This window comes from Microcebus murinus, chromosome 1 (genome assembly GCF_040939455.1).
Source record: "Microcebus murinus isolate Inina chromosome 1, M.murinus_Inina_mat1.0, whole genome shotgun sequence".
NCBI classification, from domain to species: domain Eukaryota; kingdom Metazoa; phylum Chordata; class Mammalia; order Primates; family Cheirogaleidae; genus Microcebus; species Microcebus murinus.
Genome location: NC_134104.1, coordinates 136,145,321 through 136,217,409, shown reverse-complemented (window position 1 = coordinate 136,217,409; position 72,089 = coordinate 136,145,321). Strand labels below are relative to the sequence as shown.

The following is a 72,089-nucleotide window of genomic DNA, read 5'->3' as shown; positions in this document are numbered from 1 at the left end:
TCTATTTATTACAGCAGTTAGCATTGCCTTAAGAAATATAAACGTTCACCAATGTGCATTCAAATCCAGAATATCTAGCAAGTTGCACACCCTCAATGAGCAAATTAAAGCATGCTCCCTATAAAAAAGCAAAATGAAATGCCATATAAACATCATTCCTTGTCATTGTCAAATAGACCAAAGATTTTCTTAGAGAAATAGTGGAGTAGGTAATGTGGAGTAGGTAATGCTATCTGCTTATCTAGTCCCAGAGGGCCAGTATTTTCTTATGTGACTTTGGGGATTAGGAGAGAATCTGATAGTAATTCCAGATTATGTGGGGGTGAGGGGTGTCTTTAAAAATGATAGCCCAGACAGAAACACTAGGACAACTTCCCAGGATAAAATAGTAATCAGTACTAAAAAAATGGTAAGTTGTCATGTCTCTGAGATAACAGGGTAACCACCCATCACATGTAAGAAAAAATGTAATAATTTTGCATTGAGGAAAAGCAATGTGGACATTTATGTGTACTTTTACTGTAAGAATAATAATTATTACTGTGTTTCCCCGAAAATAAGACAGGGTCTTATATTTATTTTTCCTCAAGAAGACACTGTAGGGCTTATTTTCAGGGGATGTGTTATTTTTTTTAAGTACGGTACAATCTACATTTATTCAAATACAGTTAAGTCGTCTTCTTCTGGAACATCATCCTAACTCTCCAAACCCTGAATTCCATCCTGAATTCCTTGCGATTCTATTTCCTTTAGAACCATTGGCCCCAATCTCTCATGTGGAGCAATAGAGCTCTCATGAAGCAGATGAGAAGGCCTGCTTGTCTTCTTTACCGCTCCGCAACAAAATGCATGGGTTGTGCAGATACACTGCATAGCCACGCGCATCACTAGGTCTTATTTTTGGGGTAGGGGTTACATTGAGTAAATGCTTAGAAATCCTGCTAGGGCTTATTTTATGGGTAGGTCTTATTTTTGGAGAAACACGGTATTTATGGAGAGTTAACTCTGTAAATATCCAGGACTATTATAAAACCATTCATGCTCATTATAGTATTCCACTCAGTCTAGTCAAGGATATATTTATTTGATTATGCCAGACACTTTTACATACGTTTTCTTCAAGCTTTTACATACATTATCCTTCCTCTCACATGTGCAGTAATGGAAGCCCAGAGTTGTTGATGAATTAATTTGTCCAAGGACACCCAGCTGTGTGCTCCCTCTCCACTTCCATTCTCTGGTCATCACCTTCTTGTGTTCCTCGGTTTCATACTTTAATTGTGGCTCTGAGCATCATCCACCGTATCACCAAAGAAACACTAGTTTAACGTCAAAAGCAAACTCTCAGGTCATTAATTCAGGGGCAGCACACCTGACTATAATGTGGGTTTGGAATAATTTCCTTTGGAAATTATTGGAAATACTTGTTTCATGTGTTCTCTCAAACTGTAAAGAACATCTCTGTTGTTATTGCTGTTTTTCTAGTAATAAATTATTTTCCTTTAGGCACATATCTTTTCCTTGTGACACTGCCCCTTAATTGTTTTTCCCTCTTATTGGGAAGTTCACTAGGCATTGCGAAGAGTTCTTGTATAGCTCAGATGGTGTTCCCTAGAGATGTCTGTCTTCCTGGTGGGGCCTGAATCACAGATTCTTCTGGCATCATCCTTTAAAAACAATCTTTTGTAAGACAGGCTATCAAACTTGTTTCTGTAAAGAGACAAAGAGTACATTTTTAGGCTATGTGGGCCACAAGATCTCTGTCGAATCTACCCAACCTTGTCACTGTACTTGAAAAGCAGCTATAAACAATATGCTAATGATGAGTGTGGCTGTGTTCAAATAAAATTACAAAGATAGTCTGTAGGTTAGATTTGGCCCATGGGCTGTAGTTTTCCAACACCTATTTTATATACAGATCGCTTTCTATGGGTAGATTTAAATTTCCCTGAACATTTACAGTTGACACCTGAACAACTCTGTGGGTCACTTACATGCAGACTTCCTTTCACCTCTGCCACCTCTGAGACAACAAGACCAACCCTTCCTTTTCTTCTTCCTCCTCAGCCTCTAGCCAATGTGAAGACAATGAGGATGAAGACCTTTATGATGATCCACTTCCATTTAATAAGTAGTAAATATATTTTCTCTTCCCTAATAATTTCTGAGCTTACTTTATGGTAAGCAGTCAGTGTATAATACATACAACATACCGAATACGTGTTAATAGAACGTTTCTGTTATTGGTAAGGCTTTCAGTCAACAGTGGGCTATTAGTAGTTAAGCTTTTAGGGAGTCAAAAATTATACACAGATTTTTGACTGTGTGGTTAGTACCTCTAACCCGTAGGTTGTACAGGGATCAACTGTATTTATTTTACGGTATTCCTATCTTGGAGCCTTGATACGGATATATGAGGAAAAGCAGCTCTTTTTAGGATATGTTAGGATATGTGCATGTATGTTAGAGTTCATAATACTCTGAAAAAGTTTTGTGTAAGGGAACTTTGGATTTAAGAAGTGTTTGCTAATGGGGAAAGGGAAAAAAAAGATGATTGCTGACATGGAGTGAGGGGTGCACCAACATAAGAAGAAAACAAAATTAATATTGAATAATTAATGTCGGATAAAAATGAAGGTATGAAAGACTTACTGTATTTATTCAATTGCTGAAAATATTTGTTTTGTTTCTTTGTTCCAGGGCCTAGAACTACAATATGAAAAAGACAAACGTGGTCCCTGCCATACAGAACTTATGGTTCAGCTGGGGAGATACACGTGAAACAAGTAATCATTACGAAAGTGAAGAATATATGGACCTGGCAAGGTTATAGGGTGCAATGGGAGCATGGCTAGAAAGAAGGAACTGGTAAGAGAAAAAGGATATAAGGAAAGTGAAATGAGCAGGAGGACATTAACAGATGGCTTTGGAATCTGAAGGAGAAAGTCGAATTTGTATTTATATATGTCTTTGAAAGGCTAATGGCAGAAGACATAGCGATGTAAGCTCAAGATATGGAGCTTTCTGTTTGTTTTTGTTGTTTGCTTTATAAAATGACCTTTCAGATGAACCAGTGTGTGTGTGTGTGGGGGGGAGCAAAGGGTAGAGTGAAGGTGGGGAGTAAAAGGGTGAAACCAGGTGGCAATTCTAAAAGAGGAGTTTGGATGGGTTCAGGAAATAGTAAGTAGTCAATTCGCCCGGGGCATGGAATGCAAGAGAGAGTAGCTGGAGCTAGGGCCAGACACACAGGTTAGGGCCAGATGGTGGAAGGCTTTGAATGCCAGGATAAGGAACCGGATTGACTGGAGCAGGCTGTAGGGGACCTGAGCAGCCAAGAACAGCATCCGAGCTGGGCAAGTTTTAGGAAAATAAGAATTAGAGAGGGAAAGTCTGGAGGCTAGGAAAACAGGTAAGAGACCCTCTGAATAGTTCAGATAATAAGGGCCAGAAGATGAAATGAACGGGGTTATAGTATATTGTGAAATTGCTTCCTTTTTCTATAAACTCTTTTGAGTTAAATGCAGCATCTGTTCATCTGCCTGTGGCACAGTTTTTTACTGGATGAAGAACAGCACTGTATTCACTGGCTGCTGACAATGTCTCTTCTTGTGCTCTGCTATGTTTTAATTATGTTTGACATTCATCGCACACTATTATCCAGTAGCAGCCAATTGGAGAAATGCAGCTTCATTTGAAGTCAAACAAAAGTGAAGACACATGTAATTATATAGCAATATATTGTTACTTGGAAGCTAGGAGATTTTTAGGTTTTAATATGCCTGTGGCTTCCAATGTACCACTCCACTCCCATGTCTTGTTTTGATTCAATTCTAAGAAGCCTCGGCCCACAATTAAATTATAAACATCCACCCTAAACCAGGATCAGTTCAAAAAGAATAAAGAATCTAAAAACTAGATTAGCAATCAGGAGAAGGTGGTGCCTTTTTATTATGGAATTTTTCAAGCATATGCATACAAAAGTGGGCATACTAGTATAATAAACTCCATGAACCCATCATTCAGTTTCTATAATTATCATCACATGACCTAATTTGTTTGATTTATAACCACACCTACTTTTTTCTCTTGATCCTCAACTTGGATTATTCTAAAGTAAATCTCAGGCAGCCTGTTTTTTCACCTATAGATACTTCTCTCTCTCTCGATATATATATATATATATATATATATATATATATATATATAGTTATCTTTTAAATATACATATATTTAAAAGATAACTTTTTAACAGACACATTACCATTATAATACCTAAAACAAAAGTAACAATAATTCTTCAATGTTATTAAATATCTAGTCATTGTTCAAATTTCTCCAGTTGTCTTATAATAGCTTTTGACAGTTGACAGTGACAGTTGTTTTCCTTTGTTACTGTTGTTCAAATGAAGATACAGCAAAAGCCACATATGGCGTAGGTTGATACATTTCTTAAATTTCATTTAATTTATAGATTCTCTACTTTTGTTTTTATATTTTTTTGCTTGCCATTTATTTGTTGAAGAATCTGGTCATTTGTCATGTAGAAATTTTCATATGTTTGGATTTACTGTTTAGTTGTTGTGTAACATGTTATTCTAGCCCCTGGGTTGCTAATAAACTAATTATTTAATTTAGAGGCTTAATTGAATTTTATGTTTTAGCAAGAATAGTTCATAGGTAGGCCTGAGTTCAACTGAGTCATACCAAGAGGAATTTAATGTGTGGTCGTCTCTTTTCCTAGCAATGTTAAGAGAAATAAATGGATTCACATGCTGGCAGTCTGATACAACTACTGTAAAGTTCTCCCTTAGCTACCTTGAGAAAATAATTTATAAAAGAAAAGTAGGAGAAATGCTTGATAAGATTATTTTTTAAAATTTGGCCTATTAGGAATTTATGGATTTTTAAAAAAAAATTAATGTATTTCATTACATTGAAATAATATATATTTTTTAACACAAATTATTCCACCTTTGCCCTGAGGGAGTGCCTACACGTTGGCTTTTCTTTCCTTTTGACTTTTCTCTGGTGTCTTTGCTAGCTTGCTTGCTTTATGGCATGACAAGAGGCTCATTTTGTACTTACCCATGTCTGAAATCAGCTGTTTCGAAGGAGCTATCTAATTTCTTTTAATGGGAAATGGTATTTAGAAACCACAGTCTGATTACTAAGGGTGCTCATTGCCACCAGATTGGTCATTGTATTTAAGGCCTTCCCAACAGACAGAACTAGGAACATCATGAATTCATGCTAATATTTTCAATCTCAATTAAAAATTTTTATTTAACTTATTTGATTTTACAGTCATATTTCCCTTCTCATATACGAAAAATCTTTTTTCTAATGGCATTAATGTATTATAATTATTTATTTGCTTTATCTTAGCAATATAAAATTTCAAAATAATTACACCAATATTATTACTAACAATATGATTAGTAAATATAGTTTGATTTCTTCACAGATTTTTTTTGTCTTTAGGGTATATTCCACTAAGTATTATTATTAAATATATAGGTATATTTAATATATAAATATATATTTGTATTATATATAAATATATACATTTATAATTATATTTACTTTTGGTTTATAATTCCATTTTAAAAAAATCACGTGCAAGTCTATATTCCTCCTTTCTTAAAAAAAGGTAGCATAGTGTATATACTATTCTGAAAAGGACAAAACTTATAATGTTATTGAAGAAAGTTTTATAAATCTTAAGGTAATACTCTTATAAAAATATTTGTTATTTTATAAAGACAATTTATATGATTTTTATCATTAAAATTTAGATCCACTTAGTATAAAGTTATTGTGTCAGCATAGACCTAGTGGAAGAAATTATATTATAATAAACTATTGTTAGACTAGAACTCTGATATACAAATAGGAAAACACTGCTCACTTTAATGATATATATCCAGCCCACTACATGCCAGGCTCTGTTTTAAGCACTTTCTAAACTAATGTAATCAATATCTCCATGAAATAGGTACTATTATTAACCTTATTTTAGAAATGGAGGAACTAAGGCAAGAGATGTTAAGGAACTGTTAACATCTGCAGCAATTAAGCAATAGAATTAGGATTTGAACTGAACATTCTAGCTTCAGAGTCCTAGATCTTAATTGGTTCACCATGTGGCCATCCTCCATAATTAGGCATTTATCTTGTATCCTTTTGATTGCTATTATAAGCAGCATTTCATTGAGCATCCTTAAAGATAACTTTTAGTTTTCGTTAGTTAGTAATTCCCTACAATGATTTATTAAGTTGTAATTTCTGAGATGAAAGGTAAGCATATTTTCAAATTCAGCATTTTGAAACTTTTTATGATCTTTAGCACATAGAATAAGGAGTCCTTGTAAGCATGCAGACAATATGTCCCAGTGAGTTTTTAAAAATCAACTTTATTGATACAATGAAATGTAGCCAATTTAATTATACAGTTTAATGTTTTTTAAAAATGATTTTTATTTTAGTGACAGGGTCTCACTCTGTCACCCAGGCTGCTCGCTGCAGCCTCAAACTCCTGGGCTTAAGCTGTCTTCCACTTCAACCTCCTGAGTTGCTAGGACTACAGATGCTGCCATTGTGCTGGGCTAATTAACAAAAAAATCATTGTAGAGATGGAGTCTCACTGTGTTGCCCAGGCTGATCTCAAACTTCTGGGCTCAGGTGATCCTCCTGCCTTGGCTTGCCCAAAGTGTTGGAATTACAGGCATGAGCCACCATGCCAGGCCTAGTTCAATGTTTTGACAAACGTATATATCCACAGAACCACCACCACAATCAAGAAATAGAACATTTCCACTATTCCAAAAAGTTCCCATGTGCCCATTAGCGATTTCCATAAGTTTTGAGCACTGTTCTCTTTTACTTGCAGTTTTCTGTTTAGAAGGATAAAGTTTTTAGATGTAGGCCATCCCATTACCAAATGAGCTGTCTTCAGGCAGAAATTAATTTTTATACATGTCTGTTTTCTTTTCTGCTAGAATCCATGTCAGAAAGCATTGACTTGAAGCTATCAATATTACATGCTGCTTTCTCTATGAGAGCTGAAAGCTGACATCCATTGTGCTGTTGATAACAAGCCTGAAACTCACATGTCTCATGGGCTACTCTCACCAGCCAGCCCTGCCTTTTTAGATGTGTATACTTGACTTTCATTTAGATAAAGGAACACATTTAAACAACTATAGCAGCCTATTTCCCTGAGGGAATGTTATACATCTGTCCAAAAGATGGGAAATTTCAGTTTTTGAATGATTAGGAAATTTCACTTTTAATCAAAAGTATAAACGTGAGTTCTATAGACATGACCAAATATATTAGCATACAAACATGGACTGTTATAATTTTAAAACTTAAATCTATTTACAAGAAAACTAAGAGTCAAAGAGGTTAAATGGCTTGCACAAGGTCACACAATTTAGGGTACAGTTGGGATTAAAACCTTTTCTAATGGGGGAAATTACCTGTTCTTCCTAAATCTCAGTCTGATGATTCCCAATCTTATGTTCTTTATATAGCATCATACTGCTATTCTGTATTGGTCTAGTCCTTAGGCATGACTTTTCCCAGACAGAGATTATAGAAATTACAGATATCGTAATTCACTGTACCATGGGAAAATTCTCATGGCCCACATTGTGTAGTATCAATCAGGTGTCAGTTGCAAATCAACCTCATTATACCTACCCTTGTATTTACTTGGTATAAGATATACCTTCTAAAACAGCATACTGTTCCAGAGAGGGTGAAAATAACACATGCAACATCTCTGCAAAATCTTACTCTTGCTCCCAATCACTGTAGAACAGACTGATCCAATTACCAATTGGAAGGGAACTGCTGCTTGCTTTACAGAATGTTCCTTTGTGATGGTGTGGAAAGTCTCACAAGACAGTTTGGACTGTGTCACTATGAAAACTTATAATAATTTTTCTTATTGCAAGAGTTAAGCATATATGTTTGGAAAAAATAAATAATTTCAGAAAAACAATAATAGACAAATAAAATAAAAATTACCCTGAATATTTTAAAATTGATTTCCACTGTTAACATCCTGGTGTACACTTTTCCAAACTTATAAAAATTTTAAGCCTTTGTTAGTTTGATTTGAATAACACAAATAATAAATAAATAACATTTCTTTCATATTAGCTACATAGTGGGGTATATTGGCTAAGAGCACAGACCCTAGATTACCTGGTTAGCATCTAAGATCTGCCAATTATTAGTTATGTGACCCTGAATAAGTTCATCTGCCTGTGCCTCAGTTTCCTCATCTATAAAATGGTAGTAATTTTAGCACTGACCCCATAGAGCTGTTGCCAGAATTAAATGAATTAATATGTATAAAGAACTTATAAGACAACTTGGCACTTATTATCATTATTATCATATAATCATTACTACAAAAAAATGAAATCAATATAGATTCACTGAATGGTCCTCTTGCCTACTACCCTTTTCCCCAACTATATTCCCTCTGCAGAGATAACCCACATTATGCTTGCAACATAGAACTCAATCAACCCAGTGCTGTGATTTCTAAGGATACATTTACAGTGGTGGTGCAGCTCCCACTAGATTTAGAGGACTAAGAGAATTAAACACTTCAAGGATCCTGAATTGAGTTTTCTCCATGGAGTGAAATTTAAGGGGAATTAGGAATTGTTTGGACATGAGCTAAATGGTCTCCCTTATTGTGGGAAAAATAGCTAGTTATAAAACAGCCTGACTCTATTGCAGGTTTAGATGGGGAGAAGCAAATGATCTAGGTGCTTCTATGGTCAGTTTTGACTGTTGCTGCCAAGATTGGGTACTATAGTTTTTACACATTTCTACTGTGGCCTGTAAAACTTTACAGTTTACACTTTTACTTGCATAAGTCAGAGTTAATAGAAGCAGTTTTGTCTAAGTTCCATTTTTATTCCAATACAGAGATTTTTACCCTCTGAAACTCAACCCCCAATATTCCTGTCTCTTGCTTTTCACTTCATGTTGGTGCCATTTGTCATTCTTTAACTGTTTCTACTCATGGTTCGAGATGTGACTACTGACAGCTCACGAATTTTCATCTTGTGTTTCTCTCCATTATTGGAGAGGAAGTATCTGTTTTTGCCTAGTTCAAATTCTGGACAAAATGAGTCCAGTTTGGGTCAGGTGCTGACCTCCTGAGATAATCAAATAGCCAGGAAGCTTGGGGTCCTGTAAAACATGACAACCTCTGCTTGACGCACATGATGGGAATGGTAGAAGAGCATTTCTCATCAGAAAGGAGGTGGGAGTGGGTGGGGAATGCTGCTCTTGTAGTGATAGCAGGAGCTAAGCAGTGCATAGCACCACCATGACCCTTTCTTAATTTCTGTCTGCTCTCTGCCTGTACATCACCTCACTTTCATTACTCAGCAGCATGCTGTGGGTGTGACTTTTGCTCTTGTATGCCACCGGTGCCATCTGCTCCTGCCTTCTCTCCTTTGATGTCATTATACAGATGGCAAGGGCACAATGGGAAGTGGCACTTAGTTCAATATGGTAGCTCTGGATACATCAGACCTGCCCTGCATCAATGCTGCTGATAACTAATCCAGCTCATATGTAAGTCTAATAACGGAATAATTATTACATTTTGGGTTAGCCTCTGAAACCCCTTTATAAATTATTGGAACCATTAAGATATGCATTCATTCCAAAATATGCATTTCCTAGAACATGGGAGTGCTAATATGTATGATTGTTTTAAAGGTAATCTGGTAGATTTCTAAGAAATGATGAGAACTTGCTGATAATAACCTACTGAGGTTCAGAGATATTGTTGATATTATAAACAATGGAAAATGTCTTGCAAATGTGCTTGTTAATTTGACCATGTAGGTGTCAAAGCTAATCAGTCAACAGCTACAGCTAATGCAGGAAAGAAGAAAAATTAATATTCATTAGATTCTTGTTTACACTTCTGTTGTCAAGGTCAATCAGTTTGCTTTAAGCACAACGTTTCACTCTTATTAAAGTCATTAGTACCCTTCAGTATATGGAGAACACTTGGGCTTCACAAGTGTGTTTGATTTACACATCGCTCACATTGTACAGGGACCCAGGCTTAGACCATATTTTGCTGGGATTTAGACATAAACTTTTATTCAGACTAACCAATTATTCTTATTCATTATAGAATAATAGTTAAAATATGGAACCCAAATTCATATATTTGGTAATATTCTCTATTGCAGAGACTAACAAGTATCCTACCTTTCAGTTTTAACACAAACATTACATATACTCACATCAAAGCAGTCACTACCAGGCACCAGTGATGCAGAAAGGATTCTTTGGTATTTTTGTTTGCCTTTGTATCAAAAATGATAATTGGTAACCACTGAGCTGTGATTAGAAATTTTTAACGAGGAATAGTGAATGTAGTTAAGATTCCGTGGATTTAATCCTATCAGAGGATAACTTTTTTTTCTTATTACAAATAAAAGGGTAATTTTTCATGCCCCTCCAAGTGTGGAACTATCACTTTGCTGAAAATCTCAGCTTTACATTATTCCAGTTGACTCCTCAACAAACTCCAAGTCTGGGTTTCCCAGGCCAATAGTTTACACAAGGGAAACAGGCCTCTGGAATGGCTCTTTCAGCATTGATTACTCTTTTACCTTTTATCATCCCATGGAGAAATCTGTTGGAAATAATGTAATGTGGTTTGCAACTTTTACCTTGAGTGTTTAGTTCCAGAGCAGAAATCACAATGGGTTATTCAGCAAAGATTCAATACAGACCCATGGTTATTTATGATTACCTGAAACCTACTGATTACTCACTAACATGAGAATTAGACTCCACAGACAGAAATAGTCTGTTCACTCTTTGGAGCTGAAAATTGAGCTGTATTGTTTCTTGTTTTCTTAATCCTATATCTCAGTGATTTTAAACTGCTTTAGAATGATCTAGACATATGCCTCTTGGCTATAACAAATAGAACACACACTATTCCTTCTGTATATAGATTATGTGCTATTATAATAGTGAATGTAGAGGCTAGGTGCCTCAGAGGACAAAGGATTCTTGAATAATTGCCATAAGAGACTTTAATATTAGTTATTTTCAAACTAAAAAGTTATTTTATGCAAATGCCATCTAAAATGTAATTAACACACAGCCACTTTCACACAGTAGAAGAGTTCACTTATACCAGGCATCCTCAAACTACGGCCTGCAGGCCACATGTGAGTGTTTTTAACCGTTTGTGTTTTTACTTCAAAATAAGATATGTGCAGTGTGCATAGGAATTTGTTCATAGTTTTTTTTAAACTATAGTCTGGCCCTCCAGACAGTGAACTGGCCCTCTGTTTAAAAAGTTTGAGGACTCCTGATATACTTTGGAGAAGTGGGGGCCATTGGTAGTCATTTAATTATGGTACTTTTTTCCAGAGGGTCTTAAAAACATTGAATATTTGATTGGCATACCTGACATTTTCTGTAGATATGATGGATAACATGTGGAACTTCCAGCATAAAGTAATCTTGATACTATAGAAGTATAGAGTGTAGTACTTTGGGTATTGCATGTATTATTTATGAGTGAGAAAAGACCAAATCTGTTTCAGATTGGAAATGCCCATCTATCTACCTGGAATCTTGGTTTGGCTTTTCAACTTATCTGCTACTTAAAACTGCACTGTTCAATACAGCAGCCACTAGCCACATGTATTAAGTTAATGTTTAAATTAATTAAAACTAAATCAAATTAAAAATTCACTTCCTCAGCCACATTTCAGGATTCAATATCCACATATGGCTAGTGGTTACCATATTGTATAATGCTAAAATAGAGTATTTTTGCCATCTCAAAAATTTTTATTGGGTTTTGCTAATCTAAAACTAAAGCAGTCTTCATCAATCACAGAAAAGTTATCTGTTCTTCGATTACTTTCCAGAAAACTTTTGTTCCAAGGTAGCTTAATAAAATTGTCTTTTGAACTCTTGTCTTCAAAGATCATCCCCAAACAGTAATAGGAACAAGAAAGAAAACCACAAATTTCATTGCCAATGAAACTAGGAGATGTTTAATTCAAATACAATATGAATACAGAAAAAATGGAGAAATCATAAACAATCTAGCCAGTGGGAGGAAGGTCATGTCTGAGTGATTGAGTGTGTGTGTTCACACACATGTGAAAGGCAACAACCAGAGGCAAGATGTTTTGTATAGACCTGAAGCAGGCTTAGGAATTCAAGGTTGGTTCTGAAACTGAAACAGGGGACTACTGCTCTTCATTTCTATCCTGCACTGTCAGAGTGCTGCCTTTACTCCACTCCAGTAGGAGACTGGACTGGATGTGTATTCTCTAGATTAACAAACTAGAGGTAATGGACTGGGGTCAGATCATGGAAGGGATGGCATACTGAAAACAGTGCAGCCATGTGGATAGGAATGTCCCTTTCCCTACTCAGTTTCAGAAGACAACTGGGCAGCTAGGTTATTTACTCATCCTGTCATTATCTCATCTCTTAAACAGGAGACTGGAATCTCCTGCAGAGAAAACAAATAACTCCAGGGAAAAGACATACTAATACTGATGTGGCATATTCACAAGTAAAAAGCCAGGCAATTCTCTTTTGTCCTGCACTGCAGCCCCCAGCATGCCACCCCAACCTTGCACAAACAGATGTCCATCACCTTCCTAGTGCTTCACTCAGAAACATGAAAGGACAGCCAACGATAAATAGATATTTGATGATAATCCTAACATGGAAGAGACCAAAACAGGCAAAGAGAGAAAAACAAAACTAGGGGGAAAAAAAGAGAACATTCAAGAAGAGGAAAATCTCAAAGAAAACACCACAGAGATAAGAGAAATATTGCATTAATAAAATAAGGCAAAATATCTTTAAAGGAAGTAAAAAGAGAAATTTAAAATATGAGAGTAAATAGAATAAACACAGAGGAAGATTTGGAAGATGAAGATGAGAAAATCTCCCCAAAAACTGAACAAAAAAGAGATGAATAATAGGAAAATAGTAAAAAAAAAAAAAATTAGTGATGCAATATCTGATGGATAGACATTCCATCAGAAGGAACATCTGGAGGGGAAAATGGAGAAAATGGTGGGAAAGAAATACAAGAACATTACTCCGAACTGAAAGATATGAGTGCTAGCACAATGCATAAAGAAAGCCTATACTATGACATATGATTGTGAAATTTCAGAGCATTAGGGACAAAAATGATTTTAAGAAAGATGGATCACATTTTAAAAATTACAAAGACATTAATCTTGTCAACAGTGACTGTCTAGCTTCTAGACAGAATCTGGAAAGACAGGTTGTGTATATTACTTTAAAATATTGATGCAAATGACAGAAGGACAACCAAGAAAGCTAAAAAATGGCTTACTCTGGGCACAGGAGTAAGGGGTTGGGGAAAGAGGCATCAAAAGATGGCTATGTCTTTGTTAGAAGACTTTCAGCACTCTTTGACATCTAAAATTACTTGACTTGTACTATATGGTAACAATAAATTAAAAACAAAATAGTTCCGAGCATGGTGGCTCATGCCTATCCCAGCTCTTTGGACGGCAGAGGCAGGAGGATTGCTGGAGGTCATGAGTTTGAGACTACCCTGGGCAACATAGTGAGACTCCATCTCTATAAAAACTTTAAAAATTAGCCTGGCATGATGGCACATGCCTGTAGTCCTAGCTACTCAGGAGGCAGAGGATCACTTGTGCCCAGGCATTCAAGGTTGCCGTGACCTATGACCAGGCCACTGCACTCCAGCCTACATGACAGAGTGAGGCCCTGTCTCTAAATAAAAAGTAAATAAATAAATAAAATAAAAACCCTTTCTGAAAAAATAATCTCAAATTATTTAATATTCAATTTTTATCAAACTTCTGGTTTAGAGAATAAAAACATAAATAAATGGAATTTTTAAAACCCAAATCTGAGAAATATACAATTATAAGGTACATATCTACAGATTATAGTATGATACAAAAAATAAAAGTAATGAGTAAGTATATGAGCCTTTCTTCATGTGTGGATTTGAAGACATAAAATACATAGCTATCAAGCTATGTATGACAGTACAATTAATTGTGACTTTTTAAAAGCAGCTGTAGTCACACTTTAAATCTTACCCTAAGAATTCACAATAAAGACTCCTGAAATCATCAAGCGAGCAGAGAAAATGACCTAATTGACTGGCAAAGAATACTTTTTCATGTTCAATTCGTCAAAGATGCATTAATACCAGTTAAGCCTAACATCTTGACCATGACATTTTAGTATGTCAATGATTATATAAAAATTCTCAGAATACTTTTTACCATGACTTTTCTGGAAACTGAGATTTACTTAGAAGAAAAATCCAAATATATTATCAGGGAAATCTTTAGATTCCTGTGTTTTCCACCAGGTCTTAAATCAGACAATTGGTAATGTCTCAGGGCTTTAACAGTACAGACAGTGTTAGGTTATTAATGAGGGCGGATTTAAAATGGAAGCCTGTGAATGTAATTTTAAGTGTATTTCTTTTTCTCCTCCATATCAAAGTAGTAAAATGGAAATCTGTAAATTACCTGCTTGAGAATCTTTGGAGGCATCCTTTCGCTTAACATATAAAATTTGAACTCTTCAATCTTTTATTCAATAACTGACATCAATTTTCTCTTCTTTCTTCATTCTTCTTAATACTTTGTCAGCTCAAGCCAGCCTAATCTACCTGTTATTTCCAAATCCAGATTTTTTTTCAGTGCTACCTTTGTATTGTCATCCACATTGTCTGTTTGCCTTGAATATATTCATTTCTCCCTTTATTAACCCCTATTTTTCTCCATCTTAAAGCTCCGGTTCAAATTCCTGCTCTGGGAGGCCTTTGATCATCGGTGCTAGCTGTGATGGTTAGCATCAGTAATGGTTTGGTTGGTTGGTTTTTATTACTATTGGATTCCCAGTTCTAGCTCTTTCACCTACAGTTTGTAAGTACTACTGGTAGCTTCACTAGTATTTAGTTTTCATTATGGACTTCCTTGACATTGGCACAATTTCTGCTACCTATTGGATTTCAATTCTATAGTAGCTGATTTAAAATTATTAAAACTCTTCTTTATATTTTTATGGTCATTATCCTCATTTTAAATTTTGGAGCCCTTTGTTCCACAAATCTGCCTCATATGCTCAGTTTTGTGTTTTTTTTTCCACTCCTGGCCACACTCTTTTGGAGTCTAGATATTTCAGCCTGTGAGGGCTTGCTCCCCCAGGGGTTTTGACAACACCATTGTGTGGTGAGGTAGGTGAGGTCATAGTTGGTGCTCCTTCTGGTGAGGTTAGGCAGACGGGAGGGATAAATCCCAGGGCACAGAGCCACAGGCATCTGGGGATGACAACTGACCACTGATGGGTTTAGGATTGTAACCCACTGGTTCCTGTGGTTGGGAAGAGGAGAAGATGGGGGAGCAGATACTCTAGCTGCCAATCTATCCACACTTCAGCAATTTTTTGATGCGATGCCTTGATATTATGCACAAACCAGCCACCTGGGCCTCTTTTGTGGATGTTGATCTCAAAATGGCCATCAGGCCTACAATGACTCTTCTAAGGCAATAGGAGTGAACAGCAAGAAGACAAGGTAAGACCTTTCTTCCAACCATTTGTCTCATGACTACAAATGGGCTACCCTTTACCCTGCTCCCCAGCTCCATGTCATTTCAGTTTCAAGGTCTCCTCCAGGTATCTAATTTCTCCACAGTTGATTTTGGGGAAGGGAGATGAAACTTTATGTTAGTTATCCATCTTTTCAGGAAATGCTGTGTTGCTCTACACTAGTGTTTCTTAATCTTTTTTGTGCCCTTTAGAAATTTGGTGAAGCCCGTAGACCGCTTCTAAGAATAATACATTTAAAATGAATAAAATAAAAGGCATAGGATTACAAATGAAAATATTTATGTTGAAATATAATTAACAAAATGTTATTAAAATATAATCTATGATTGTTATATATATGCCTTTTTATTAACACAAATAACAAAATCCAGTGTCTCATCTAATAATTATAGTAATAGTGTTGAGTTTCAAAATTTCCAGAGAGCTAGAAAAACTGTAATATGATATAAAAATATGTGACTTCCATTGATGATAAAAATCACAAATACTGCCAATGCAACTATGGGTTGTTGCTATATTCATAATTGAGGAAAATGTTAAATTTCAATTAGAGGTTAGGGAAAATGAAAGTATATATATTTTTCCCATCCAAATTCAGAGATCTGAATCCTCTCTATGGTTCCCAGGTTAAGAACCCCTACTCTATACTATGTTATGGTTGGGAGTAGGGAGAAAAGAGGAAATGGGGGAGGGAGGATAGATATTTAGAAAACCTCAGAACTCTAAATCGAACTTTTAGTATATGTTCATCATTTAAACAATGATTGTATCATCTCATTAATTCTTATAACATTTCCAGGAAGTTGGCCCTGATAACCCTGTTTAACAAATGAGGGAGTTGGCGCCCAGAAGGTTAAGTCAATTGCTCAATGTCAGAGAGCTAGTAAGTGAAGGAAACAATTAAAATACAGTTCTGTCTGATTCCAGAGCAGAGTTCTTTAAATGGTGAGGTTTGTTTTCTTCTGCAGAGGGTAGATTCTGTGTCTAATTCATCTTTGCATTCTCAGAGTCTAGAACAATGCCTTGTACATAATATGCACTCCACAGGGGTGGGTGTGTGTTTCAGTGCAGGCACTTGTGGTTGGCAGCAGGGACATGAACATCTGCTGTCTTAATCTTGTTTTTCTCTAATTTAAATGCCCTAAACCCCACTGGTTATAGGGACAGGGAAGGGAAGCTCATGTTGAAGTTGACAACGCATAAGTTTCTAACATAGATCATCAGGATTTGAAGCAGCAAGGATTTATTTTAGCTAAATCACAGTAGTTCACTTGATCTCATTTAATGACAAATTTAATATAGCAATATATACATTTTTAAAGCTAATTTTAAAAATTAGCAATACATAGACATATTAAAAATCTCAACTGTTATATACTGAAATGCAATTCTTTCTTCCTCCCCTTCCCCCCATCTCCCAGTTTCCCTCTCTAGAAGCAGCTATGGTCAGTTATATGCCTCCTTCCAGAGAAATTCAATGCGTATACAAGGGAGGGAGAGAAAGTTGTGCATTTTACTTGTTCATTTAATACATTTTGGAGATATTTCATATTATTCATACTTTTTAAGGATATGTGACATTCCACTGAGTGAATGTACCGTAATTTATTATATTTAACCAGTCCTATGCTGATGGGTATTTATGGTGTTTCCAATTTTTCATTCTTATAAATAGTACATATATAATTTGGAAAACATAAGAATTATGTTACATAGACTGTTGCATAGACTTCTAAAAATTGAATCGCTCAGTCAAAATGAATGTACTTTTTAATTTGGATGAATTTGCCCAAATTGCCCTCCAGTGAAGTTACATCGATTTCCAATCATGCCAAGAATATGTGAGAGTTGTGTCTGGCAAACACGTATTCTGCTGGAACGTGAAGCTATTTAGAAGAAGACTGAGAATAAATTTCCAGTACTGTTACCAATTTCCCTTACCTTTTATTTTTCTTTAATGCCTTATGCTAAAACTTAACAGAATATGGTCATTTTCCTGACTCATTGGTCTTTTATTTTTATCACTTTGTGGTAATGTCTGATTTTGGTTTTATAAATTTTTTGGGTGGCATAGAATATTTCACCAGAACTCTAGCAGCCTAGTTCAATATGTTAAAAATTGTTCTCATAAATGGTGTCCAGCAAATATTTCAATTGAATAATTGCCTGGCACAGGGAAGCATGTTTGGTGGGTCTTGAGACAAGGTCCTTCATCTATGCCACATTGGAAGCTTAACACCAACTCAAAGCATGTAATAGTTGTCTTTTTTTAAGTGTTTAACTCAAAAAAAATGTGTTAAAGATAAAAACAGTGCCAGTAATATTCTAACAATGATGAGGTATCACTTTGTTTCCATAGTTACCTGAGTTTCTGTTAGCTGAAGACTTTAGATATGTAGCTTCAGACTCTGGGTTCTTCTTCAACTAGGTCAAGAGAAACACTTTTCCTTCCACTGGGAAGGCGAGCCAAGTTGTAAATGTCACTCATGAAGAGGATCCTCAAATGCTACAATACTCAATTAGATTTAATTAAATTCATAGTAATAAAATATTTCTGAGTATGTTCTCAGGAAAACACACATCATAGTTTTCCTCATTTGAGATTTTTATCGGTTAAGGGTACACACATCAAATAATACTGACACTCTGTATAAACCCATTGTTTCCTAATTCCCTTCCTAGTTTTAACTTTGAAAAACTCTTTTGGTAACTCTATGAACTTTAGACACGCATCTCTCAGCCTCTATTAGACTTTTAGGCTGAGAGTTTTCCTAATCATTGTAGCAAGGAGACCAAAAACTAGGATATTCTTCCCTTGGGAGAGAAAGTAAAATAATTAAACAAAAGTGGTGAGAGTTGATTAAAGTGATAAGAGTGAGTAAATGGATTCACATTTACAGATTCTTCTGAAATCTGGTGTAAAGAATGGGCTCCTTGGCTAATCTCAGAGCAATGATATGAGAGAGATCTAGTGAAATTTTCAAAGATTAGATTAGGGAAAGTAATAAACGTTATTAGGCAGACAAAGGAAATTTGGATCTTTGAGACTACTTTTGATTTCTATGAAAACAGTAGGAACCAACAGAAGGGCATGTAAAAAAGAACTGAGTGTTAGGAAAATAATAAAAAGGTTTGGTTAGAAACAAATTCTCCTGTGAAAGGAGATGAGACTGAGTGAGGATCAAAGACAAACTGTAACTGTAATAGATGTTGGTTTTATTCATTCATTTGTTCATTTGGCCTGTTCACTGGCTCCAGTATAGCTCTTAATTCTATCTTATGTGACATATTCATTGACCAACCATGTGTTCTGGGCAGATCAGAAGTTAGAAATCCAAAAATAACTGGTTAGACTGAATGTTATGGGAAATAGTGTCATCAGTTGTATACAGAGTGGTATTAAACCTGCGCCCAATAACGGATTAAAGAGAGAGCTAATAAAATGAATAAACATAGCCATCCCCTAACCAGGGTTCTGTAAGACACCTGTACTTTAGACCATTCCTTTGGGGATCTCCATTCTGCAAAGAATATAGAGAAATAAATTTAAGACCTTAAACTGAATAGAAGGAAGAATTTCTTAGAATCATTCCCATTTGACTAATATTTACTGAGTGCCTAATATGTGCCAGGCACTACCAAAGATGCTGAGGATGCAGTATAGGGACAAAAAGTCCCTGCATTTGTGTAGCTTACATTTTATTGATACCGTTAATGGTAATCATGATAACTTTAAATGCTGAAGCCTTGAAGTGAGATTTAGGATTCCTTATAACTGAATGACTTTAAATATAAAAGAAATTATCATTTGTTTGGGAAGAATTATATATTATCCTATATGTATGTATGAAGGCAAATGACTAAAGAAAATCCTTCTTCAACAACCCCTTTCAATTCTCTATGGTTATTTTCATTATCTAGATAGTAAAGAGTCAGAGAACGTTAAGGAAAAAATAAAGCTTAATATGAGTTGATATGAGGGCATGGAGACTGAGTAAAAAGCTCGTGGGATTTTTTTCTGTGTTCATTTAAGTGCTGAGAGCAAGATAGTAAATGTCTGTTTATCTTCTACACTAGTCAGATTAAGGAGCAACTGTACTTGGCATTAAGAATCTCATAAGAGAGACATTGAGAAAACAAATTATGACAACATGGCAATTCAGCATGATGCAGGATATGAAAAACATGGTACATGATAATTGATTTAACAAATTGAAGGAGATTGTATTTTTGTTCTGAAGCTATGTGAGTTTAAGTCATGGTTCTGTCCTTTGCCTTTCTTTTGTCCTTTGTTGTACAGAGGTACAACCTGTGATATTTACTCAATTTCTTTAAGTCTGTTTTCTCATATACAAAACAAAAATAATAACATTGCCTACTCCATCAGTTAGGATGATTATGGCTTCAGGGTACTGAACAGTCAGCTAACTTTGGCTCAATTCACAAAGACATCACCTGTTTATCTAACATGTCTATAGGAACATGGTTCTAGGGTTAGTCTGGTGGCTCCGTGTTGTGAAGGTTCCAGTTTCTCTGTAGTTTCCTCAAATTTCCCTTCATTGTTGAAAAATGGCAGCAGTGGCTCCAGATATCTCATCTCCATAATTTTAAGTCCCAAATCTGAAAGTAGTGAGAGCAGGCAGGGGGATGAGAGAGACAGGGAGAGAAAACCCTCTAACCATGCCTTCCTCCTTTTCACATGAAGAAAAAGTGTTCCCCAGAATCCCTCTGGCAGGTTTCCTTCTATGTCTCCTTGGCTAAAACAGAATTCCATCCCCACTCCTAGCTGCAAGATAAGCTGGGAAAGAAAGTATTTGGTTTGCTATCTTCTATAGCGGGAGGACAGGCCAGAGAGATGAAGCCGAAAGAATTGACCACAACCACCTTGCAAACATTCTCTACTAATCTCTTGAGTCTGGTGAGACAGAACACTCACACAGGTGAGACAAAGCAGATTTATTACTCACAGAGAGGCAACAAAGATAAACAGATACCTAAGATCCATGGCAAGCCAGTCCTCCAAGGCTCAGGAAAGCTACCCAGGGTGAATGGAAGCTCATCTTTGTATGCCCCACATGGCACCGCAGTTGAAAGACCCTGAAAATACTCTGCCCTGTGTTTATATACCTCAGATGCCACTTAGCATGCTGAGCTGAAGCATTGCAGAACATCCTATTCTAGGAGAAATGAGGACACAGCTTGGGTTGTTCCAGACATTTCCTCCTCTCAGGATGTTGCATTCTCAGCACATTCTGCCTGAGAATTGCAAGCAAGAGAGCGAAGAGCTGGGTCAGCCAACATCACTGTCTTCTGGACACCTGCCCTCCTGCACACCTCAGAATATAGATGCAAATATTAAATGGGATGAAACATGTAAAATACTTTTCACAGGCACATGTTGTAAACATTCAAAAATGGTAACAATTGTTCCTCTTATTTGCCCTGAAGACAAAACATTTTAATGGAGCAACTTTGTATAGTGACTTTTCTATTCAATTATATCTACTCCAAAATCTCTGTGAGGTGGTGTGTGCCCCATCATTCAATTTTTCAAGCAGAATTGGAATAACTCTTGTTCTTTATGGTTGAACTTGGATATTAAAAGTCTAACCATTACACCCATTACAACTCTGCTGGTAGATGCAATTCACTCATTATTTTCAGAGAAGAGAATAATAGTTGCTTAGACACTGAAGGTACAAAATAATAGTATTTTTTATTGTTTAGATGTACAGAATCCATGTTATGTTTAGATTTTGACATTCTAAATATTGATATCTCCTCAAGTTATAAAACGAACACTGTTTATTTAGGTCACAGTGGTAGCTTTCCCTTAACTTCCTTATTGGATTATGTATTCATAAAACAACTGTAGAGTTCTCATTTTTCTGAGCTGCTCTGTTGCATGTGCATTCTCTCTTCTTCGTTAGGATTTGGTAAGAGCACTATGAATGTGTTAGAATGGTGTAAATGATATTTACTGTGTATGAGTTTTTTCCCTCCCCAAGCCTGCCAGGGGAAGGAGGTGTTAAATCTCAAGAGACTCTTTAACCAAGTCCAAGTTTTAAATAAATAGAACTTGTACAGACTCCAACACACCATCTTGAGATAACCTCAGGCCCTGAAGTATACTGACAAGCAGAATGATCACCAGCCAAATTGTAAAACTGCTTTTGAAAAGAATAGCTGGATAGAAAATATTAGCAGCAACTGAATCAAGGCAAAAGCTAACTTCTTCAAATGAAAGGTATACTCCTGATAAAATATTGAAGCCATATTCCCCAAATCCATATTTTCATAATGCTTTCAGCTATCCAAAGAGCTAACGCAGACATGCAAAGCTGCTCATTGGGAAGCTCAGTTCTTCCCTATGCCATCACCTTTTTTTTTTTTTTTTTTCACCTCTCATATTCTCTTCAACCCTTTTTTATTTGGCTTCCATTCTACAACTCACCAAAACTGTTCTTGTTCAGGTCACGGATGACCTTCAGTTTGCAAAATCCTGTGCCTTGTGTTTCTATCTCATCTTACTTAATTTTTCAACATTATTCAGTAAGGTTGACTTCTTCCTCCTAGATGGCTTTGTTGGCATCACATTCTCCTTGTTTTCTTCCTTCTTTTTCAGCTGCTCCTTCTCAGTATTTTTTGCTGGCTCTTCCTCCTTGACTCCAATTCTCATTTTTGGAGGATCACTAATCTTGGATTAGGTTCCTACTTCTGTTTTCTATTTATACTCTCTGATGAAGGTTTAAAATTCTGTGTTTATCTGAGACTAAATCTGTGTCTCAAGCCTAGAACTTCTCGTTTGAATCCTATCTATTTGATAATGAATAGATTTCAAACTGAACATGCCCAGAACAAAACTCTTAACTGTGACTATCCCCTGCCCACCTCTATTGCCATACAACTTTATCCTTCCTCAGTTTTCCCATAGTAAATTATACCACCAACCACTAGTTAGTAATACCTGAAACTTGGGAGATATCCTTGAGTACTCTTTTTATAACACTTTTGCATCCAGCCAATCAGAAATTTCTGTAATTTATTCTCTAAAATGTATGTCAAGCCTATCCACTTTTTCCACTCCACCACTGCCACCTACTCCAAGCCATCATCATCTCTCACGTGGTCTATCACAGTAGCTTCCTAACAGGTCTCCCAGCTTTCTTTATTAGCCCTTCTACAATCCATTCTTTGCCTGGAAGCAAGAACAATCTTTTAAAAACTTAAATAATACCATATTACTCTTTACGCAAAACTCTTGAAGGGTTCCAATTTATTGCATGTTGAATAAAATCCAGATTCCTTACCAAGGTCTATGGAGCACTTCATATTCCAAGCCCTGACAACGTTTTCAACATCCTAATTGTTCTTTCTCTTTCTTAATAATCCTCACTCACACTGGCCTAACACCTTTCCTGTCTCAGGCCCTTTGAAGTTGCTATTACTTCTCTTAGAACATTCTTTGCTTCTTTGCATAGCTCACTCCTCCTCATCCTTCAACTCTCAGCTTAAATGCCACTTCATCAGAAATGTCTTTCTCAAAACCTTAACTGAGGTTTTATTTGATTTTTTTTTTTCTGGATCAGAAGAAAGACAATTCTTTTCTCTCTGAGATTTCAGGTACCTTTAGGACCAAACATGGAAAAGATGATATAAAAAGTAGAAGCAAAACCAGTATTTGGGAGAAGAAACAGATTATGGTGAGAATGCTCCCTTTTGACCACCTCTCCTGAACCTTTCAGATTTCTAACAGGAATTATAAATTCTAAAGCTGCTAGAGTTCTGGCAGGTAACTGACATGAATGTGATGGGCTATGTATAGGACACTTGGGAGTGGTGAATCAGAAAGCACACGTCCATCTAAAAGTATTCAATATAGAAATTCTAAAATGCTGTTCATGATGAGCTAAACCTGTCTGGGGGCCGAATTTGGCCCTTGAGCTGCCGGTTTAAGATCCATGTCTAGACATTTCTCTTTTGTTGAATAACAGAATATTCCTAGATATATAAGCATCACTTTTATGCTTCCATATGCACACTCTAAAAATAATGTATAATCATATGAACAACAGTCTAGAGCCACACATTCCTTATTAGCCCTTTAGATGGTTTTTCTCTTTTCTATCAAATTAATGGGAGTATTTAAAATTTAAATATTATATAAGAAGTATTTATCTACCCTAGCTTCCAAAAAAAAGACTTTGTGTGCAAGTCAAAGCACTTAAAGTTGATGCTGAGGGAGATCCATCATGGAGGACTTGAAGAAGGGAATAATAGCTTTTGTGTTTTAGATCATTACCTTTGAGTTTTAGAAAAATCATTCCACAGCAGTGTGGAGTAAGGATTAAAATGTGAGGAAGCAGGGAAAATGGTTAGTAACTATTGAGAACTGATGAAGGCAAAGACAGTTAGCTTGGTGAAATGGGGGAGAAGTAACCAGACTAGAGAATCCAGGGTAAGAAAAGCTACAACAAATAAGTACTAAAGTTTTAAGTTTGCTAACAGCTGTGGTAAACTGAGAAATAAAAGATGTTATTCAATGATATTTACCTCATAAAATACTGCCTGCCAGTCAGGAGAACTGAACTTTTCTTGAACCCCAACAGAAATTCCAAGAGGAACACTATGTTGCTATAAGGAATATTGCCCTACAAAGGACACTTGGCAAGCATATGGCCAATTCCTATCACAGCATGTGATGAAAGGCAAGGGTAAAATATTAATTCATGATTCAGTGAAGTTGGTCCATAGAGAACAAAAATAATATTATATAGGCATGTTATTTTTTAATGACTCAACTAGTATAGGGAACTTTAAAAATCTAGGAGATGAATTAACAGCATGTCCCTTAAACCTATGTTTCCAAACTCCAAATTATGACCTACTGGTGGTTGTGAAATCAAGATAGTAGATAAGGAACAGCACTTTAAAAAATGAAACAATAACTTATATATATATTCACATATACATGTATTACAAATACAAATAGAGTATTTCCTTTTAGTATGGGCAGGTACTGTAACATAAAAGGTATGTGTGTGTGTGTGGCCCAACATAGTTCTTACTGCAAGTTGTGGTAAAAATAAGTTAGCAAAAATAAGTTTCTTTAGATGATCTTCTATTGTGCCTCATCTCTGTTATGATTCTGTCTGAGCCTGCTGTAGATTATAGAAAGGTGGAGGACCTCTGAGCTGGTGTTTAAAAGTAGATTTGGGAAGTGGCAAGATGGCTGGCCAGAGACACCAGCTGCCAGAATGTCTCAGTAAGAAGGAGAAGTTTCAGGTGAAAGATATAAAATGAACAAACAGACAAACATAGATTGGATATGGGTCTGAAGGCAGGGTGCCAGAAACTTCAGGAGACTCTGCGAGAAGAAGTTGCAGAACAGAACAGGAAGGAGCAAGATATTGGCAGAGATCAACCCCTGAGAGGCTTGGAGTGCAGCAAGAAGGGTAGGTGGAGCGGTTTATTTCTCCCTCCCTCATATTTCTGACAGTTGGCAGGTTCCTGAGCTGCTGGAGAGACTTTCTGCCCACACAAGCTCAGAGGCTGTTGCCACCAGTGAGCTAGGAGCTTCTTGTAGACAGGGTGCCAGGCTTCCAGGCCCCCTGGGGTACTTCCCTTCCCACACACCCGAGCCTGGACGGCAGGTGCCATATTGCTTCTCTAGCCACCCTGAGCCTTTGTCCTCCCCAGGAGGCTTCAATGCAGCAGGTTTTGTCTTGCTCATTCCCACACAGACATTTCCCAACTTCGACCTAGACTATGGGAACCACAGGGGTCCAGTGGGTCATGAGTGTTCTGTGTGACTCCAGAGACTGGATATTCTGGGTGAGTGGCCTCCAGGAGAAAGAGATGGACATGACCAGAGTGCTGGCTTTCCTCCACCCAAGCTGTTTTCATCCCTTTCCCCTCCCCCACCCATGGCTGCTAAGAGAGACAATTGAGCCACCATGGCAAGGCTTCCACACAGAGTGAGGCTCAGATCTTTCTTCTTGGGGTCCTACAGCAGACTGAGGGGTACTCTGTCTGTGAGCTTCCTGCCCACCAGTCTTCCCTGGTGCTCTTGCCCAGTGGCTCCATCAGAGCAGGGCATGCCCCAATGCAGAGGAACACCAAACCTGCTTGGGCACTCCATGGGCAACTTGGGACCAGTGCACTTCTTTCTTGAGTGGTGAGGGATTAATCTTCAGGAACCCAGGGACAGGCCCACAAGCCAGATCCCATATCTCCCGGTCTTGATTGCATTGCTCAGGGGCACAGAGGAGAGATTTGTGAATTAATTTTGGGAGGCCAAGGAGCCTGCTTGGGCAGATCTGCGAAGGGAGAGGGCAATATAGGTCCTAGTTGTAGCATGCTTGTGGGGCACCTCTCCCTTCACAGGAGGGCTACACTCTCAGCTCAGGTCAGCATAGTCATGGGGGAGCTCAAGCTGGCTTGAGATCCTGTCTGCTGACAGATGCCAGGGAGAAACTGCAGAACAGAGGACTGGGGAGAGGAGTGAGGCCTCATCCAGACTGCCAGTCTGTGAATCTCAGACAGCCCTATCTCCACAAGCAGACTTTCAGGTTGGGTGGGGGCATTTTGGCCCCTCCCTGACAGCTTTAACCAGAAGCTGGGAGCAAACTTTTTTTTTTTTTTTTTTTTTTTCTTTTAAGACATCAGGGGGCATGGACGGGAGCAAACTTTTTAACCCTGCTGAAACAGCTACCTTGCCAGCTTTTGTGGAACCTGGGAGCAAGCTCACCCAACCCAGTCATGCCCAGCCTCACTCCCCTACTCATCTCTGCTGTGGAAGAGAATAAGGACTCTCCTGGAAGTTCCAGGGCCACCTGGGGCATTTGAGTGCTTCTCCTGAGTAACTAGAGCCTCTCACAAATCCCCAAAACAACACTGCAGTTTGTTTCCTCCAGCAAACACTATCTACTGATAGGAAGGTCAATTTGCACAGCCCTTTAGAACATTTACTGACTCAATTATACAGGGTGTGGTTGGTTCTCACCCATAAGCACCACCTACTGTCTCAGAGAATAAACTCAGCAGGCCATTATAATTTACAATGTTAAGAAGACCACACAGCTGGGGAAAGATAAAGGATCTCAAAGACCTCCATCCTCTCTGATCAAAGAGACACAGGAATATGCCCACTCACATAGCTTGCCAATCCTACAGCCCACAACTAGCAACTGAGAAAAACTACCACACAAGGATATCTATAACCAAGGCATCCATCCAGAACATAGATAGCCATTAAAGCACCCACAAGCAAAGCCAAAGGTTCTTATTGAACATATGCTGTAAACACACTCATATGAGTGAGAGAAGGGGAAAAAGCTCTATATAAACAAAAGAAAATCCAAAAATAAGATGCAATAGCTACTTCAGATGAGAAGGAATCAGCAAAATAACTCCAGAAGTAGAGCAAAATGACACCCACAAAAGGGATCACCAACTCTCTAGCAATGAATACCAAACAAAATGAAAATATTGAAATGACAGATAAAGAATTCCAAATATGGCCTGTAAAGAAACTCAATGAAATCCAAGAGAAAATGTAAAGCCAACTCAAATAAACCAGAAAAACAATTCAGGAAATGAATGAAAAATTCACTAAAGAGATCAACATATGTATTTCTCTCTCAATGGATTTGCCTGTTTTCAACATTTCATATAAATTGAATAATATAAACAAACAAACAAAAACAGATAGAACTTCTGGAAATGAAAAATTCATTTAATGAAATACAAACCACAGTAGAAAGTTCTAAGAATAGACTAGACCAGGCAGAAGAAAGAAGCTCAGAACTTAAAGACAACTCTTTGAAATTAACGCAGTCAAAAATGAACATCAGAGAATTAAGAGGAATGAACAAAGCCTACAAGAAATATGAAATTATGCATCATAGCCAAGTATAAGAATCACAAACCTCCCTGAGGGTGAAGAAGAAAACACACAAGGGCTGGAAAATCTATTTAAGGAAATAATTGAGGAAAACTTCCCTGGTCTTCCTAAAGGTTTGAACATCCAAGTACAAGAAGCTCAACAAATACCTGGGAGATTCATGGCAAAGAGGCAATCATCAAAACACATAGTCACCAGACTTGCCAAAATCAACATGAAGGAGGAACTCCTGTGAACCATATGGCGAAAGCAAGTAACTCACAAAGGAAAACCCATCAGGCTGACTGCAGACTTCTCAACTGAGACCTTACAAGCCAGAAGGGATTGGAGCCCCATCTGTAGTCTTCTTAAATCAACACCTGCCAACCTAGAACGTTGAATACACTGAATCCTGCAATATTAAATTTCATAAATGAAGTAAAAATAAAGACTTTTCCAGATAATGCAACTGAGGAAATTTGTCAAGATCAGACTTTTTCTACAGGAAATATGCAGAACTGCATTATACATGGATCATCACAATGGTCACCCACCAGAGTAAAACCAACCAAAGCTATAGCTCCGAGTGCATATAAAACAATAGCACAGGTGCTAAAACAAAGCAACAAGATACTGCCAACTGGATGAACAGAACAACATCTTACATATCATTCTATCAATCAATGTGAATGGTTTGAATTCCCCATATAAGAGACATAGGTTGTCTGAAGGGATTAAAAAAATATAAGCCAAGTATCTGCTATCTCCAGGAAACACATCTAATCCACAATGACTTGTACAGACTCAAGGTGAAGGGGTGGAAAAAAATATTTCATGCAAATGGAAACCAAAAGAAAGCAGGTGTGGCCATTCTCATATCAGATAAAATTAATTTTAAATCAACAATAATAAAGAACAACAAAGATTCATATAATGGTACGGGAACAAATGAAAGAAATGATATAACAATCCTAAATATTTATGCATGTGACACAGGAGTACCCAGATTCATAAACCAAACCCTAGTAGATCTAAGCAAAGAGATAGACAGCAACATTGTAATTGTCAGGGACTTCAACATCCCACTAACAGACCTGGGCAGATCAGCCAAGCAGAAAATAAATAAACACTGGACTTAAATGGGACTCTAAAACAAATGGGTTTAACAAACATTTACAGAACATTTTATCCCCAAAATACTCAATATATATTTTTTTCACCAGCATATGGAACACACTCCAAGACTGATCATATCTTAGGCCACAAAACATGTACCAACAAATTCAAACCTCTGCAGACATATGATCAAAAATGTCGAGGAAATGAGCAAATTTCTGGAAATAAAAAACATTCCAAGTTTCAATCAGGAAGAAATAGAACTCCTGAAGAGACCAATAATAAGCAATGAGATTGAAGCAGCAATAAAAAATCTTCCAACAAATAATTCCTGGACCAGATGGAGTCACTGCTAAATTTTCCCAGACCTACACAAAAGAATTCCTATTCTGCAGAATTTTTTTCATAATATTGAGAAGGAGGGAATCCTCCCCTACTCATTTTATCAAGACAGTATCAACTTGATATCAAAGTCAGAAAAGGAAACAACAACAAAAAAAGAAAACCACAGCCAAATATTAATACCCCTTATGAATATAGATGCAAAAATCCTTGATAAAATAGTAGCATACCAAATTCAACAGCATATCAAAAAAAAATCCACCATGACCAAGTGGGCTTCATCCCAGGAATGTAAACCTGATTCAACATACATAAATCCATAAATGTGAATCACCACTTAAACAGAATCAAAATGAAGATCATATTATCATCTCAATAGATGCAGAAATGATTCAACAAAATTCAGCACCCTTTTGTGATAAAAACCCTCAACAAATTAGGCATAGAAGGAACATATCTAAAAATTATAAAAGCCATACATGACAAACTCACAGCCAGCATCATACTGAAAGGGGAAAAGTTGAAAGCATTTCCACTTACAACTGGAACAAGACAAGGATGTCCACCATCGCCACTTCTATTCAACACAGTGCTGGAAGCTCTAGCCAGAGCAATCAGGTAAGAGAAGGACATTAAGGGTATACAAATCAGGAAAGACGAGGTCAAACTATCACTTTTTGCTGATAATATATCTTATATCTAGTAAACTACAAAGATTCCACTAAAAGACTCCTGGAAGTGATAAATAAGTTTAGCAAAAGTTTAGCAAAATCTCAGGTTACAAAATCAATGTACACAAATCAGTAGCATTCTGCTACACCAATAACAGTCAAGCAGAGAGTCAAATAAAAGACACAATACCATTCAAAATTGTTACAAAGAATATAAAATACCTAAGAATATACTTAACCAAAGAGGTGAAAGATCTCTACAAAGAGAAGTATGAAACACTGAGGAAAGAAATCACACATGATACAAACCAGTGAAAAAATCTATCATGCTCATGGATCAACAGAATCAACATTGTTAAAATGTCCATACTACCCAAAGTAATTGACAGATTCAATGCAATCCCCATCAAAATACCATTGTCATTTTTGCAGATCTAGTAAAAATAATTCTCCACTTTGTGTGGAACCAGAAAAGAGCTCAAATAGCCAAAGCAATCTTAAGCAAAGGAAACAAGTCAAGAGGTGTCACATTACCAGACTTCAAAATATATTACAAGGCTATAGTAACCCAAAGAGCATGGTAATTGCACCAAAATGGAGACACAGAACAATGGAACAGAACAGAGAATCCACATATAAAACCATCCACATAGAGCCAACTGATCTTTGACAAAGCAGACAACAATAAACACTGGGGAAAAGAATCCCTATTCAAAAAATGGTGCTTGGAAAATTGGATAGCCACATGCAGAATAATGAAACAGGATCCATATCTCTCACCACTCAGAAAAAATTAATTCTAGATGGATAAAAGACTTAAATGTAAGGTGTGAAATCATAAGAATTCTGAAAGAAAATTTTGGAAAAACTCTTCTAGATATTGGCTTACGAAAAATATTTATGAAGAAGACCCCGATGGCTATGACAGCAACAACAAAAATAAAAACATGGGACTTGATTAAATTAAAAAGCTTCTGCACAGCTAAGTACATAATCAGCAGAGCAAATAGACAGCCTATAGATTGGGAGAAAATATTCTCAAGCTATACATCTGATAAAATACTAATAACCAGAATCTGCAAAAACCTCAAACAAATCAGCAAGAAAAACCAAACAACCCCATTAAAAAGTGGGCAAAAGACATGAACAGCAGCTTTCTTCAAAGAAGATATACAATTGGCCATTAAACATATGAAGAAATACTCAATGTCACTAATTATCAGAGAAATGCAAATCAAAACCACAATGAGATATTACCTTATACCAATCAGAATGGCTTTTATTAAAAAGTTCAAAAACCATAGATGCCGGTGTGGATGCAGATAGAAAGGAACTCTTATACATTGTTGGTGAGATTGCAAATTAGTACAACCTCTATGAAAAACATTATGGAAATTCCTCAAAAAATTAAAAGTTGACCAACCATTTGATTCAGCAATCCCGCTACTGGGTATTTACCCACAGGAAAAGAAGTCATTTTGTGCAAAAGACACATGCACTCAAATATTTATTGTAGCACAACTTGCAATTGCAAAGATGTGAAATAAACCCTAGTGTCCATCAATTCATGAATGGATTAGGAAAATGTGGCATATATATACCATGGAATACTACTCAGCCACGAAGAAGGATGACTTAATGCCTTTTGCAATAATTTGGATGGAACTGGAGACCATTACCCTAAGTTGAAGTATCTAAAGAATGGAAAAACAAACACCACATATACTCCCTGTTAATTGTAAGTAACTGACGAATACACTTGGGCATAGAGGGAAGTAAATCTCAAAGGAAATCAAGCAGGGGATGGGGGAAGGAGGGAATGGGCAAAAACATACCTAACAGGTACAATAAACATTATCTAGGTGATGGGCACACTTTTAATCTTGACTTGAGCATTACAAAAGTGATTCATGAACCAAAAACATTTGTACCTCCATAATACTTTGAAATAAAAAATATATATAAAAATAAAGAAATAAATATAATAATATAAAAGGCAACTCAAAAAATAAATAAAGGAAGATTTGTAATCAACCCACCTTAGCTATATGATGAGAAAAATTTTGCCCTCCAGGTTTGATCTGAAATTATTCTCAGAGAGAAGCAGCTCATCCTTACAAAAAGCTACCCAATAGATAAGGCAGGGTGAATTCCTTGGATCTGTCCAAATGCTGAAAAAAGCCCTTGGTTGAAGCTACTGAATTCTGTCACTTAAGACTTTCTGGATAAGTCAAAAAGTTTAATTTTGAGGAGGAAGACCTTCCAGTCGACATACCAGAAGGCAATGGTCTTGAGATATATGTAGATCCAGGGCAATCCCTCAAAATTCCCCCAGGTGTAAGAAAAGTGAAGTAAATATGTGAATACATCTAGACAGATAAAACTAGACAGTACTAGGGACATGGTGAGTTAGAAAGTATGTAACTGGGGGACAGCCAGTACCTAGCTTCAGTTGATTGTCATTTGTGGGAATATGATCTTAGTGTTTTCAGTTCTCCTCAATTGTCAGGGACCAAGAAATCCATATTTTTATGTAAAATGGCTTGTTTTAAAATATTGGCAACACATTTTAAACATTTAATGATGTTAAGGGAAAAAAATCCATGTGCAAGATTTACTCCAATGGCTCCTGGTTTACCTTTTTCCACCTTGATCAGACTTTTTTTTTTATCAAGAAGTTCCTTTCTTTGAAGTAAATTTATGTAGAAGTCCAATAAATAAAAACACCACCAACAAAAATACTCCTCTTTGGGGTCTGGTGGGCTGGAGCCATATCCACTTGCCTTTTCTGCATCTCTCTAGACCTACCCTGGGGATCCCCAAGTTCTAGAAAACAGAGAAACCACAGATCTAAATGCAAAATGTATGGTCTCTTTGGGATGGAATTCCTTTTTCTTTTTATTTAAATTGGCAGCTTGCCAGTAGGTTCCATTATTTTTTGAGGTCATTCTTATAATAGTAAGATTATCTCATCAACATAGGGTTGAATACTTGTCTTTAAATTTTTATATATATTGGGGCATATCTATAGGAGGGAATATATAGATCTTTTAAGTAAGCAGGATTAAATTATTTAGGTATAAGTTATAAACAAAGATGTCTAGACACAATTCTGTTTTAAGCCATTTAAAATTAGAATTGACACTTTCAAAATCTATTCTGGTATTGCCATATTGATTTAGATAAACATTTAAAATCTGAGATCTACACCAAAGTCATATAAGTTGGCTCATAGAGCAACCCAAAATTCCTTCTGTAATAAGGAGGAATATAAATGAAATGTCCAGAGATAATCCCTTTCCATGGAATCAAAAGCTGATAGTAAGTCATTAAGTACTGGGAAAAATAAATTTTTTATAACTAAATTCTCATTAAGAGAAAGGGGAGAAGACTTTGAGGCCCATAGTTAAATGACATGCTCAAAATCTTACTGTTAATTAGTCATAAGATGAGACCAGAATCTAGCCTCTTCTATTCTTAGGTGCTGTTTTAATTTTTCTACATTTTCTCTCTCCAAATAACACAAGATGTAAGATATCTCCACAGGAAATGTTTCGGGCATCTTATTCAAGATAGCTTTGACAAAAGCCATAGTGAAACTGGATATTTTACTACAACATATTTTTAAAAACAGGTTTTATATATAACTTTTTTGTAAAACCAATTGTCAGCCTTTGAGAGAAGCAGATCAGACTACTGAATATATGTGTGGTGAAGAAAGCATCCTAAAATGTGGGGTATTTGCTTAAAAAATTTCAAATGCTTACTGCAAATTTCATAGCTCTCTGGCCTATCTAACCCTCTTCACATCCACTTACTGTGGTGCAGGAGTGGAAATCGAAATACTCAGAAATATTATTTATGTATTGACATACATAGAAATATATTTTGCTCTTCTAATATATATATTCCATGTTATTTATTGAAAAACTACCTTTTATCTACTTTCCTGAGCACAAATTCCCTCAAAATGAAAGCAGCTTTTGAACAGAGATGACCTATCAATATTTTCTTAATCTTTTCTTGCCATCTGCCCACAATTTCCTTTTTTGCTAACTTCTATTGAACTCTTGACCTTGGGTAAAGATGCAGCTTTGCGTGAATTTTTGAAAGTGACTTTTGGTGATTTAGCTGCTAAATGTGTATGATAGAAATCCAGCTTACCTTGGAGGCTCTCGGGGTTTTTAACTTACCGTGCCAGAAAGCAGACTAGTCTGGGGAAATTCAGCTAATGTCTCCCAGCTGTGCAGGAAAAGTGTGAACAGCTCTGTCAGAAGAGCTGCCTCTTTCTTTTCTTTTCCAGATAGTACCTTGTACTCAGACATCACTTCTCATTTGCCATTTGGACAACGGTGATGGAACTGCTGTTTTTTTGCCCACGGAGAAGTGGAGTGAAGGGTCTGGAGCTGGTCTTGCAGTTACCCTGGACAAAAGAAGTTTAAGACTTAGGCTCATTCCTGAAGAACACATAGAGAAGGCTGACAAAATATATATATTCACAGCTTTGGCCTAAAGGTTGCTGGATGACCAATAAGTAATACAAAGAGAAATGGCCTTTTCTAGAGTTGTAGTTCTTTTCCAGGTGAGCAAATTAAATGCCATCACTTAGTCCTGGGAGCAAGCCAGCATTTCTCGGTAAATTTCCAAAGCATGTTTGTTATAATGTCAGAGCTGCTGTGTGATCAAGGCTTTTAGAAATGGCATAGGGAACAAAAATAATCAGAAATAAATATTAAATTTTAGCCATGGAGCAATAATTTTCAACCTTAATGCTTTATTGAAAACCAGATATTAAACAACTATATACAATTGGCACTGTTTGCAGGAAACACCGTTGGTTGTCTATGCAGCAGCTATTTCCTCTACCTCTTTTTTCTTATAGCAAAACCCTCCTGTCATGATAAAAGCTGACAATTTTGGAAATATGCTTTCCCAGCTACCTTTGCAGGTAGGGTTAGTCATGTGACATAATTCTAACCTGTGAAGGAGTAGTTTGGTGACTTCTGAGAAATATGTTTTTCTTCATGGTTAAAAGTGATATGGGTGAGAAAAGCTATCTTTGCTTCTACCTTTTAATTTTTTGATGTTAGAAGGAAGCTTCGTGAGAGTGGAGGGACTTACTCTGTTTTGTTTATGGTTATGTTCCCATACTTGCAACGATGCCTGGTACTTAATAGTTTCTCATAATATTTACTTACTAAATGATTTAATAAACATTTACAGGTTCCAGGAACTAGGACTTGATATCTTTGGGGGCTATTATTCAACCTACTGTAGTAGGTTGATACTACAGTTTACTACTATTTGATGATAGTCACCAAATACTTTCAATTTATAACCTTCTGGGCAACAGTAGTACTGCACTTACCTGACTTCCTTTGTTTGGGTGGAGGGTGTGACTAGCTGTGACCAGTGAGTAGAAATAGCTTGTGTTGTATCCAGGCTACAGCATATAATTTCTGGTGCAAGACCTCAAGGCTTGATTCCCTCTGCCATGAGCCCAGAAATTTTTGGAATGATGGTTATACCATCAACCTGGGGTCCAGGGGAAGAAGACCTGGAATAAAGGCCTCTGCTGACCTGAAATGATATCAAGGATGAGCAAGGAATAAACTTAAAAGTCGCCAAATTTAGGTGTTATTTTAGTTTTGATTTTGTTTTTCTGTGCTGTAACTTAACCTATCTTGACAGATACACCCAGATTCCAAGTTCCCAACAACGTGAAGGCCAGAAGAAAGAAAACAGTTTTTCTTTCACCACAGTCCAAGACCTGCCTCCCAAATGGTTACAAGTGGGAAATTCCACTGTCTGTTTCTCCCAGGGAAAATCCTATCTCCAACTCACATGAGAATTCAGTAACTGATCATTAGTACATTTTTCAAAAGGTAGGTCATACCATCTTTTAATACTAATAGCTTTTTATTGAGATATAATTTGATATAATTCATATACCATAAAATGTGCCCTTTTTAACATACATGATTTAGCGGTCTTTAACTCACAGAGTTGTACAACCATCACCATTGTCCAATTTTAAGACAATCTCACTATCCCCTAAAAGAAATTCTACACCCAATTAGTGCTCACTCTCCAAATTTATCATCTTACAGTTCTGGAGGTCAGAAGTCCAAAATGGAGTTCCCTGAGCTAACATCAAGGTGTTGGTAGGTTCTAGAGGGCAATCTGTTTCTTTGATTTTTCCAGCTTCTGTAAGTTGCCTGCATTTCTTGGTTTGTGGTTCACTTCCATCTTAAAACCAGTTTTCTCACACTGCATCGCTATAACTCTGACTCTTCTGCCTTCCTCTTCCACATTTAAAGGTCCCTTGCAGTTATATTGGGCCCACCTGAATAGTTGAAGGCATTCTCTTTATTTTATCATCTGATTAGCAACTTTAACCTTAATTTCTCCTTACCATGTACCATAACGTTGCATATTCACAGATTCTGGCACAGATATCTTTTGGGGGGGGGGGCGTCATTCTGCCTACCACAATATATTTCAGCTGTCTTAGAGTCTCTGATCCTAATCCTATGGAAATAATTGTTTGAAAACACACACATACACATTCTCACCTCCTAAGGAAAAGCAATAAAATACAGATATATGGCAATCTAAATCAATACCTAAAAAATAATCTATTTGTTGGGAATACAAAATATACAGCCACTTTGGAAGATAAATATGGCAGCTCCCTACAAAACTAAAAATACTATATGGTCCGGTAATCACAGTCCTTAGTATTTACCCAAATGAACCCAAAACCCTGCACATGGGTGTTGATAGCAGCTTTATTTGTAATTGTCTAAAGTTGTAATTAACCAAGTTGTCCTTCAATAGGTGAATGAATAAATGAACTGTGGTACACCCGGATAATGTAATATTATTCAGTGATAAAAAGAAATGAGCTATTAAACCACAGGAAGACATGGAGAAAACTTAAATGGATAATGCTAAGTGAATAAAGCCAATCTGAAAAGGCTATTTTATAAACCAAATATATATATGACATTCTCGAAAAAGCAAAACTATAAAGACAGTAAAAAGATCAGTTGTTGCCAGAGATCAGAAGGGAGGAAAGGATAAATAGGTGGAGCACAGAGGACATTTTAGGGCAGTGAGACTACTCTGTATGAAACTGTGCTGATGGAAAAATATCATCATACATTTGTCAAAACCATAGAATGTACAATGGTAAGAGTGAACTTAAGGTACACTGTGGACTTTAGTTAATATTAGCTCATCAATATTAGCTCATCAGTTGTAACAAATGTACCACACTAATGAGAGATATTAATAATAGAGAGAACTGTGTGTGTGGACGGCTGAGGGGGTATACAAGAACCCTATTTTCTGCTCAATATTTATGTAAACCTAAATCTGCTCTAAAAATAAATTTTATCAATTTTTAAAAAATCTAATCTGAGAGATGCATCCTTACTAATATAAAAATAAGTTTCACATCATTTCTCACAAAAGTGTAGCCTTTCAGAGCTGCCCTTCTCAAATTTCTGTATTTCAGAAATCTTTCTCTACATTTGTACAACTAAAAATCTCATGGAGGTCGTTTTCCCCAAGCAAAAGGTCAATTGGCTTTAAAAATAAGGTCCAGTCCCTACCTAATCAAAGGCAGAAGGGCCTATAACCTTTAAATGTCAGTTTTCCCAAATGAACTCATTAAAGTTTCAAACATTCTGCAGGTCTAGTCTCAGTTCTCATCACCCTGTTACACCTATAATATGGCTAAGAAATTCAAAATCAAGTCTTCATGCTTAATATCTCTGTATTTTAGCTGAAATACAGAAAAAATTCATACCAGTTAACATCTATTGTACATTTAATCTCGAAGTAAGATATTTTTGCACTTTCTAAGTCATCCTCAGACCCCCAGGGGGTTTGTTCCTTTAGAAAAGAAGGAAAGTCTCCACCAGTGAATCCTGAAATAGACATCTGAGCATTGCCATCATTTCCTGTTTTTCTGCGAAGATTTCTTACAGGTCAAACTTGCTCATCATTATCACTTCTACTCAAAAATTATGAAAATTGGAGTCAATCACCAAGAAAGTGAGTTTATTTAAATCTTAGGCAAGATTCTTGGCTGGATATAGGGATATGGTCTTAGAGAAGGCTAAAAAAAAGAATTTATAATTATCTAAACTCAAAAACTGCTCAATTTGGTCATTGTTTCACATTGAGCACACCACAATTGGGAATCCTGAGTACATTTCCATCAAGAACTGTGAAATGTCTGTGACTTTATCTTACTTAAAACCTTATAAGTTAGCCTGCCACAATTTCATGGATGCTGGCAGAAAACATGAGCCTCTCTGGGTCAGAGATGGAGAACTTCATTATGCATGGCACAGCATGCATGTGTCAGTTGCCTATGTTCTCAAGTCCCACAAGGGCAACACAAATGGGCCTAGGTAGATGTAGTAGGTTGCATTACAGTAGAACAGCCCTGAGCTTAGGAACCTGTATTTTTTATTATGACCAATAAGCACATTACCCTTTAACTCTGAAGGAAGACCCTAGTTTCCAAGGCTAAAAGCAAACCTATCTTTTTGCTCTGGAGGGAAATGCTATCTGCATCTTCCAAGGATTTTCATTATACAAAAATCTTTAAAGGATTTTCTGGAAAAAGGTAGGAGAATGTATGGCTCAGAAGACCTTCTGACACTTGCTACACTCCATATAAGATCATTCTATTGATGTGACAGACCCAATCACATTTTCATATGTATTTTGGATGTTCCTCCTTATCAGATGCAGTGATTTGTCCAGAAGCATCCAAAGCCTCACCTAGTGCCTCTTATAATTGAAGTTGGATTAGTGATGTGGTCTGTGATTAGAGATGAATGTAAGCTAATGGGCATTGAACCAACAACCTTGGCATCAATTAACTAAGCTAGAAACCATTCATTAAATTAAACCAGATCCTGGAAGCAATCATAAATTCTTCCATTGCTTGCCCTAGTCCTTATATCCTATCAATCACTATTCCCATTGACATTATTCTTATCTCAAACCATCCTCTGCACCCCTAGTCTTCTGCCATAGTTCATGTCCTCTTCTTACCTCGCTACGTCTATTGCAATTGTCTCCTCACTGACTCCTCTCTTTCCTATTTGCTTCTCTATGTCCAGCCTTGTCCAACTCTCATCCACCACTCACAGAGCTGCCAGAATAAACTTCTAGAAAACAAATCTAGGCATGTCACTTCTGTTCTAAACAATCTACAGTACCTTACAGACTGCAGGATAAAGCATGGGGTATGTATCTTTCCATAATGTGACTCCCGATTAAAACTTTAGGCACAACACTCCTTTACTCCATCTCACTCTTCTAGCACTTTCATCTGTAAAATAGATATTAATAATAGTATCTACCTCTTAGGTTGCTATAAGAATTATATGGGTTAACACATGTAAATTGATTAGGATAAGGGCTCATAATAGTTGCTCATGAAGTATCATGAGAAGAGTAATTACTTAACATTGAACTGTGATCAATTTCTTCAATAGACCAGATCAACTATTACCTTCTCTATGAAGTCTCTTTGGATTCTTTATCATCTTGGACACTTGACTTTTGACGCCTATAATATTGCCTCCCTCCTTCCACCTCCAATGTTCCAGTACACGCTCTCTACCGAAGGTTAAAATCTAGGAGACAGGGTTTATGTTTCACTCCCCTTTGGCTTCTCAAGACTATCCTATTTTTCAGCACATAAAAGATAATAAGTATTTGTTAAACAGTTGTATGCTATTTCTATTGAAATGCAATGTCACCTGCAGATCTTGCCATGGTCTTTTGGCTTTGCAGTGATAGCCATTACTTACAGGCCTTTTGGCTATCTTTGTACTCCTTTATCTCTCTGAGGCGAAGGCTTCTAGGTGCTTATTTTTAGCTAGTCCAGAAACTCAATGTAGAAATATCTCACCTTATAAGATCCATTTACTTAGGATTTATGTGAAAGGAAGGTGCTATTTCTTTGCTGCTGTATTTTGTCTCACTACCCCTTCTTGTTAGTTTTCATTTCTGTATGTAATTTCCATGTAGACGCTAGAAAATAAAACAAGAAACATATTCAAGGAATCTCCTATGTACTTAATTATTATCTTTAAGAGTAAGCGATACTGATAACTTTGTTAAGGTGCTATGCACCAGCTTTCTCCATTACAAAGCTATTATTTCTCATTTTATAATGAATAAGTATTTATACAGAGGTATTTGAGATTGTGTTAATATTCTGTTTCTCATAAAAATTTTACGCACTAACTTATTATCCTCTGATAATTTTTGTTTGTGTCAAGTATTACCATGATGGTTGTAAAAGTGTTGATTTTCAAATTTACTTCATTTGTCCCTTATGTGATGCATTAAGAATGATAAAACATCACATATCTAATGTTCCTGCCAAAAATGTGTAACTTTAATTTAATCATGAGAAAACATCAGATAAGCCAAAATTAAGAGTATTCTACAAAAGAAAAGGCCTGTAATCTTAAAAATGTCAATGTCATGGAAGAACAGAAAAGGCTGAAGAACTGTTATAGATTAAAGGAGCCCTAAGAGACAGAACAACTTAAATGCATTGTGTGATTTTGAATTAGATATTGAACCAGAAAAACTTTCTATAAAGATATTATTGGAACAGTTGGTAAAACTGGGATATTGACTATAGATTAAATAATAATAGTGTATCAATGTAAAATTTTATAAATATAGGTACATTGTGGTTATATGAGGAGAATATTATTGTTTAAGAAATTTATAATAATTATCAAGGAGTAACAGGGAATGATATTGACAGCTTCTTCTCAAACGGATCAGCAAAAACAGTATGCATATACACAATTAAAGCAAGAATGATCAGGCAAGTGTGGCAAAATGTCAACATTGGGTGAATCTAGATAAAGCGTCCATGAGAGCTCTTCTTGTAACTTTTAAATTTGAAATTAGTTTTCTTAAAAGTTAAACTTTTACCCTGCATAAAAACAAATGTATAATTTTATAATCTTGGACATTTATTGCTATTGAACATTACATTATTTGAATATGATAGGCTTTCTTAAATTCTATATAGAAGGCTGTTCTTTTGATTTATACTTCTTAACTTCAAGAACCTTCTCTCTGTATGTATTCTCCAATTGCAGAAAAACTCCTGTTTATAAAAATAATAGGAAAGGACTTACAGTAAGGGACACTAGAAATAATGAGACAACTAGACTTTGGAAACCTGGAGTGTCAATCATTACAATTCATGATTCAAGAGTATCTCTAGAAATCCAGCTATCCTTATGTTCTTTTAGCAGTTTGTGGTCATTGATCTTTTGCCTGAAGACTATGTGATTCTTGGGACTTAGCTTTTCTCTGTTTCTTCTTGTGTGTCTTGCACTCACAAGGAGGATCTGATTGAGTCACTTAGTCACCACCTAATACTAGTACAATTGGTCAGAGTTCTTATGCCTTATCCATAGGCAGTTGAACTCTCTTATTTTGAGCTCAGGATCTCTATTTGATCTGCATCAGAGTCAACCAAACTTCACATTTGTAGTAGCCTCAACACCAGAGATGGTATTCTATGTTATTAATACATCATGAATTCATGGTCCAATGAGCTGTGTATCATGTCCATAGAACACAAAGAAAAGAAGGCTGTCAGGAAGGAACCACCTGTGGCCACTTTTCTCAAAGAGAACATTTCCTTGGGCCTGTATAGGGAAGTCAGGTTTGGCTACATCCTATCCGATTAAATCTGTATATCCTCCATTGGAAAAAAATTGTACTTTTTTTATCTGAGCCATAGCATAGGTATGATGTGTAGAAGACATTTAGCATAGTGTTTGACACATAATCCCTAACCTTTTCCTCTGCACCCTAAAATGTGATTATACTAAATGCAGGTTCAGTGAAGGAAGGCCTTTTTAGTTTAGGGAACTCTGTAGGGGAAGAAAAGACACAGTTCATTCGCAATCACAAGGGACTCATTTTCATGCTGCAGTGCCTGACAATGCCCAGTTCATACAGCACATGGGGGGATTATTATTACCAACCATGGTGTACTGGAATTCATAAAATATCTAAACAGCCAGAACCATTTCAAACTCAAATGCAGAACTAAGCTGAGTCTGGGAGTGTCTTAGGTCCTTGCCAGTGAGAAATACCCCTATCACTCTTCAGGAGCAATATCTGAATTTAGAGAAATCACATTACAACGTAGCTGTGACATTGCAGAGACTAAACCCTTATTGCCACTGAAGAAAAGTTCTGGTGATTTAAAAGGGTTTATATAGCCAGGTGTAGGGGCTTTCACCTGTAATCACAGCTACTCGCTTGAGGCCAAGAGCCAAGACCAACCTGGGCAAAATAGTGAATGAGACTGTCCTTATAAAAACAATTAGAAAAAAAAATTAGTGGGACATCCTGGCCCACACTTGTAGTCCCAGCTACTTAGGAGGCTGAGGTGGGAGGATTGCTTGAGGCCAGGAGTTGGAGACCAGCCTGGCAACATAGTGAGACCCTGTCTCTAAAAGATAAAACATAAAAGAGTTTATATAGCTTGTGATATGTGGGGTATTAGACAGCATCAATTGTTTTGTTTTATTTTTAAAAGTCTTAACATGGCATGGGTTTTGGCAATTTGTTAATCAATATTTTTTTTACATCCTGGGGAAACTCATAAAACAGTATCAATTTTGTTGACATTGCATTTGTAATCTCCAATGAAATTAAACTATTTTTTCCAAAAAAAAAATGTAAATTTCTTGACTGTCCATATATTTATCTTTGAAATAACAATCGAGGTCTGCAATAGCTCCTTTTTGCAGATACTTTGCATTTTTTTGTTAGTTTATACTTTTTCTTTTGAAACAACTACAGACTCACAGTAGGTTGCAAAAATAATACAGAAAGCCCTGGATACTCTTCACCCAGCTTCTCCCAATGGCAATATCATACATAGCTACAGGATAGTATCAACACCAGAAAACTGACATTCTTGCAATATTATGAAAAACTGAGTAGTATTCAGACTTTGCCAATTTTTACATGCACTCATTTCTTTGTGTGTGTGTGTGTGTGTGTGTGTGTGTGTGTGTGTGTGTGCGTATGTGGTTCTATGTAATTTTATCTCATGTGTTGATTCATGCAAACATGATCAAGACACAGAGCTGCTTTATCATTACAAAGAAACACTGTTGTTTTACCTCTCACCCACCAGTCCCATTGCACCATGGTTGGTAATAGTAATCCTCCCTGGTGTCTTATTTACTATCCTCACTGTCTTAGGCTGATCTAGCTGTGGTTTTTTTGCCAGAAAAAATGTAAGCTGTAAATATAGGTAAGGTTAGGGTAGTCTTTGATTTATACCTCTTAATCAGATAAATAGTTTCTATTTGGGATAACATTAACTCACAATTTTGATTTTGCACTGCTTTTAATTAATGATGTAACGAGGTGGAGAAAATCTTAACTTTTAGATAGTAGGTACTAAGTAATTTCCTCTATAGGAAAGAATTGTCTTTGGAAAATTACATCAAGAAGTATCTGGCCAGAGGTGAGTCCTTAGGGAGTCTGGGTGTGACTTGGTGCCAGAACTTCTAAAGAAGGGAGGAGGAATTCATCTATAGAACAAGAGCAAGAGTTTGTTGTTTTGAATCTCAAAGGGAAAGGAAAGTGAGTGGCCATAGGGCATTTTTAAGAGTGTAGATGCTCATAACTCTCTTTAAGTGTCTTTTGCCGTAGTTTGAGCTCCTCATTCATTTTAGCCCAGAACTTCCCAACAAAGTCTGTTAAACGTATATTCATTTATTTTTCCATGTGTTTTTTTACTCATCTATTCATTCAACAAATTTTAATTAAACAAATTTTATGTTCTCAGCATGTTCTAGGCTTTGAGGTTATACAACTGACCACATCTGGGTCTGTGATCTCATGGAGCTCACATTCCAGTTGGAGAGAGAGTAAACAGGTAAATTAATATACTACATGTTGGCTACTGTCAAACAGTATTGAGGTAGAGAGTGAGGGGGCTGTATGTGTATTACTCTAGAGGGGTGGTCAGAGGAGGTGCTGTTTCAGTGGTGATCCAAATGAAGTGGGGGTGCAATTATTGCAGATGTCTGGCAGAGCCATGTTCTAGGCAGAAGGGCCAGCAGGTGTAAAGGCCTCTGCAGCACAAGTCAGTCTGGTGTGTTTAAGAAATAGAAAGTAGGCCAGTGTGCCTTGAGAAAAAGTGAAAAAAACAAGCAGTTTTAGAAAATAATGCTCATGATTGTGGAAAATAAGACAGGACTGAGTTTCATATAGTGAGACAAGTGAAACAGAACAATCTTCTAAAACTCAGGAGTGTGAAACTTGTGCTGACTCTGACTATACAAGCCATCGTCTCCCACTCTCATCCCTCAAACCTTAGACAGCACTTTGAACTTCTGAAAACAAAGGAATTGGTGGGGGGTTAAGACATTTTTGTCTCATTTTTGAGAGGCAAGGAGGTAGTGCCTGACATAGGGGTTCCTCTGATACAACTCTTGAGAGACACTTGAACATCTATTTCCATTTTGGGTCATCACAGCTCTCCAATAAGCTACTGTGTCACTACAGTAGGCCAGTCATTCTTTAATAAGACACACCAAATTCTAATAATAAAATCTCTAAGATGTAAACTACATGCCAGTGGCATCTTTGTCCCTTGTTCCACATTTTCTTCAACCCCTACAAAACTCTTACAAAACCCCTCTTAAAGTGCCTGGCTCATAAGAGGAGCTCAAAAAATATTTGCTTAAGGAATGAAAGTAATAAATCAATTATTCAATTTTGAAATTTAGACAGTGCACATATCCCTCCAAATGCATTGGTGGTTTTTCTCTAGTCAGAAGGTAAATTGTAAACAGCCCATTATTTCATCTTGGCTTCCTATGGAGAACATTTTTATGAAAAAAATATAATTTGATTACAGAACATCTGTAATAGCGTCCAATATTTTCAAGTAATAAAAAGCTTAATTTATATAGCCAATGTTCTCATCCAGATTTTGTGACATAGTACCGACAAGTATCAGTTTGAATAGTGTCAATATAAATTGAAAATATGCCAGGTTTATTAACACCAGCATTAACAGACTTTTAATTAAGTTGCTGATTCTGCCAATAATATAGTTTACTGTTGTCTCTAAAAGGAGTTGTATAAGCATTTCTTTTAAAATAACTTTTATTTCGTAACCTTTATTTATTTCAGGTGCGGAGTCGGGCAAAGTTTCAAGCAATATCTCATGATATGTTGTTTTATGGCTCTAAAGAAAGATGTTTTAATTTGTTCCTTCAAATGTAAGTCTTGCTTATTAGGAACTTTAAATGTGCTATTTAATCGGTTAAAATTTACCTCTTTTAATGTACAGATCGATCTTTCTGGAATCCTGGTTCTTAGATAGATGGTTGACAGCATCTTCAAGAGTGTTTATAATGTTATCTTTCAGTGTGCTGGAAGTGAAAATTACATTTTCTCATTCTGTTTTATGCTTGTAAGGATTTCTACCTCCACTCTTCCATGCTGTAATAAATACTATCTTTCTTTGTACCAAACATACAATACAAAAAGCTACTTGCATTCATAAAAACTGGATAACATGTGGTATTCTAGCCTTATTATATAATTTAGACACACCATCAAAAAGCAGAGACTTCATTTTCTGCACTGGAAGGGGTGTTCCTTAAAAGATTCTTATTATTTAAATGGAACTATGCAGTCTAAATTAGAATATTTACCTAAGATATGGTGCCATTCACATTCATTTATTTGTCATTATTTTGTTCTGTACCCAACCCATACAAGTTGGGCTTTAGAAATGTTGTCTTTCTATGCTAAATGTTTTGTTTCAAACTTTGAAGTCTAAAGCTAGATTCATTCCAGCTCAAGAAATTTCGGCAATTGTTTTTATACTTCTTTTTATCAATTATTATTTCATCTATCAACTTGGTCCCTTGTATCTGACCCTTGTTTTTCTCTTAAGGGAAAACACATGCAGCATTTTAAGGGAATACTCTCTGTTCTAACAAGACATCCATTTTGATTTCTACTCCATTCCCATTGTAGCTCCTGCCAAGGAGTCAATTTAGCTCTTGAGGTAGATTGATTGCAAAAATGTTTCCAAATTCTCCACGCCTCCCTCTGTCCTTGTTCTTTGCAATGTGACTTTGTAGCTTCTCTCAATAAGAGGTGGGCCCTGTTTTCAGACTCCTTGAAGCTGGACTGACCTTATGACTTGCTTTCGCCAATAGAACACTGCAAATTCTGAGCCTGAGCCTTGTTTACTTCTGTACTGTCTCTTGGATGCCTCCTCACTGTGTGAACAAGCCTAAGCTAGCCTGCTGGAAGATGGGAGACCCCATGGAGCAGAGCTGAGTCCTCCCACTCAAGGACATCCTAGACCTGCCAATCTGCCAGCTAACTGCTGATGCATGAGCAAGCTCATTTGAGATTAGCTGAACCCAGAGCAGAGCACAAGAACCACCAGCCACCCCATAGATTTGTGACCAAAATAAATGTTTATTGTTGTGTGCCGCTGATATTTGGTGGTTGTTTGTTACACAGTATTATGATACCAATGAACAGCTAACTTAGCCCTTAATGTTTTTTTGGTGAAGTTGGCTGAAAAGATTCCTAGAGGGCAATGCTAATCAAGCAACTGGTATTGAGTTCCTATGTATCTAACATCATTTATAGCTCATAGAAGGGGTTCCAGAAACAGTTTATTGAATTTACAAATAAACAAATTTATCCACTGAATACACTATACTTGGTATTATGTGGAAGACATTTATTTGGCTTAAGAAGGTTACCTTTCCATAAGTATAAAAATTATGAATAATTCCCCTTACAATTACCACAAGAAGGCCTAATGTCCAAGTTCTCTGGGGGAGCTCAAATGGAGAATGCTGCAACCACCCCCATGTCCTTGAAGCTCTCAGGGAGGGCTGGTGTTGATACCAGCAGGCTTGTGGCTGCTCTGTTTGTCCTGCTTTTTGGTCCCATGGTTCCCATGGGAATGTTGGGTGCAGGCTACCTTCCCAGCTCTAAGGCCATCTGCCTTGCTTGCCTTGCCTCTGCATGTCTGGGTCTATTTCATTCCAGGAGATGCTCTTGTTCTGCTTACTGGATTTTCTGTCCCACCATACTTCTAATTTGGACCGGGCTCTTTAAACCCTGGCTCGATCTGGATCACTGGCAACTGTTCCATATTTTCTGGGTCTGCTAAGGCAGTTCCCTTTCTCAACACCTTCCTAGGCTTTTATATTCATTTTCTCAATTTACTCTCAAAATAAGTCACCAAAGGAGGTATTATTATCTTAATTAAAACAAAGGTTAGGAGAGATATCTACACTTGTCTGAGGTAACACAGTTAGTAAATAATGAGGGATTAGAAACTAGTCTGATCCCATTGCCTGTGCCCTAAGTCCTTGTGTTCTCACCTACACTCTGCTGTTCTCTTATTTGCTACCAACTTACAATTGACTGTGAGCAAGTTATTTAACTACTCTGGGTCTCTTTGTTTCCTAATATTTTTAATATCAAGGCATTGGTTTAAACTGGTCTATAATGGCCTAATTTCCACTACTTTTTTTTCTTTGACTCGTAAGTTGCTTAGAAATGTGTTTTTTGTTTTGTATATATGTTGACATTTTAGGTTAAGAAATTACTTCATACTTTTTACATCTTTTGCGTTGTGGTTAGAGATAATCTGCATGGGACCTTATGTCAAAAAAATTTGAGACTTGATTTATAAACTAACAAGTGATGATTTTTCATAAAATTTCTGTTTATGATATGTACCTTTTAATCATTGGGTTTGAGATTCTATACATGTTTATAAAATCAGTTCCATCCAAATTGCAAAAGGCCTTAATTCATTCTTCTCCATGGCTGAGTAGTACTCCATACTATACATATACCACATTTTGTTAATTCTCTCATGAAATTGATGGGCACTTGTGTTGATTCCACATTGTGGAATTGTGAATTGTGCTGCAATAAATATTTGAGTGCAGGTGTCTTTTTGAAGAAGTGACTTATTTTCTTTGGGTAAATACCCAGTAGTGGGATTGCTAGGTCAAATGGTAGGTCAACTTTTAGTTTTTTGAGGAATTTGCATACTCTTTTCCATAGGGGTTGTACTACTTTGCAGTCCCACCAAGAGTGTATAAGTGTTTCTTTCTGTCTGCATCCAAGCCTGCCTTTATTGTTTTTGGACTTTTTAATAAAAACCATTCTGACGGGGATAAGGCAATATTTCATTGTGGTTTTTGGTTTGCATTTTCCTGATGATTAGTGACAATGGGCACTTCTTCATATGTTTAATGGCCATTTGTCTATCTTCTTTTGAGAAGCTTCTGTTCAGGTATTTTGTCCACTTTCTAGTGGAGTTGTTTAATTTTTTTCTTGCTGATTTGCTTTGGTTATTTGTAGATTCTGGTTATTATCCCTTTTTAGTGGATGTATAGCTTGCAAATATTTTCTCCCATTCTATAGGTCATCTATTTGCTCTGTTAATAATTTTCTTGGCTGTGCAGAAGCTTTAATTAAATTAAATCAAGTCCCATTTATTTATTTTTCTTGTTGCTGTCATTGTCATTGAGGTCTTTTTCATAAATTTATTGTCTAAGCCAATATCTAGAAGAGTTTTTCTGTGAAATATGATATTGGCATTTTGATGGGGATTGCATTGAATCTATAAATCATTTTGGATAGTATGGACATTTTAAACAACGTTGATTCTACTGATCTATGAGAATGATATGTTTTTCCATTTGTTTATGTCATCTGCGATTTCTTTCCTCAGTGTTTCATAGTTCTCTTTGTAGAGATCTTTCACCTCCTTTCTAAAGTATATTCCTAGGTGTTGTATTTTCTTTGTGGCTATTGTGAATGGTATTGAGTCTTTGATTTGATGCTCAGCTTAACTGTTATTGGTACATAGGAATACTACTGATTTATGTACATTGATTTTGTAACCTGAGACTTTGCTGAATTTATTTATCAGTTCCAGGAGTCTCTTGGAGGGACCTTTGGGGTTTTCTAGACACAAGATCATATCATCAGCAAAGAGCAGTAGTTTGATTTCCTCTTTCCTGATATGAATACCCTTTATTTCTTTCTCTTGCCTGATTGCCCTGGCTAGAACTTCCAGCATTATATTGAATAGAAGTGGTGACAGTGGGCACCTTTGCCTTCTCCAATTCTTAGTGGGAATGCTTTAAATTTTTCCCCATTCAATATAATGATGATGAGGATTTGTCATACATGACTTTTACAACTTGGGGATACATTCCTTCTATGCTGAGTTTGTTGAGGGTTTTTATCATGAAAGGATGCTGATTTTTTTCAAATGATTTTTCTGCATCTATTGAAATGATCCTATGGTCTTTATTTTTGCTTCTGTTTATGTGGTGAATCATATTTATTGATTTTCATATGTTGAGCCAACCTTGTATCCCTGGGATGAAGCCCACTTGGTCATGGTAGATTATTTATTTATTTATTTTTTGATGTGCTGTTGAATTCGGTTTGCTAGTATCTTTTGGAGGATTTTTGCATCTATATTCATAAGGGATATTGGTCTGTGGTTTTCCATTTTTGTTATGTCCTTTCTTGACTTTGGCATCAGGTGACACCGGCTTCATACAATAAATAGGAGGGGATTCCCTCTTGTCTATATTATGGAATAGTTTCTGCAGCATGTGTACCAGCTCTTCTTTGTAGGTCTGGTAAAATTCAGCTGTGAATCCATCTGATCTGGGGCTTTTTTTTTGTTGAAAGATTTTGTATTACTGCTTCATTCTGATGGCTGGTTATTGGTCTGTTCAGGAGTTCTATTTCTTCCTGATTGAGTCTTGGGAAGTTGTTGGTTGTTTATATCCAGGAATTTTTCCATTTCATCTATGCTTTCAATTTTATATTTGTAGAGATTTTCATGGTATTCACAGATGATATTTTGTATTTCTATGGTATCAGTTGTAATATTTCCTTTTCCGTTTCTGATTGACCTTATTTGAATCCTTTCTCTTCTATTCCTGGTTAATCTAGCAAGAGGTCTATCAATTTTGTCTTTTCAAAGAACCACCTTTTTGTTTCATTGATCCTTTATATATTTTTGTTTGTTTTCCACTTTGTTTAGTTCTGATCTGATCTTAGTTATTTATTTTCTTCTGCTGGCTTTTGGTTTGCTTTGCTCTTCCTTTTCTAGTTGCCTGAGACATGTCATTAGATTGCTGGCTTGTGATCTTTCTGTCTTTTTGATGTAGGCATTTAAAACTGTAAATTTTCCTCTGATGGCTCCTTTTCAGAATGCCATAGATTTTGAAAGCTGTGTCTTCTTTCTAATTCCATTTGAGGAATATTTTGATTTCTATCTTAATTTCACTATTAACCCAATAAATGCTCAGCACCAGGTTTTTTAATTTCCATGACTTTGTGTGGGAATTTAGTGTTTTTCTTGGAGTTGATTTGTAGCTTTATTCCACTGGAGTCTGAAAAGATACATGTACGGATTCTATTTTTGTGAATTTGTTGAGACATATTTTGTGGCCTAAGAAATAATGAATCTTGGAGAATATTCCATGTGCTGATGAAAAGAATGTATATTCAGTAGTTTTTTGATAAGATCATTTTTAAATGTCTGTTAGGCTCATTTGTTCTAGAGTCCTGCTTAAGTCCAGTGTTTCTATTTATTTTATGCTTGGATGATCTATTCAGTTATATCAGTGGTGTATTAAATTCCCTAAAATTTATGAAACTGCCGTTTATCTCTTTGCTTGGATCTAGTGGGGTTTGCTTTATGAATCTGGATGCTCCTGTGTTAGGTGCATAAATATTTAGGATTGTTCTGTCTTCTTATTGAATTCCTCCCTTTACCATTATATAATAGTCATCTTTGTGTTTCTTTACTATTGTTGATTTAAAGTCAAATTTATGTGATATGAGAATGGCTACTCCTGCTTCCTTTTGTTTTCTGTTTTCATGGAATATTTTTTTCATACCTTCACCTTGAATTTGTATGGGTCCTTGTTAGTTAGATGTGTTTCCTGGAGACAGGAGAGACTTGAGTTGTATTTTTAAATCAATTCAGCCAGCCTATGTCTCCTGAGTGGGGCATTCAAACCATTCACGTTCATTGATACAATTGATATGTGTTATGTTGTTCTGTTCATCCTGTTGGGTAGTACCTTATTGCTTTGTTTTACCTCTTGTGCTATTGTTTTATATGAACTCTGAGCTTTAGCTTTTTGATGATTTTACACTGGTGGGTATCTACTGTGTTAATCCATGTATAATATGGTTTTGAGTATTTCTTGAAGGACATGTCTGGTATTGACAAATTCCCTGAGTGTTTGCTTATCTGGAAAAGTCTTTATTTCTCTTTTATATATTAAACTTAGTTTTGCAGCATACAAACTTCTAGGCTGGAAGTTATGTTTAAGAAGACTGAAGATGGATCTCCAATGCCTTCTGTCTTATAAGGTCTCAGTTGAGAAGTTTGCAGGTAAACTGATGAGTTTTCCTTTGTGAGTTACTTGATATTTTCACCATATGACTGACAGAAGTTCCTCCTTCATGTTGACTTTGGCCAGTCTGGTGACTATGCGTCTTGGTGATTGCCTCCTTGCAATGAATCTCCCAGGTAATTTGTTGAGCTTCTTGTACCTGGATGTTTAAATCTCTAGCATTGCTGTGAGCTAGGCTGACGCCATGGCACTCATTCTAGCCTAGGCAACAAAACGAGACTCTGTCTCAAAAAAAAAACCAGAGAAGTTTTCCTAAATTGTTCCCTCAAAAGGTTTTCTAGCTTTTATGCATTTCCTTCTTCACCCTCAGAGATGTTCTTATACTTGGTCATTTTACATAATCCCATATTTCTTGCAGGCTTTGTTCATTCCTCTTAATTCTCTGTTCTTCATTTTTGCTTGACTGAGTTAATTCAAAAGAATTATCTGTAAGCTATGAGATTCTTTCCTCTGTCTTGTCTAGTCTATTCTTAAAATTTCCCACTATGTTTTGTATTTCCTTAAGTGAATTTTTCATTTTCAGAAGTTCTATTTTTTTAATATGTTGATCTCTTTAATGAATTTTTCATTCATTTCCTGAATTATTTTTCTGGTTTCTTTGAATTGTTTTACCATTTTCTCTTGGATTTTATTGAGCTTCCTTACAATCTGTATTTGGAATTCTTTATCTGTCATTTTAATATTTTCATTTTGTTTGGTATTAATTGCTAGAGAGCTGATGTTTCCTCTTGGGATTGTCCTTTTTCTCTAATTTTTCATACTTCTGGAGTTATTTTGCTGATTCCTTTTCATCTGGTACAGTTGTCACTTCTTAATTTTGGATTTTGTTTTATTTAGATAGGGCTTCTCCCATCCCCACACTTGTAAAGGAGTGTCTGTATAATATGTTGGGTACGAATATTTGGATTTGCCTTTGTGTGCTTTGATGGTGATCTAGGTTTTGGATGGATACCTTGATTGTAGGTATCCTTAGTATGGTGGTTTTTTTCAGTTGCTAGTTGTATATAGCTTGTAGCAGTGGTGAGTATCTGTGTGGGCCTATTCCCTTTTTCTCTTTGATGAGGGAGGATGGAGGTCTTTGGAATCTTTTCTCTTTTCCCAGCCCTATGGTCTTCTTAACATTGTGAATTATATTGGCATGTCCAATTTAATTTCTGAGATAGCAGGTGGTGCTTTTGAGTATGAATCAACCCCACACTGTATGACTGAGTCAATAAATGTTGTACAGGGCTGGGCAAATTGACTTCCCATCAGTACGTAGTGCTTGCCAGAAAGAACACGCTGCAGTGTTGTTTTTGGGACCTGTGATCAGCTCTAGTCCCTCAGGAGAAGCACTCGAATGCCCCAGGTGGTGGGTGGGGCTCTGATACTTCCAAGTGAGTCCTTATTCTCCACCACAGTAGAGGAAGATGGTGGAATATGGCTGGCCAGGGCTGGGTTGGGTGAGCTTGCTCTCAGGCTCCACAAAAGCTGGTAAGGTAGCTGTTTCAGCAAGGGTAAAAAGTTTGCTCCCAGCTTTAAGAGAAAGGTGCCAGGGAGGGGCTGATGTGGTCCCACCCAACCAGAAAGCCTGTTTTTGGATGTGGGGCCATCTGAGACTCACACTCTGGCTGTCGGGAGTGGGTGTCACTCTCCCCCTCCCTCCTGTTCTGCAGTTTCCCTCCAGCATCTGCCAGCAGGCAGAAGCTCAAACTGGCCGAGCTCCCCCATGATGGCAACGTGCAATGGGAGCTTCCCTGTCCAGGATCCTGCCCTGGGCTGAGGGCAGGGTCTTTTTGTTGGAGAGGGGTGACCCACAAGTGTGCTATGCCTAGGACCCGCACTATGCTCTCTTTTTAGTTCTGCTGAAGTGTGCTGGTCTCGAGTTGTCTATGGATTGCTCAAGCAGGTTTAATGCCCCTCCACTTTGGGGTGTGCTCTGCTCTGATGGACTAGCCAGGCAAGCAGCATCAGGAAGGGTTGGTGAGTAGGGAGCTCACAGTCTGTGCACTCCTTAGTCCTCTGTAGGTCTTTAAGAAGAAAGGTTTGAGTTTCCATCTCTGTGGAAACCCCAGTGTGGTGTATCTACCAACAGGGAGCAGCTGCTGAGAGCACTGGCTCAATTGTCTCTCTTGGTATCCACAGGCAGTGGATCCTAAAGGGAGGAAAAGAGTCTGGATGGAGGAAAGCTAACACTCTGGTCATCTCTGTCCTTCTCTCTGGAAGGCAGCCCACCCAGAATGTCCAGGCTCTGAGATCACATAGATCTCTCACAACCCACTGGCCTCCTGTGGCTCTTGCAGTCTGGGCCAGAGTTGGGAAATGTTTTTGTGGGAATGAGCAAGACAAAAACTGAGAGGCTGAAGCCCCCTAGGGAGGACAAAGGTACACGGTGGGTGGAGAAGCAATATGGCACCTGCCACCTCATATTGGTTCTGTGGTAATGGTAAACACCCCCAACGGGGATGGCAGGCTGGTGCTTTGTCCTCAAGAAGCTCCTAGCTCACTGGCAGCAACAGCTTTTGGGCTCATGAGGGAGGAACAGGCTGTCCAGCAGCTCAGGAGGCTGCTGACTGCCAAAGATGTGAGGGAAGGAGAAACAAACCGCTCCACCTACACTTTTCACTGGACTCCAAGCCTCTTGGGGATTATCTTTGCTGATATCTTGCTCCTTCTTATTCTGCTCCACAGCTTCTTCCTATGGAATCTCTTGTAGGTTCTGGCACTTTTTCCTTGGAATTACACCCAATCTATGATTGTGTGTTTGTTTGTTTTTTCTTTTTTATCTAAAACTTTTTCTTCTTTCTGAGATGACCTGGCAGCTGGTGTCTCTGGTCAGCCATCTTGTCTCTCTTTCCCCTCATTGATATTTTTGGTCATTATGATGTTTAAGTTTTCTACATCCATCTTGATTAATCTATTGATTAATTACTATGATGAGTGTGATAAAATCATATTATGTGGATTTATAAAATCCTATTTACACTTCTTTTAATTTTTGCTTCATATGTTTTAAGGTATGTTATTAGGTCCATAAAAGTTTAGACTTCTAAAAATATTCCTAGTGAATTGTGTATTTTATTATTAGGAAATGACTGTCCTTATTTCTAATAATTTTTTTTTAGCTTAAAGTCTACTTTGTCTGATATTATAATGTGTAACCAGACCCTTAAATAAATATGCTTCATGGGATGTAATCAAAATGCACCTTATTTCTTTTCTCCCACTAACCTTTGAAATGTATTCACTGGGAAAAAAATTTTCCTGCCTCTGAAGAAGAATTTGGGCAGGCACCATTTCTGATCATAGGTAATAGAAAGCCCAATTGTCACTTTAAATAGCAAACAATCTTAAATTAATCATTATATGATTAGTATGATTAATATAAAACCCTATGTTTTAGACATAGAGATGTACAGCTCACATCACCTGTAAAAAAGTACTTGCTTCCCAGATGTGGGGAGTTCCAGGGCTGATGATAAGAAAGGCTGCTACGGAACTTGACTTCCCAAAGGCAGTGGTTATGACAGAATATGAAACAATGAAGTTGGTGTTGGTGCTTGATCCCAGAGGCCAGGGTGAACAATTGTTATGGCTGTCAAAGGTGGAGTGCCAGCCATGGTAACTTGTCTTGCAAAGAGTTTTGGAGACAGTTAATACAGCATGAGTGCTAGGGACAAGACTTGGACATCGAAGAAAGGTATTACTCAGCTTGTGCCGGCAGAAGACATGAAAGATTGTTGACTGGGAAAATGAGAGCAGTCCCCCTAGTGAAAAGTCACAATCCCTTTTTCAGTTTCCAGGTGAGCCATTTTTAGACTCAGAATCCATTGATTGAAGAGGAGGCCCAGTTCCAGTGGAGAAGGGCCGTGATACCATAAGAATACATGGTAATTTCCTAAGTTCTTAAAGAACTGAGGACTATGCTCACTTAGTTAGGGAGTTATTCACTGGAGAAAGGAGAATTTCCAGACTTTTTGAATTTTATGGACACAGAGTCTGTGTTGACACTGATGGCTGGAGACCTGAAGTGTCATCATGGTCCCCTTGGTAGAGTTAATGGGAGTCAAGTGATAAATGGAGTCCTGGCCACCATCCTTCTTATAGGTCCACTGGGTACATAGACCTACCAGGTGCTGCTATTTTAGCCCCTGGATTATAATTGAGTTTGAAATAATCTCAGATTATGTGAATCCTATGTTAGGTCTTGGGGTCTGTGGGGTATGAGCCATCATAGTGCAAAAAGTTAAGCAGAAGACCTGAAATTATGCCCACCCAATGATCAAGATAGTAAGTCAAAACCAATATTGAATCCTGAGTGGGGGAGGCTGTGGTATAGATTAGTACTAACTTTAAGGATTTAAGGATGCAGAAATAATCATTTCTAACATGTCTTCATCTATTTGGTCAGTCTGACCCTACAGAAACTTAGTGAATTCTTAAGGTTAACTTTAGACCAGTGATTGTTAACTGGTAGTGATTTTGCCACCCAGGGGACATTTATCAATGTCTGGAGTCATTTTGGTTGCCACAAATGTGTATGTGTACAGGGATGCTACTGTCATTTAGTTGATTGAACCCAGGGATGCAGCTAAATATCCTGTAATGCACATGATATCCCTCTATGACAAAGAATTATCTGGGCCCAGATGTCAATAGTGCTGAGGTTTGAGAAACCCTGCTGAAGAGTACCACAAGCACAATCAAATATCACTCCAATTATAGCCATTATGCTGGATGTAGTGTCTTTGCTGTAGCAAATAAATAGGGCTACAGAAACATGCTATGTGGCCACTGATTTGGAAAATGCTATCTTGTTGATCCCAATAAAGAAAGGAGATCAGAAACAGTCATGGTCACATGGAACAGTCAACAACACACATTCATAGCTTTATCTTCAGCTGACAGCTCCTTTAGGGTCTGCCTCAGCTGCAGAGAGCTGACCTGGCTGAGGTCACACCCTTTCCAGGGCATCTTGCATCTGGTGACTGAGCAAGACATGAGTATACAGGCCTAAACATTCTGACCCAACACAGGAAAATGCTGGCAGCCAGAGTGCTCTACCAGATTGGCCAAGGCCCTGTCAGGCCTACTTCCCAGTTTGATATCTCTGCCCTATCTTGTTTCCACCCTACTATGGTTTGAATGTCCCTACCCAAACTCATGTTGAAATTTATATGCCATTGTAGCAGTATTAAGAGGTGATTAGGTCATGAGGGCTCTGCCATCATGAATAGATTAATGTCATTATCATGGAAATGGGTTAGTTATCATGGGAGTAGTCTCCTGATAACAGGATAAGTTTGGCTCCATTTTTTTCTCCATCTTGCCCTTCTGTCATGTTTGGACACAGCAAGAAGGCCTTCACTAGTACTGAGCACTATGCTCTTGAACTTCCCAGTCTTCGGAACCATTAGCCAAATGAAATTCTTTTATTTATAAATAATCCAATCTATGGTATTCTGTTATAGTAGCAGAAAATGGACTAAGACGCTCTCCCCTTTACATGTGTTGATTTTGCCTCTAATAAATATCCTGTACTCTCAACTCTCTTAGCTATCAGCTGTTCCAGAGAATCCAAACTGTGACTCCTCACAGTACTATGCTATAACAAGAATTCAGATGGACATAATTTGCAAGTAGCTCCCAAACTCACAGACCTCTTGTACAGGTTACTGGTTCCGGCTCACCTTAGTTATAATATTAACATTACCATAATGAAACCCTCTATTTTGTACCATTGAATGACTTTGAACTCTATTTATAGTGTCATGGTAGGTTTTTGTTGTGTTGCGTTTTATTCGATAGCATTAATCAATACTTTAATCTTCCTTTCAATTTTTATCAAAAACAAAATATTTTTCCTGATTCTTCAACCTCCCCACCAATAGCTAGGATGAATTGCAGATAGGCAGCCAACTGCCTTTGGGGAAGAAAACAAAATGGTTGCTTCTCCATTGCCTTTTCCCCCTTCTAAATTGGCTAACTGGGGCTTCAGACCTTCTCCAGGGTTGAAGCATAGGAAGACCATTCCCAGAGCAAACCTTGCCCTCTGCTCTCACCATTGGAGGGAGTGTAATTACCTGCCAAATGCTCATTAGGATATCAAATATTTATTGTATCTGGGCAATCCCATTGAATTTCCAATTTAACAATTTGACTTATATAGCTATTTCAGCTTTCTTATGCTTAGAACAATTATCTGTGTCTTTATAGCCTAGGGGTAGGTGGATAGTTTTAATTCAGTCTGTCAATGTAGGTGGCAAAGTTTGCCAGCTTCCCAGATAATTCTTATGGTCAGTGTGCAACACTGAATAGTAACAAGACTCAAAAATCTTCCTTGGAATAGTCATGAGACTTGAAAATGTTGCCTGTGACAGCCTCACCTCATCTTTCTTTTCTCCTTCATGAATCTCAGCCTCCCCACTTAATAAGCTTATGTCCTCGGCCTCTTTATCACTTTTACTCAAAATCCAGGGAATGACGTGATTGGTTCATTCACGTGAAAGCATACAATAAGTGTCGACTTTCTCGTGGGAAAGTTGCATTCTAGTGGACAAGAGAATTCTTGTTTGATTTAAATTCAGAAGAGAAAAAAAAAAAAACATTTAAATATTGACTGGGGAAAATTTTGTGGAGGCCTGCCAGAGGCCTAGATAGAGATATTGCTCCAAAAATCTGACCAGGCAAGAAAAGCTAAGCAAAAGCTTTGATATGTTTCCTCATTAGAGGCTTCCATGAGAAATAGATAATTTTTAGTGTACTGTGAACACAAAGATATAGCATGATTAAAATGCTAAAGTGGAAGAAATGAAGTAGATCATGGGATTGGGAAATTTTTTATTTTCTATATTGGTAAACTAGACAATGGTATCAAATAGAATGCTTTTAGCTGCAAGTAGCAGACTCCCAAACTTCTTAAACAGTAGCTTAAGAACGATGACATTTAATTGTTTCCCGTAACAAGGAATCTATTAGTTCCAGTTTGGGAGCTGCAGTTCAGATGTCTTTAAAGCCCCAAGTTTCCAGCCTTTCTTTTTAGCATCCTTAGAATTTGGCTTTTTATCTTGATGTTTGTGCCTTGTGGTTACAAAACCACGAGGTTGTAGTCATCATAGCCACATTCAGAGGCAGGAGATAGTCAGCTGGCCAGGGAGGCAAGAAAGAACTCCTTGCAAGGGTCATTCTCCTTTTAAAAGTGACAAAAATATATTTTGAAGAACCTATTTCCTCCACAGCAGAGTTTCCCAAAGACTTCATTGGCTAGAACTGGGTCACATGGCTACTCCAAGCTCAGGGAAGGCTGGGAAAGAATCATCTGGTTAACATGAAGGGGAGGGACAGCCATCTCGGCCATAAACAGTCATGATCCACCATTCCCTGATGCCTTCCCCCCAAAAAACTGGAATGTAAAAAAGGATAAGAAATGTCTAATGGGTAGCAGGCCTATAGTGCTTCCACGTCAGCCATGGATTATAATTCACATTTTATATAGTTGCTATCTCATAAGTAGAATATAAATACTATGGAAACAGGAACATCATCATCTTCAATTACTACTGTGCCTTTCACACCAGAGAAAAGTGCCTAGCCCATAGTAGATGCTCAGTAAATATTAGCTGATTTAACTTAATCATTAGGTGATTTCACTGTGCAAACCTCACAGAGTGTGATTACACAAACCTAGATGATATAGTCCACTACACACCTAGGCCATTGCTCCTAGGCTATACGCCTATACAGCATGTCATTGTCATGAGTACTGTAGATAATTGTAATACAATGGCAAGTATTTGTATATCTAAACATAGAAAAGTCACAGTAAAAATATGGTATAAAATATTTTTAAATGGTATATACCTTTACAAGGCACTTACCATGAATGTAGCTTGCAGGACTGGGAGTTGCTCTGGGTGAGTCAGTGAGTGAGTGGTGAGTGAAAGTGAAAGCCTAGAACATTACTGTACATTACTGTAGATTTAATAAATATTGTACACTTTAAACTTATAAAAACATTTTTTCTTTAATAATAAGTTATCCTTAGCTTACTGTAATGTTTTAACTTTATACATTTTTTAATTTTTTTTAACTTTTTGACTCTTTTGTAATAACACTTAGCTTAAAACACAAACACATTTTACAGCAATACAAAAATATTTTGTCTTCATACCCTTATTCTGTAAGGTTTTTTTCTATTAATTTTTAACTTTTTATACTTTCTTGTTAAAAACTAAGACACAAACACACACATTAGCTTAGGCCTACACGGGGTCAGGATCATCAATATCACTGTCTTCCACCCCCACATCTTGTCCCACTGGGAGGTCTTCAAGGGCAATATGACAGCATGGAGCTGTCATCCCCTGTGATAACAATGCCTTCTTCTGGAATACCTCCTGAAGGATCCACGTGTTACAGTTAACTTTTTTTCTATAAGTAGAAGGAGTATTCTCTAAAATAATAATAAATAGTATAGTACATACATAGACCAGTAACATAGTTGTTTATTACCATTATCAAGTATTATATACTCTACATAAATTACAGTCATACTTTTGTATGACTGGCAGCGCAGGTTTGTTTACACTAACATCACCTCACACACGTGAGTAATGAACTGTGCTAAGATGTTATAATGGCTATGAATTTTTTTTATCTCCATTATCATCTTATGGGACCACCATTGTATGTGGTCTATCACTGAGCAAAACATCATTGACTATATAGCTTTAGAAAGAAAGCATACATAGAATTAGTTCTGATAGACAATGCACTCTTTTAATTCATTCATTCATTTATTTAAAACTTATCTATCTCTTACCAAGTGTCATGTACTTTAAGAACTGGGCATAGTAAGCAAACTAACCCTATAGCAAGTGAACAAAAAATTAATTTACATTGTAGACTCAACACCATTGCAACATTTAGGAAGTGTCAAATAACTAATCCATCTTAGATGTGAATTTTTATTTGACAGTCTCTTGGTTCAGAATGCATGGAGATATGCTGTGCTGTGTGTAGTCATTTACCAGTGAAGCTCTTTTGCAAGGAACCTGGAGATGAACAAGGAATCTCGAAGCATTCAAATATTTCCTCTGTCCCTTTCAAAGCAAAGCCAAACACAGCACCATATGCCAGAAACCCAGACTACAGAAGAAGACAGGATCTTCTAAGAGTATCCATAGCCTCCCCAAACAACAAGCCTAATGACTGTCAGTTGAGCCTAACTGCGTCCGAAGAGGAAACAGTTGGGACGTGACAGCTTTGCGTCAGTGGTTTGGGGCAGTAGCAGAAATGCTGGGATGGTGTGCTTTGGAGAGGCTTGTCTGCTTTTTAACTTTATGCCATGATACCGCCATCACGATTTTTTTGACAGTCCTGGGGAAAAAATGCAAACAGAACTGACCTCTCTTCGGCAGCTCTGTAACCGTGGGGCTTGTGTAGGCAGATTGGCATCTGCAGGCACATCTTTAGCAAGTTGGCAGCCTCCGTGCCCTTTGCAGGTTGCAATCAAACCTGCCTTCTACAGCAGCCTCTTTCTGGTTGATTAACTTTAATGTAATTTTAATTAAAAACCACAGTGTCAAAGGGTTTAGCTACTCGAGAAATGAGCACAGACTGCGGCCCAGTGGCAGCAGTCACTTGGAAAATGGAAATGTGTCCTGACAATGTTGTGCAGGGGCCAGATAAACAGGGTTGCTGCAGTGCTCCGCTCACATGCAGGAAACAGGCAAGGGAACATCAGAACCAAGAGACCGGCTTGTACATCAAGGGGTTCTAATGTATGAATTTCAGGTGCCATCCACATTTTTTGAGAGCTTGTTCAGTCCTGGCACAAAATATCCTCTACAATGGCTGGCTGTGACCATTCTGTTCTCCTCCTGGCACTTTGGTCTCTAAATCGGCACACAAATCTGGTTTAAACATGAATCAAATTTCAGACAGGATAAAAAGAGCCAGACCTTACTGTATTATTCAAGTGTAGAACTTCTCTTTTTTTCACTATACATATTTTATGGGAGACAGGGAATTCTAAATGCCAGAAATAAACTTTTCTTTCAAGGAAAGACTTTCTTTGGGATAATATGACTCCTTGACTACTTTACAAATGGTGCCAAGGAACTATGACAGACTTCTTTCAGAAAGATTGCTGCATTACTTGATTGGAAGAATGAGAGGAGATAATCTTGCAAATGTGTTTGGTCATGGTAGGTTTAGAAAATAGATTTTATTTACTTGATCTTCTTATGCATTAAAGTAGAAATCATTATTTTAAAATTTCTGGTTATCCTGAAGATACTACCGTTTTAAATGCCTGCTTTCCTTTAATTTTCTTGTTGATGTTAAGTAATGCTCAGAATAAAGGACTGAAATGTTGTCCTACGTGGGAGAAGTATTTTATTAATGCCAGTGGAATGAATGTGTCTATTCCATGCTGAAATGCCCTTTATTCTTCCTCAATGTAGCTAATTTTTCAGGGCACAACTCTCAGGAGAACACCTAGTGACGTCAATTCTTCAGAGGAGAATTTCCTCCACCAGGTTTGTGGGACGCTGGGGCTGCTTTGCTGACAGATGGGGCCGGTACAGGTGGGCCCAGAGCCATCTGAACAGAAGGGGCCCCTGGACCCTGACAGAGAGGATAGACAGAACGGTGGGGGAGAGTTTAGGGCAGTGGACAGGGAGGGGAGAGAGGAGGCATAGAGGATTTCTACACTGAATCCAGCAGAGAGGAAGAAAAGCAAAAACAAGCAGATGGGTGGACAGGGAGAAGTGATTTGAATTGTATAACTTGCTTAAGAAACTAATAAAAAACAATCTCTGGGGGACTTCACTGCAGGCAATTTTGGAAAATTAGAAATTTATCTAAGATTGCCAAAGTAAAGAAAAATAAATATGAAATAAAAATATGAAAATGAATGGTGTGTGAGCTTGCATGATGAATCCTCTGCAGGTCCCTATACATATCCAGGTAGAGAGAATCATTCTTTTGCTATTTCTGGTGATAAAGAGCTATTATTATCTCTCTCTCATCTCAAGTGCTTTCTCCATTAAAAGACAAAATAGAATTTTGATTGCCAGTGCAGCAGATGACATAAGTGATCAAAATGGACATACTGAAAATTTATTATAATGCATTTATAAGGTTCCTTTGATGACAATTTTTAAAAAAGAAAAAAGCCCTATGAAAGTAGGATCTGAAGAACTTAGACCAGAATATCCAAAAGCATCTTCTCTAGAATATTATTTTTTCAGGATATTTAAACACGTATTTTGGAAAACTAGTTCTATGGCAAAATAAATGTGGGGACTGAGTTACATGTCAAACAGATTTTTTTTTTTTAACTGCTGCACTTTGCAGGGTCTTCATGGGCTCTGTAACATATGCACATCTTCTCTGACTTTGATCATGTGAAAAGCATTTTTTTGAGGATAGTTTATAAGGTACACACCTTAGAAAACAAACTCTCTTGAACGAGCCAAAGGCACATGAGACTTTGTCATTGCCAAGGAGGTTATCTGAGTGGGTACATTTACAAAGGATGCAAATCTGCATTTGCATTGCAGCTTGTGTTTGACAATGGGCTGACATTGGCTATTCAGCAGGAGTCATTTTTGTATCTAACAATATAAATCAAAATGCTAAAAACACTTTATTTGCAGTTGATTATAGCAGTGGTGTTGTTTTTACCTATTTTGCAGTACAGATTTTTTAATTAAAAAAAATTAAAAACAGCTTTATTGAGGTACAGTATACATTTTGAATTAAAGAGTTTGTCTTTGGTTAGAAGTGGTGAGAAAAGACATTTTCTAAAAATTACAGTCTAACCACTGACTGCAGTGGATGCTGGCCATATACACCACTGTACTTGTGTGTTCCAGCTGAATGCCAAGTCTGCCCCTGAATTTTTCCTTGGTCTCCATTTACAATTTTCAATATCTTCACGTTATTTGAACAACATGTATGAGAGCAGAGACAGGTCTGGTTTTGCTCACTACTGTGTCCCTAACACTTACCATGTAGTTTGAATTCAACAAATATTATTAGAACTAATGAATTGTCCCTCTGGTTAATGTTGAATACTCATGACATATCAGAAAGCATGAGAGCTAGCACCAAACAATGTTGGAGATAACTTTACTAAACATCGTCAGCTAAAATGGTGATTTTTTTTCTGTTTTTTCTTTTATTAGAAGTAATTTTGAGCACCAGTGACCTGCAAATCACTCTGCTATGAACCCTGGTAGATAAAAAGATGAATGCAAGAAGAGCAAGACTCTTTAGGGAACATATCATCTGGTGGATGTGGCTTTAGTACACGAGAGTGGGTAGGGATAGAGAAGGTGGGAATTGGGCGGTGTGGGATGAGTACAAAATTAGCTATGCTGAAGCTCATGCTTCCAAATGGAGAAAAGGCATCCTCTGTGAGCACATAGAGTTCAGGTTTTTGGGAGATGGCTCAACTGGTGTAAAAGGAACCCAGCATTTCTCCTGCTAGATTATAACAATAATCCCCCATTTGCATAACACATTTTCACAATATCGCACTTAATCCTTGAAATAGCTCTGGGTGATAGATATTTTTATTCTAATTTTATAGACAAAGAAATGGAGTCTCAGAGAGGTTAAGGTCTTCATGACCCTATACCTAGTAGGCTCATGGTTGAACAGCTGGTCTGTCTCTTAAGTTCTCAGTCCTGTGTCCTTTTCATCAGCATAATCACCTTTAAAGCATGTGGTTTTATCTTCCCCAGAGTTCCCAATGTAGTGCTTACCAAGTGAAGTTACCCAATTAGTACAAATCATTTCATTTATGCCCAGGGGTCATGTTTGATGATACTACATATAGTATAAGCACCTTACTTTTTATTCCTCAAGCACCTTTATATATCTAGTAAGTAGTAATAATATTTGTTTTCATTACTGAACATAGCCAGGGGCACTACTATGCACTTTTCATATGTTATTTGCCTGTCTCCTTCATCAACCTAAAATTTCTTGAAGGGAGATAGTATATGCTATTCATCTTTGAATCTTAGAAATTTGATTCACTTGAAGTAAAAGTTATGCTCTACCTTTCAAGTGCTATAGGCCATTTCCCAAGTATCTTAAACATTTTTCAGGACTATAGAGATATTGCCACACACAAACTAGATTGATATCTAGTCTTAGGAAAAAAATCGAGGTTCATGAATAGTTTAATTTTGTAATTTCAAAATAGCCTGATTGTTGGTCTCTGTTGGATTATAAGCTTCATAAGGATAAAGCAATGTTTGCCTCTTATATTCCCTTTCCTTCAGCATTTTTTTTTTACCTGGAACATAGCAGGTACATAATAATTATTCACTGAATGATTAACACCACTATTTTTTCTCTTAGGGGAAGATATGATTTTGGTAATGCTTGAGGAAGAACATGGAAGTGAATACTAATAATAGAGCTTTTTTTTTTTTGCAGATTAATTTTATTGCTAACCTGATATGTGTGAATGTTGAAAAAAATATATCATGGAGCTTCCCTGATACTCAATGAACCTAGAAAGCAGAAATGAGGAGTCTAACTCTAACTGATATTTGTCATCAGCCAATAAAACAGAATGGCAAAACCAGATTTGGGGAGACAATCATTATTTTTGTAATATTTGGGGTTTAGCATTATGAAGTCTTATTATTACATATCCATCAAACTTCTATGTACTGAGTATACAAGTACAAGGCTTGGATAAGAGGGACTAAGCATGAAGCACACACTTAGAGCCAAGGATCCTATGCTAGATATTTTTTACTTCCATAATGTAATTTCATCAACATAATTTATCAGGATAGGTATTGGTCATGTCTTATAGATTGGGGAAACTAAAGTTCAGAGAGACAGCTAACTGGCATAAGTTTTAAGTTCAACCTGGTAAGTAGTAAAATCTGCTTGACAAAAAGCTGGATATAATAACAAAGGCAGACAATGCAACAGAAAGATCATGGAAAGAGAAATTCAAAGAGAGCCCTGCCAAAACTAATCATCCCAGGTTGCCTGTGCACATGCTCAAGACTGCACCCTTAAAAAATAACATCAGAGACTACACATTACAAGGGTAATAAATCTCAATAAAATAGGTTAACCAACTCACTAAAAAAACCCAAACAACCAAACAACAACAAAAGCCCTGAAGAGGGGGAGGTGAATTAGTATCCAGGGTTGCTATAATAAATTTCCAGTTTCCAACAACAACACAAAATCACAAGACATGCAAAGAAACAGAAAATTGTGATCTGTATATAGGAAAAAAGGAGGCAACAAAAACTGACTGTGAGAGAGCCCAGGTGACAGATTTAACAAACACTTCAAAGGAGCCATTGTAAATATGTTCAAATAACTAAAGGAAAGTATGTCTAAAGAACTAAAAGAAGATATGATGACAATGTCTAATCAAATAGAGAATATCACTAAAGAGATTAAAAATTACATAAAAAGAACCAAATGGAAATTTTGGAGTTGAAAAGGATACCAAATTAAAAAATTCACTAGAGAGGGGTCAATTGCAGTTTTGAACAGGCAGAAAAAAGAAGTGAACTTGAGGATAGATGAATAGAGGTGATACAATCTGAAGAATAGAGAGAAAAAAATGAAGAAAAATGAACAAAGACTTAGAAAAATGTGGGATACTATTAAGAGCATCAACATTTCACTATAGAAGTACCAGAGGGAGAAAAGAGAAATAAAGAAACAGAAAAAATATTTGAAGAAACAATAACTGGAACCTTCCCCAATTTGCTGAAAAATGTTGAACTACACATCCAAAAAGCTTCATGAACTCTAAGTAAGATAAGCACAAAGAAATTTATATCCAGACACATTATGGTAAAAATGCTGAAAAACAAAGACAAAGAGAAAATCTTGAGAATATCAAGAGAAAATCAATTTAGCACATACAATAGAACTCCAATAAGGTAAATAGCTTACTTCACATCAGAAACAATGGGGTTCAGATGGCAGTGAACCTTCTGGACCCCTTACGGTTGACCCTTGAACAATATATGGGGTTAGGTATGTCAACCCCCCACTCACTCAAAAATCCATATATAACTTTTGACTCTCCAAAACTTAACTTCAAATAACCTACTGTTGACCAAGAGCCTTATTGATAATATAACCAACTGATTAACACACATTTTGTATGTTATATGTATTATATACTGTATTCTTACAATAAAATAAGCTACAGAAAAGAAAATATTATTAAGAAAATCATGAGGAAGAGAAAATGTATTTACTGTTCATTACATGAAAGTAGATCATCATAGATGTCTTCATCCTCATTATTTTCATATTGAGTAGACTGAGGAGGAGGAGGAAGAGATGGGGTTTGTCTTACTGACTCAGGGGTGGCAGAAGTGAAAGAAAATCCATATGTAAGTGGACTTCATAGAGTTCAAGCACATGTTGTTCAAGAGTCAGCTGTATTAAAAGTGCTGAAAGAAAAAAACCTGTAAACCAAAAATCTTATGTTCAGTGAAACTATCTTTCAAAAATGAAGATGAAATAAAAACATTACCAGACAAACAAAAAAACTGACAGGAGTTATGCTACATAATGTAGCATACGAGAAATACTAAAGGAAATTTTCATGCAGAAAGCAAATAATTTCAGACAGTGATTTGAATTCATTTTTATAAAACACTAATAAAAGTAACTGAAAAGACAGGATAAATCCATATTTGTTCTCTTTCAGTATCCTCAGTGATTTAAAAAGTAACTTAATGAATCTATGTGTATAATTAAACTGTTGGGCCAATAACATATAAAAATGTAATATATTTGACACATTACAAAGTAGGTGGGCGATGGTAAAACCATGTTGTAGTAAGAAAATGACACCCGATGGCAAATTGAATGCACAGAAACAAATGGAAAAAACAAGAAACATTTAGAAAGAAGGTTAGTTTAACAAACTATAAGTATGTTCTTGTTCTCCTTTCTTTCTTCAGCTTCTTTAATAGACATAAAGTTATATAAAGTAATAATTATAACAATGTATTGTTCAGTTTGTAACATATATGAATGTAATATGTAACAATAATAGTACAATAAAAGCAAAGAGAATGGAATTGTATAGGAGCAACATTTCTATAGCTCACTGAAATCAAGACACTATACATCTGAAGTAGGTTGTAATAAGATGTATATGCTAAGCTTGAGAGCAACCACTAAGAAAATAAGTAAAAAAAATCATTATAGGAATTAAAATGTCACAATAGAAAATGCTCACTCAATGCAAAACATAGTAGCAAAAGAGGAACAGAGGAACAAAAAAGATGTGAGACATATAGAAACCTAAAAGCAAAATGGAGAGTATAAATCCAATTATATCAATAGAAACATCAAATGTGAATAGATTAAACAATCCAACCAAAAGATATAGACTGGATATAAAACATGATGCAACTGCAATGCTTTCTACAGGAGACAAAATTTAGATACAAAGACACAAATTGTTGAAAGTAAAAGTGTGGACAAAGACCATACACAGAGCAAACACATGAAACCTGGAGTGTCTGTAATAATGTCAGACAAAAGAGGCTTTAAAAATGCCAGTAGAGATAAAGGAGAACATTTGGTTATGAACAAAAGGTTAATCAATCATGAAGATATAACAATGATAAACACAGAGAGACTCCAAAACAAAACCTCAAACTACATGAAACAACCAATGACAGAATTTCAAGTAAAAATGTACAATTCCACAACAACTGTTGGAGGCTCTAATAGTCCAATTTAAATAATGGATAATACAACTAGGCAGAAGATCAACAAAGAAGCAAAAGATTTGAAAAACATGATATATAAACTACAATCTACATCTATAGAACATTCCACTGAACAAGAGCAGAATACAAGTTCTTCTCAAGTGCTCATGAAACATTCTCCTGGATAAACTATATTCTAGGCCATAATACAAACCTCAATATTTTTAAAAGGACTGAAGTCAAAGTACGTTCTTTGATAACAATGGACTGAAAGTAGATACCAATAGCATAAAGAAATGTGGGAAAATCACAAATACGTAAAAATTAATCAACATTTCTAAATAACAATAGGGTCTAAAAAAAAAAACCTCAAGAGGAGTTAGAACATTTTTTGAGATGAACGAAAATGAATACTCAACATACCAAACTTATAGGATGCAACTAATCCAGTGCTGAGAGAGAATTTTATAGCAATAACTGCTTATAATAGAAAAGAGAAAATGTCTCAAATAAGTAAGTTCTACTTCAAGAAACTAGAACAAGAAGAACAAACTAAACCCAAAGCTAGCAGAAGGACAGCATTAATAAAGAATAGAATCAAATGAATAAAATGGAAAATAAAAAAAAGCAATAGAGAGAAATCAAGAAAGCCAAAATTGGGTCTTTGAAAAGATCAACAAAATTGATAGGTTGTTAGCTAGACTGAGCAACAGGGAAAAATAAGAGAGAATATTCAAAATACTAAAGTCAGGAATAAAAAGTAGAACATTAATACCAATCTTACAGAAATAAAAACAGATTATAAGGAATGCTATATATGCATATGAAAAATTAGATAATCTAAATGAAGTGGATGAATTCCTAGAAAGACACAAACTACTTAAACTTATTCAAGAATTAGCAGAAGATCTGAGTATACCTTTAAACAGTAGAGAGAGAGAATTAGTAATCAAAAAATTTTCTACAAAGAAAGCCCCGGCCCAGATGGTTTTACCGGTGAATTCTATCAAATGTTTAAAGAACAATTAATAATCCTTCAAAACTATTTCAAAAAACAGAAGAGAAGGTATATCTCACTCTATGAGGCCAGTGTTATTCTGATAGGAAAACCAGACTAAGACATCATAAAAAAAGAAAATTACAGACCAACATCTCTTATAAATATAGATGCAAATATTCTTAACAAAATAGCATTATACCTAATCCTGCAACATATAAAAAGGATTATACACCATGACTAAGTGAGATTTATCCCAGCAATGTTAGTTTGGTTTAATATTTGAGAACCAATGAATGTAATACACCAATAGAGTAAGTTCCAAAAATCATATGATCTTTAAACCATAGCAAAAACATTTGACAAAATTCAATGCCACTTCATAACAAAAACACTCAAACTAAGAATAGAAGGAAACTTTCTGGACCTGATAATGTGGATCTACAAAAACTCATAACTAACGTCATACTTAATGGTGAAAGACGGAGTGTTTTTCTGCTAAGATTAGGAGCAAAGCAAGGATATGTGCTGTCACCACTTCTATTAACATTTGCTAAAGTTTCTAGTCTGGAAAACTAAGCAAGAAAGTGAAATAAAAGGCATCTTGATGGAAAATAAAATAGTGAAACTACATTTGCAGATGACAATAATCTTGAACACACAAAATCCTAAGGAATTCACTAAAACTATTAGAACCAATAAACAAGTTCAGTAAAATTTCGAGGTATAAGATCAATACACAAAATGAATTGTCTTAATAATACTATATACTTACAATGAACAATCAGAAAATAAAATCAAGAAAACATTTCTATTTACAATGTCAGAGAGAGTAACATACTTAGTAATAATTTCAACAGAAGGAGTATAAAACTTACATTCTGAAAACTATAAAATATTTGTTGAAATAAATTCAATAAAGCCTAAACAAATGGAAAGACTTCTTATGTTCAAGGATTGGAGAACTTAACATTATTATTATTGCAACACTCCCCAAATTGATCTATGGATTCAATACAATTTCAATAAAGATCCTAGCTGACTTATTTGTAGATATTGACAAGGTGATCCTAAAATTCATATGAAAATGCAAATCACCCAGAATACTCCTCACCCCCAAAAAATCTTGTAAAAGAAAGGACAAAATTGGAGAACTCACAAATGGTGGTAGGGCAACTGGATATCCAAGTACAAAAGATGAAGTCAAATCCCTATCTCAGACCATATATAAAAGTTAACACAAAATGGACAAAAGATTTTATCTCTGTGGTCTTCCTCTCCAAAATTCACATCCCAATCTAATCATGAGAAAAACAACACATTCTAAAAAAAGGAATTCATACAATATACCTTGCCAGTATTCTTCAAGACTGTCAGGCCATGAAAAACAAGGAAATCCTGAGGAACTGTCATAGCCATGGAGACATGACAACTAAATGTAATGTGGTATCCTGGATGGGATCCTAGAAAAGAAAAAAGACATTAAGTAAAAACCAAGGAAATCTGAATAAACCATGAAATTTAGTTAATTATAATGTATCAGCTCTGGTTCATTAATTGTAACAAATGTATCATGCTGATGCAAGATGTTAATAATAGGGGAGATGGTGTGTGGGGTATATGTAAACTGTATCATCTTCCCAATTTTTATGTAAATCTAAAACTGTTCTAAAAATAATGGTTATTGATGAAAAAATAGTCCAAAAACTTAAAGAGCTAAAACTATAAAACTCTTAGAAGAAAGCATAGGCATACATCTTCATGGCCTTAGATGATGCAATGATTTTTTAGGTAAAATACCAAAAGCATAAACTACACACACACACACACACACACACACACACACACACACACAAAAGCAAACACATAAATGGAGATAAATGAAACATCATCAATTTTCATGCCACTTTTCCTGCCGTCTTCCTGGTTTCTCCTACTGATGCTTCTGCAACAAATCATTTACACACCAATCCTTGTCTTGGGATCTATTTCTGCAAAACTTAACCTAAGTCAGACACTACTTCCTGCACTCTCCCTCCTACCCAAGCCCAATACCTTTAGCCCAGTAGGCTCTTGAATGCTTAAAGAATTACCTTGACCACTAATAAATTGATTGTCTATTTTTCTTTAATGTAAAGTTTTTTATTTTATGTAGATTGTTCCCATTGTAGGAATAATATAGACTCATAGAACAATAAATCAGGCAATAAACTAAAAATCACTGTGCATTTTGGCTCCATGGCTGCTGACCTTCCTATTCTTGTTCTGGGCATTTGTCCTGACCTTGCTTCTATTCTTATATTAATGGAATTGGGGGCAGCTCCCATCACCACCTCCAATTATGTTCCAGGGTTTTTATAGGGTTCTTAGAGAGTAACCCGTTGTATACTTTGCAAGGGAGTCAGTACCTCCTGTCATTCATGTCAGGGGGAGTTTCCTGCTTCCATGTACACACTTCTTCCAGAGGTTGGATATAGACTTGGTTCTTTGATACAATTCCTTGTACTGCCATGATTCAAGTATCATAATTCTGGCACAGTGAGAGAAAGCCATCTGTTTCAAAATTCTTTTTGTCATTTCTGCCAGGAGGCATAGCAAAACTTCTAGTAGCCTGTCATGAGGTTCAGAGTTTATAGTTGGGTACAACCTCTTGCTAGCAAATGAGATCTAAACCTGCTAAATTTCTACTATTCTGCATTGAAGTTGCTTTCTTCTAGCTCCTAACTCTTGAACAAAATATTAATAGTTATGTTGGCAAACATACTTAAAGAAAAGGCATGTGTCATTAGTAATCATGCTGTTAATCTCTAATAAATATGGCTCAATCATTTTAAGTTTTAGAAATTATAAGAGCTACCGGTACATTTCAAGGTCTAGAATGCAGAAAATGTTTATGGCTGTAGCTCTTATGGTGGTACTATGTCTAGCACATAGCTAGTATCCAGTAAGTAATCATTATTGTTTTTTTATCTTCCCTCTCCACTATATACTTCCATTTGGTTTCCGAGTCTTACTGATTCTATTTTGGAAATATTTTGAACCTAACTTCTGTTTTTGTCAATAAAAATATTTAAGTCTAAGTAAGCTCTTATTCTGGAAATATATTACTGGATAGCCACT

At 36.6% G+C, this 72,089-nt stretch overlaps 1 long non-coding RNA gene across 3 annotated transcripts; it reads left to right on the top strand.

Moving 5' to 3' along the window:
• The first annotated feature begins 15,349 nt into the window (after nt 1–15,349).
• Nucleotides 15,350–64,818, top strand: LOC105883454 (uncharacterized). 3 transcript variants are annotated; one of them, XR_012912783.1, is made up of 6 exons: nt 15,350–15,643; nt 35,383–35,576; nt 43,577–43,666; nt 44,932–45,020; nt 63,425–63,559; nt 64,689–64,818. It is a non-coding gene; the product is annotated as an uncharacterized LOC105883454 (long non-coding RNA). The 3 variants fall into 3 exon arrangements; XR_012912748.1 differs by lacking the exons at nt 63,425–63,559; nt 64,689–64,818 and adding exons at nt 33,995–34,273; nt 45,972–46,243; XR_012912698.1 differs by lacking the exons at nt 63,425–63,559; nt 64,689–64,818 and adding an exon at nt 45,972–46,243.
• Nucleotides 64,819–72,089: the final 7,271 nt, after the last annotated feature.